Here is a 72,089-nt window from a genome sequence, read left to right as displayed (position 1 = left end):
GAAATTTGAAATTGTCCTGTCTCGCCCATCAGATTAAGATCAATATTTCCACCCAGCAGAGACCCAGAGAACATGTTGACAGCAAGGCTAAATTAATGCTGCTATGAAATGAAAATGTATTCTTTAATGCCTTGTCTGGTGGAAATTTTCTTTCTACGCAAAGAAAATGTCAAACTCAGACCAAAATTAACCCAAGGTGCTGTGTGTCAATCTGTTATTCTGTCAGTTTCCAGATGCTCCCCTCCCTGACATCCCCACCTCCTGTTTTCCTTCAAACCACCACTCCTCTGTGGATAGGAGGTCATCCGCAGCCTCTGATCTCCCCAATCTTGGCCCTGCAGCAGAATCGCAGCAAAACACTGAGCCAAAGATCTGATTAGCACTGTACTGCTGCTGTGATGGTGCACGTGAGTAAGTATTGGGGGCTGGACCTGTGCTCAGCTGTAAGTAACGGCAGCAAAATGCTGTTCAGATGCAGTGAGGGAGTCTGGAGAATAATGTGTGCACTATCACAAACCAGTGATCTGTTTGTGTCTGACACCACATAAAAACGTTACACAACATAATCTTCATTTTGGCTTTTTTTTCACCCACACTCAGTCAACCATAGTAATATACTACAGCTACACTATATTGCCAAAAATATTCACTCACCCATCTTAATCATTGGATTCATGGTGTATAAACCAAGCACCTACCTAGGCATGCAGACTGCTTCTATAAACATTTATGAAAGAATGGGTCGCTCTCAGGAGCTCAGTGAATTCCAGCGTGGTACCGTGATAGGATGATACCTGTGCAACGAGTCTAGTCGTGAAATTTGGTTGTTTTTAATTATTTCACAGTCAGCTGTTTGGGGATGGCCCCTTCCTGTTCCAACATGACTGCGCACCAGTGCACAAAGCAGGTCCATAAAGACATGGATGAGTGAGTTTGGTGTGGAAAAACTTGACTGGCCTGCACGGAGTCCTGACCTCAACCTGATAGAACACCTTTGGGATGAATCAGAGCGAAGACTGTGAGCCAGGCCTTCTCGTCAAACATCAGTGTCTGACGTCACATATGTGCTTCTGGAAGAATGGTCAAAAATTCCCATAAACACTCCTAAAACTGTGGAAAGCTGTTACAGCTGCCAAGGGTGAGCCGACATGATATCAAACCCTATGGATTAAGAATACAACGTTACCCGAGTTCATACAGTATGCGTGTGATGGGAGATGCGTGAATATGTTTGGCAATATAGTGTATGTTGTCAAAAAAAAAAAAATCTTTTGCTTTTAATAACATTTCCCCTCTGTCCTGTATTTGATTTTACCTCTGGCCATTATCAGAGACTTAGCTTTTATCTGATAAAATACAAAACACCAATAATACTGGAGACATACAAGCAGGCGGCAAAAAGCAAACTGTGCTGTGTTGACCCGATCCAGATTATACTAACTCGTATTTATGTTTAACTGACTAAATGAAAAAGTGAAGAAGATTAAGGCATTTTGGCACACTTAACCTCAGTCATCACATCACTTTCACAATGTATTATGGACATGTTGCTCCCCCCTCCCTCTCTAAACCACTGGTCTCCTTTAATAGCCCCCCACCAGGGAGAGTTTATTTTGTTACTGATACAGGATCATACAGAGGGGATCCTCCCTGTGTTCATTTCCACATGAAACCTCCATCAAAATTCTCACCCACCCCTCTGGCATGACTGGTCCCATCCCTTTGGGAGATGCTCACCTGTCACCATTAATGAGAGCGCCCTTGCTCAGGGGTGGACTGTGGTGTTGGTCGTGGAGGGTGGGGGTCGGAAGTCGTGTTTTTCGCTTGACAGCTGGGTGATTTCTGCAGGGAATACTGTATCATTGGGATCTTGTAAATACTTGCAAAGTGTCTTTGATTTAGTATAGCGAGGTGCTCTTTACTATAAAATCTTCCTTAAATGCAGGCTCTTCTCAGAGGTGCTACGGGCATAAAAAGATACGGCACCTCTGAAAAATACCCGGCAATTCATTTCTGTTGGTTTAAACTGCAGCATGCGCTCGTTTCAGCTCGTTAAATACGATGTCCCAAACTGTTCTCTTTTACATCATTTTTAAGCTTTGAGGCCTTTTCACCCTTTTCTTAGATTTTAGAGCAAATGACAGATAAAATAATGTTGGTAGTTGCTGCAATAAGTGTAACTATTACCTGCTGAGATGTGCAAAAAGGCATACATTACTAATAATATTAATAATTCAAAAGCTTCACCATAATTTGCCATTTTATCTGATAAAGTGAATTTGAATGTAACTTTACTGTGTTCAATTGTTTGTTTCTGCTGATGTCACAAAAAATGTTTTGCCTCTTTGCCCACATACCCGGTCACACATGCATGCACCATATTGTAACAAAGCAAACGGAAATGGAGCACAGAAGAATGGCGTGAAGGCCAAGATAGCAGAAACTGAAAATGCAAACTACTAACGACACAAGAAGATTAACTGTGCCTGACCTGTTGGACCCGCTCAGCTTTGCTGTGCCTGTTAACTAGGAGCAACATAAAAATCCTTTTTGTGTCTGCAGGCAACTGGTGCTGGAGAGGCACTTGCAATTTAAGGCAACTGCAGTGCACTGCAATTATTCTACCTGTGCACATCTTTCCTGTGTTTTTGTAGAAAGGTCAAATGTTTTCTGTGTGCCGTCGACTCCGGCACTACAAAACTGAAACAGAACGAATGAATAATAACATATTTCAGGCAATGTGAGCCTTGTTTTCAAATTATAGCAGACACGCAGTGCCATACCCTGAGGTGTACCACCTGCTCTAAGACCCCCTACCACCAGCCACCTACCTCACACCCACACCCAGAGAATGCTCAAGGGCACAAAACTAGAACAAAATATAAGGGACGCTGTTTGACATCAAGATGGGTTGCACACAGCGAAGCCCTGAGGAGAACTTTAACAGTACGTCATGACAAAGAGACGGATGCAGTCACACACACATGCACACACTAACAACAGCCCACGCATGGATCTCACCGCTAAGTGTTCTGAGCGCAGCTAGAGATGAAATGTGTCTGTTAGTGATGAAAACCAACAATAACTGTGGCAAGGCTGCCAAACAAAGGGCGAAGTAAAAACAGATGAGGAAAAAAAAAAAACTGTATGGCCATCTTCATTACAGAAGCACTGCAGCGAGTCAGATCGATGCATCGTGAAAAAGACCGCTCGGATGGGCTGCGCATACATTATGCACAAGTACAGATTTTCACATTTTCAAGAACGCAGCTTCTCTTAGATAATCTGAAGTGCTGCATTCAGCTATAGGCCGTGATACATAGAGAGAATAAATTATGACTATAAGAGCAGAAAATTTGGATCAAGAAAATTAAATCATGTCCCAGAACTCAAAAAAAATTACTGACTACACTGTAAAATGGCACCTCTAGTATTACTCAAACTTTACTTCTGACAGACAGAGGAACACGATGTTAAACAGCAACACTGTAGCAGGGGAAAATCTTAGCTTCCTGCAAAGAGGCTCTGAAATCATTTCTGGATCATGACGCTGGCTTCGTTGTACCTTGCAACAACAACAACAACAACAACAAAATCTCTGTTTTGTGTGTGGCAGCCAGTCAAGTCCTTTTTACTGCATTACCAACTGAGTGAAAGGAATCCCTTACATGACTCAAACATTTTTTTTAGCTGACAGCTAAAAAGAGACAGAATGTTTCTGTGTGCAGCAGCAGGACTACAGCAGAGTTACAGAGACAAGAGCTGTTACAGGAAATATCTATTACAACACGTGGATGTACATCCTCCTCAACATCCTCCATATTTCACGAGTTATCCTCACAGTCTAATCACCCAGAAACTCAAGAAGTTTTAGATCACTGTTTAATGGAGGATGGTTTCCCCAGGTGGCCTGACATTCTCGCACCAAGTCTGACATTTTATTGTCTCTCCACATTAGACGCACACTTTATCAACTACTGTAGAAACCTGCAAAAGGACAAACACGTTGATCTTCTCATCTCTATAAACACCCACCATTATTCTCCAGCACTCCGTCATCTTTGCTCGGAAAGGTCAAGTCAGCTGCATATGGTGAATGGTATCCATTGTGATCGCTCTCTTTGTCTTCTTTTTTTAAGAGTAAGAAAGCCTGAAAATGCAGTCTGACACTGAATGTGGATTTAGCAAAACAAAAATACAGGTTTACAAGTCAGCCATTAAGCAGGCAATCTATGCTGAAGCAGACCAGAAAAATGAAATCAAATAAAGGCGCTCTGCATTATTCCCGTTTTTATCTTAAACCAACAGATTTAATTTCATACATGCACCTGCAGAACCTAATTGTATGGACTGACAGTCAGTCTGAGACACAAATCTCTCTCTCACACACACACACACACACACACACACAAAATTGATTCAAACCCTCCAGGCCTCCAATGGTTGCGCCTCAGCATTCCAGCCTAACCATGGCCCTGACAGTAGGACAGTGGCATCACCTGCCCTCTGTCAAACAACAGACACACATAAAGAGATCATATAATAAATATATAATGGGGCAGCAGTCAGTGCAGTCAGCCAGGCAGGCTGGCAGAACGTGAGTGAGGGCTGAGGTTTTTTTTTACAATGCTTGTTTTATTATTCATAAGGAGGATAAGGTTTCCAGGATGCCAGGCTCATTTTTGGCCGGAGTCCCGAAGCTGCTCCATTCACTCTCTGCTCTGCACACACACAAAAACACACTCTGCTACTCAGTGCTTCAGCTGGGATGTTTCTGAGAAGCCAATCTGGTTTCCTACATGTAGAATGACTATGATTTAGATTCACTGTCTAAAAGCATGCAAAACCATGAGACTCGATAGAACTTTTGCCAAAAGTACCTAACTGTAGCTGCCATAAAAATAAACAGGAAAACAAAAACCTCCCAATCAATACTGTGACTCTCACATTCTTCCATAGCGGGGATAAAAGCCTGGGTTCAATAGCTCATGTCACCACACTATAAGGCCAAACACAGACAGGTCTCTGCATTTTAATATTTTATTAGGCTCATCCACTATCTTCCACCAATGAGTCGATATCCTGACAGAGAGAGTAGAGACAGTGACAGTGCCTGCATCAATCATTTTTACAGTCTGGGTAAGGAAAGAGTAATCCAACAGGAGCTACGCCCATAGCTCTGCCAGCACTTCTGAACCGAGCTCTGCTTTTCAGGTGTGAGAGAGGACAAAAAAAAAGAGATCTGTCTAACAGCTATATACAAATCTGTAGTTGTTTATGTTGCCTCGTCACTGATTTGACTTCAATGTTTCTTCCATTTCTTTTCTGAGGCTGCAACATCAGAGCAGAGCATCACTGGTTGTGGTGTTCTGTTTCAATCAAAAGGGTTTGGCCACTTGCAGGGCAAAAATCATTTTTCAGATCTCATCTCTCTGTTTCTGTCCCCCACCCAGAGCCAGTTCTGTTACCAGTGTGAAGAAACACAATGACCAACAATGTTTGTCACAAGACAGAAATTCCTATTATAAATTACCAAAGATCAAATTCCTTTAAGATGGACTGAGACAAAGTGAAAAGCTGTCCTGTGCTCTTACCAAAACGATGAGTCACGAATGCTGCATCCTACGGGCTAAAGAGGAAAGGGACCATCCTGCTCATCATCAGAAGGCACTTTAAAAGCCAGCACCTGTGATGTATGGTGGTACGTTCGTGCACATGCCACAGGTAACATAAATATGTGAAGGCCCCATTAAAGCTGAAGCATATATACAGTCGTTTCAGAAGTTTAAAAATTGTAAAAATTGATTAGGATGATAAAGAACCACCAAGCCACAAGCCAGGAACTGGAAAATCCTGGAAGACCAACCTCACTGTCCACAGTGAAGTGAGTTTTACATCGCCATGGACCGAAAGGGTGCGACCAAGAAAGAAGCTCCGGCTCCGAAATCAACACCTTCAAGCTCGAGTGAAATTTGTAGCTGTGCACATGGACAAGCCAAAGGTTTTATGGTCAAACAAGACAAAGATTGAGCTATTTGGCCACAAAGATGAGAAGTGTGTTTGGAGGAGTAAAGGTGAGGCTTTCAAACCTAAGCACACTGTACCAGCTGTATAAGCATGGTGGTGGCAGCGACATAGTCGGGGGGGGGGGGGGGGGGGGGGGCTGTTTTGGTGCCAGTGGTACTGATATACTGCCTCCAAATTATTGCACTTTATAGAGGAAAAAGTGGTAAAAAAAAAACCACTTATCAATATTATTTTGAAAGTATTTTCACTTTACTTTTTTTTTTTTTTTCCACTTTACTTTTAGTATCTGCATTTTATGAACATTTCCATCATTACTTCAATACTGCATTTGAAAGAAACTGAACAGAAATGTATGTATATTAAGCAAAGGCCCGCACGACTATGGCCAAAATATGGCCAAAATTCAGTGCATCACTTAGAATAAAAATATCAATAAAAAAAAAAAAAAACTACAAAAACTTAATACAAAATTAAATCTATCTGCTTTCACTTTTACAGTGTGCTACACTCCTGTTAATCTCTGCAGACAGAAAAGGTGTTTATTTGCTAGAATGAAGTGTATCTACTAGAAGCTAAATATAGTCTTTCACTCCACTCATTATACCTGCCTGATGGATGGGAACTTGTAGCAAAGTACTCAACACATGAGATCCTTTTCTGTTTCCCCAGCAACATTTTGCGTGCTGTGCAGGCATTGCCGCTTTCGAAAAATGACTGAGGGGATAACATAACATTTATCCAGTAAGTTGACCCTTTTCCTGCAGCCTTTTATTCACCATGTTCAGTGGACAATGCGACTGCGCTGTTGATTTCAGTGCATCTTTGTGAGCTCGATACACTGACGTGCTGTCCAGGCTCACTTTTATGGATGTCTGAGTTGATGTTGGATGAGTCACGTTAGCAACCATTGCACTGGTTTTCTTTTCCTGAATCCATTCACCATGATGCAGTTCATGGTATCTTTTCAGGTGGTTGAATAAGTTAGTTGTGCTGCTTTGTAACGCACGCACGCACAAAAATAAAAATTCAACAGCACTTTGTTGCACTTTCGTTTGTTCTTGGATAACAGTACCTGCCCTAAAACTGGATGATCTGCTTAACATTTGATTCATTAATTAATAGTTAAATAATTCACATTTTTAGCATAAACCCAATTGATTCTTCAACCCCACCTCCATTATTCTCCCTATCTGCAGTGCCTACCCACTCCACCCTCACATCCTTCACCCTCCCTCAGCTGAGGCTACCCTCTGCACAGCTGTCAAACTCTTCTCACTGTTCACAGTGACGCAGGCAGCAGAGATGTTAAATGAAAAGTATTACTCTCTAATTAGAAGTGAGAGGATGGTTGTGACCTACTGCAGCTGAGACAAGTGACAGAGTAATTAACCACTACTAGTATTTTAATGTTACATATTATAATGATAAGAAAAGAGAAAGAAAAGTGTATTTGCAGAGCAGGGGAGAAAGAAAAAGAAGAAAAATCCATTCTGCTCTCATGGCACTCTGACTGAAGATTGAGTAGATGCTGTCTGTTCCAGCAGTCTGTGTACAGAATATTGATTGTATTTACCCAAACACACATATTCTCGTTACCCATGTGTGGAGGGATGTGGCAGTCGGTCTAATACTTGGAGTGCGTACAGCAGTCTTGTTATCCCTGCAGTGTGAAGGAGATTGCGGGATAAGCAGCACATCTCAAGCACAACGATCAATAAACGTTAACTAGAGGAAAACCTCCAGCGAGTGGCAGCAGCACAGAGAAAGAGAAGAGAGAAAAACCAATGAAAGGAACTGAATGAGACCGGGAGCAGCAACGATCTGAGAAAATTAACCTAAAAAATTAAAAAAAGGGAAAAGATTTTAAAAAACAGATGGAAAAAAAAAAAAAGGAGAAAGAAAATTGTATGAAAGTATCAAAGCAACATTGTGGGAAGACTTTTTCTAAATGTCATCTCATTGTCACCTTTCATCATATCTCAGTTCATCAACTTGGTCTGCATTAAGTATTGCTTATGAAACAAACTTTTTCCATGTACCGCGAGGCTTTTCTGAGACTTTCATCATGTCTCCTGTTTCCTGGACCTCAAAAGTTTTGCTCTTTCCTGTTTTTCCTCCAGGAGCAAACAGCCTGTTTTTCAGAAAGTAACTAACAGGCTAAAACTAAATCACCATCTTACATAAACTTTTGAATAATGCAATGCTGCATGTTCAGTTTCATAAGTGACTTTATTTTGCAGCGTTACAATATGAAGTCAGAGTTCTTTAGCTGAGAAAGAAAAATGTAATCACAGAACGCCCTGCATTCACAAACACTTGAGACACTGGTAAAGACAAATGATGAACACATTTACCATCATGCATTTATTCAAAAAGACTGGATTTAGGACATAAATGGGTCTTTCAAACTTTTGACTCTAATAAATTTACAGGAATGGATCTTATTTCTGCTGAACATCTCAATTTTGCAAGTTTCAGGTTAGCTCCTCTTCTTGCCTTGTGCTTCACCAGTTTTATTGTGCGTGGCTTTATTCCTGACTTTATTCCTGACTCCTTGATGAAGGTGCTTCTATCACCTGTGATTAAGGACAAAGCAGGAAAAGTTGGCAGCTCTGATAGTTATAGACCCATTGCCCTTGCAAGTACACTGTCTAAAATTTTGGAACTAATTCTCTTGCCAAGATTTGAAAAAATAGTGATTCTACAGACAATCAATTTGGGTTTAAGTCTAAACATGGCACTGATCTGTGCATATATGGTTTAAAGGAAATATTGAGTAACTATAATAGCAAGAACTCTACGATCTTTCTGTGTTTCTTAGATGCCACAAAGGCCTTTGACCGTGTAAACCACAGAAAACTATTTCTAAAAATGAGACAAGCTGGTGTGCCTAAATATATAGTAAGATGTCTGTCTTACTGGTATGCCAATCAAACCATGCAGGTTAAGTGGGACAACTGTGTGACTGCACCCTTCCGGGTCAGTAATGGAGTCAGGCAAGGAAGCATCCTATCCCCTGCATTGTTCGATTTTTATATGAATGACCTTTCTAAGCAGTTAAATCTGTGTAGAACTGGCTGTATAGTTGCAGTTGTAAACCACTTGATGTATACTGACGACGTAGTGGTTTTTAGTCCAAGTTGCCGACTAAATGAGTTCAATAATAGAATTATCATACTGTTGACTAACATTAAATATAGTGCAGTAAGATATACATCTGTATATTGGAAACATTGGTATAACTGCCTCCTAAAAGATTAGCAGTCTTTTTTTTTTATGTACCCTTGTTTTTCTTTTTTCCTTTTATCATTGATTGTTTTGTGTTTGTTTTTATGTGACGTGGACTACGAGTCTGTAATCAATCTATCTATCTATCTATCTATCTATCTAATGTAGGAGAACTTTAGTCTGGGGTCTGAACATCTGCTGAATCAACTGAGAAATTGATATGAGATGTAAACATAAGTACTCCAACATTTTGACCACAAAAACATCCAAAGACCTCACTAAAACTACTGAATGAGCCCAGACAGCAGAGTGAGTTAAAGATGCATCTGAGCTAACTAAATTCTGCTCAAGCATCATTTAAGGAAACTAAGAATACTTCCCTTTTTATCAACTCACTTCAGTCAGATTTATTATGATGGACAGAAAGAGCACACTTGAGCTTTTAGTAAGTAACTCATTATAATAAAACTAAAACAAGAACAAAAGTGAGCTGGGTGGGGATTGAATAAACTGACCTATTTGTAAAAACAGTACATCATGACTTCTGAAGAGAAAACTCAGAAACCTGCCTGGTTTTCCTACCGCATCATTTGAAATATCATTTCAAGACACACTGATCAAAAAAAGCTGCACACTGTGCAGGTTCCTTTTAATCATTTCCAGAGCTACATCTGCCATCAGCTCCATATTCTTCTCCTTTCTCCACCTCTCAGAGAATCTGAATGAGATGGCATTATGTGTTTGTTGATATTCTGCAGAGGTTGTAGTGTCGGGGGGGTGGGGGGGCAAGTGGAGCATAAATGTAAGCTTAGTGTTTACAAAGCCAGACTATTGTGTTTTCAGGAGTGTGACTTTTATTTTCTGAGCTCTCTGATGTATTTTCTGAGCCAAGTGACACACGAGTCCTCCACTTCATCCAGTCAGCGACTGCTGAGAATGAATGAACCCACTGGAGGAGCTTCTCTCAGGTGTGAACACAGCGTGCCTCTTCTTTCTCCAAACATTGACACAGAGACACTTCACAGGTAAACTAACCGCTTCAAAAATTTCATCACAGGGAGGAACGTAAAATTGGCGCTGCGCTCAAAGATTCCTCACCAATAAGAACGTTAAAAAAAAAATGTTCAGAGTCTGTAACAATAAATAAAAAGATCTTAATAACAGAAACCGAGGTTCAGTACAGCCTGTAACACCTGATACACACACACACACACACACAAAGACTGCAGCAGGCCTGTGAAACCACACTAGATGGCCCATTCATACCCATGGCCCACACAGGCTCGACTGTGCTTAAGTAGGTTTTTCAGTTCTGCATAATTTATCAGATACACATTAAAAATATAACAGTGACATGATGGTACTATTTATGAACCACAAGTTCACAAGTTCAAATCCAACAGGGGGACTCGGTCAAAGATCACGGCATTTCTGTCTCACCTCTAAAATAATTCACCCTTTTCCAAACTCTATGACGCGCTGATCTACAGAACAATAATTTGTGATCAATAACTTTTGCAAGTGATTAGCCACTGAACACAAAGAGTAAATGATCTGAAATACATGTTTGCTGTCAAAAAGTAAGTAAATCAGGAAGAATAATCAAACTTGAGGCTCTATTAAACTTCTAAGCACATTTCTAAGCACACATCATTGAGTTTGTTTATGTATGTGATGCCGACTGGTCAGCTCTGTATATTAACGATCCATTATACAGAATTGACACTTGATATCTTTGTACCACTGAAGCCAAGAGCATCCAATTATTGTAGATTTCCACTTAAAATGACCTTTGTAGCTTCATGCATCAACATACCTACTGTTGAGGGGATAACGACAGTCCTCTTAAAAATATCAGAAACCTCAGCACGCGTGTGTGTCCATGTGTGTTAAGCGCCACGATGTGTGCAGTGGAGCTGGAGTGCAGCCAATTTTGAAACAACGTTAATACCTCAGCTCCGTGTTTAGCTCCGCTCATGCTAGGATGCAACGAGGAGACTGTGATATGAGCCAAAAACAACCAGGAGGTGTGTGCAGGTCGCAAAAACATTATGCTGTTAAAGCCTGAGTAAATCAGCACAGTGGGGTGAGGGGCCTGGAGCGCCTCGGTCACAGCGAGGGGCTCTCAGGAAATCAATGGAAGGGGGAAACCCCTTCAGGAACTTGAATGGCCTCTGGCGAAAGAGAGACGACAGAGCAACAAGAGATGGGGGGGGGGGGGGTGTAAGAAATAAGTAGAAAAATGGGGATAAGGGCAGAGAATGGTAGGATGGTAGAAGAGTGTAAAAAGCAACGAAGAGTAGAAGGTGAAGGCAGAGATAAATTTCACAGGGCCAACAACAATGAAAAGATGGATGGGCTGGGATGAATAACAATAAATACTCCTGCATAATATGAGCCAAATATAAACACTGTTGCTGCTCTGCATCTAATCCCTGCAGCTGACCACACTAGGGACCATCCCATTTCATGGAATGCTATATCCATCCATGCATCAATTTTCTGCCACTTATCCAGGTCTAGGTCTCAGTGGCAGTCAGCAAAGCGAAGCGCTCGCATTCCTTTAGCAAACCCGGTGTGCAGTTTACAGTTTGCCTTGGGGGGGGGGGGGGGGGGGGGGGGGGTCCTGCTAGTCAAGAATATATAAAACATGTTGTGGATCTCCAAGGTTCTCAAGCTGAAAAATGCCACTGATTATAAACAATTATCTTCTTACTGTAAATGAACAACAGGAGCAACATGGCTGTGGTGGGTAAATTAATAAAGTGGCACACCTGAGCCCTATTCAGAAATGATATATGCAAATAGACTTCACTTGTAAAGGTTCACACACATGTAGGACAAACACAGAGTTCATGTTCGAGGAATTTAATCAAAGGCAGACATTAAGCTTTGTATTTGCTGGCAGCATCCATTCATGCAGAACAGATAAAAAGGACAAGGAAAAAAGAAATGAAAACACCGAAGACACAGATGTGCACAGCACTGCTTTATTAGCAGGCAGATATCTGCCATCTCTCTCAGCACTGCAGAACACACACACACACACACACCAGAGCATTTCCATTCATTAGCATTTATTCACTCCGTAACTGGTGCTCACAGTGAACAGCCAGAAAAAATGCAGAGAAAAAGAGACGGGAGAGAGGAGAATGCTACTAGATACATCAAAAGCACACACCTTGTCAGTCATAGCCACGGTGTCTGACTGTAACAACACCTACTGCTGGATGGTACTTTTTAACATAACACACACGCACACACACACACACACACACACACACAAACATCCCTTAACCCTGAGAAGGCAGCACAGTAAGCAGTTGGTAGGAACACATCTGCCGGTCCACATGGGGTAAAAGAAAAAAAAAGATTGCTCTATAAGAAGACAGAAGTGCATGAGAACAAAAGAAAATCATAACTCGCTTTTCTCTCTTTTTGTACTAACTGCTACTTACTAACATTTTCCTCATTGTGTGGAAACCACTGCCTGTTATTTCCCCAATTTATTTATTAAATTGTAAGGTAACAAAACAAATGCTTCATGGCACACACCTGCATCAAGTATGTAAAATACTGAGTCAATATTGAGACCACCTGCTCTTCACATAGAACCTCCTGAGCAGCTGGAACAGGGATGAAAATTCATGATGAAAGGTCTGAATCTTTATTGGTTTCATCTGTTTGGGCTTCTTTAATCATAAATTGGGACCAAAAAGGAGGGGGGGGGGAAATCAAAGAAAATGGATATAAAAGATGAAGAACCGTTAAGAAAGATGACTTGGAGATGAAAAATTCAAAGCAGAGCTGTCACGTAGAAGGGTGCTCCTCACCATCTGTATCGCATGGATATTGTACTGGAACCCATTTAAATACCACTCAAAGGCTTTTACATTTATCACCCACTATACCACTGCAAAAAGTCTCATTTGCACAAAACGCACCAGCTGCTTCAACACCTTACCGGTTTCAAACTTGTTATTTTTAAACACCAAGCTGTAGGACACACTTTGTCATGTCATGATGTAACACTTGAGCAGTTATGACATTCTCAGCAGTATCAAGGTAACCAAAAAAAAAGTTCAAACTTCATTTTTGAAAGTAAAATCTAAATGTTTTTAAATCAACACACTTTCCAATTCTTTTACATCTAACAGCTACAAGTAAACATCTGTTTTCTATGTCCAACCCTATTCACTAGTCCTGTGCTTACAGGGACACAATGTTCTTTAGAAAAGACACCACACACACACACACACACACACACACACACACACACACACACACACACACACACACACACACACACACACACACACACACACATACAGTTTTCCAAGGGTTCATACGGTATTCCCTGAGATGAGTAAATGTGTTTAAGGTGCAAGGAAGGGGAAATCAATTTGGAGCAATGGGTATCAGTGCCTCTTTCTTCCCAGACTCTTTACCTCACTTCCCCTTATTTACATATTCATCTATCTTTGGTGAGGTCTTCAGTTGGCTGTGGTGGATATGATGAATTACAAAGAGCTCATTATTATTCAGGTTATTAATATGTTCCTGTATAGGTGTTTTATGTTGTGCTAAATTAATGCAGAATGCCTACCTGTGTGTCTGTCGCTGTGTTCGCAATTACAGGGTGGCTGAGAGGCTTTTACTCTGTATGCAGTGCCTCTGTGGGTTCTCTCAGGGTACTCTGACTTCCTCCCACAGTCCAAAGACATGAATGTTAAGTTAACTGATTATTCTAACTTGGCCATAGGTGTGCATATAAGTGTTAATGGTTGCCTGTACTCTGTCTCATGTGTCAGCTCAGGTGGGCTGCAGTCTCAGTAACTCAGCTCGTGACCCTGGTAGGACAAGAGGTTAGGAAAATGTCAATGTGGCTGAAATGCAAGCTTGCAGAGAATTTTGCGTTATGCTAACATTTGGAGACTTAAGAGAAAAAAAGAAAAGACAATAAGACTCTTGTAGGCTCTTTAATAAAAAGAAGTTCTATATTAAAAAAAAAATTGTATAGTCTGCAGACAGTTTTGCAGCGAGGGGAAACGTCTGCTCTATCAGCAGCAGCGTGACAGCAGAATTTCTTCCTCCTTCCTGTGTAGCAAAGTAAGTGTTCACTGCCAACTCCACAACCTTCATCTCATCATATGGAATTGCTCTGAACCCTAAACTAATAGATTGGTTAGTAATATGAAACAATAAATCACATTTTCCAATCCTATTTGGACTGTAAAGCAATGACACAGACATGCTTGTTTGCACTCCGGAGCACAACACTGATCTGTGCTAAAGAATGAATGACCATCACAACTGCATAATAAACTGCTGGTGACACGGCTTGTCTTGTCCGTCTGCAGGGAAACTGCTGTATGACTATAATAATATGTAATAAGTCAATAGTAACTAAAGAAATTGAAATAAACCATAAAGAAAATGAGAATCTTTTTTTATACATATTATTCTAAATACAGAAATGTCATAATTGTATCCCTCAACACTGTAAACGAGAAAAAGCTGCACAAAAGCCTTTCAAACCACAGAAAATGTATTTTGAGTGTGTTCATAACTTCATTTTTGATACTCATTGTTATAAACTGTAGAGAAAAAAATTAAAATAAAATGCCTAATCTGCACAATTTGCAAAAAGACTGCATGTGCATGAAAATATACTATTTCCAATAGTGTGATCACAGGTCTAACAGTCCCAGGAACCTAAACAGAACAAGACACACCCACTACTTTTTAATAGCACCAGTGGAGCTGTGCTAGGCCTTGGAGAAAAAAAATTTAATTCCTGGCAAAATGACATCACTTCCTGTTGTCGCAGGTAGGGGCTCGCATGAAAACCACGTGACAGATATTCCAGCGCAGAAAGTGCGCTTTTTATTTCTGATGATTTCTGCAAACCCTTTAGTCGAAGGAATCAGCGCTCTGGTACACACTGAATGCATGATATGCAAGCGTAACTCAGCATTTAAAAATAGGATTAAAACACAGACAGAAATCAAATTTATTTAGATTTTTTTTTTTTTTTTTGGTACAATAACTGTGATCAGAATAAAATCACATCTAGCTTTCTATCACTATGAATTAGAGAAGAGTTGAGATAGTGATGGAATAATGTAAACGTACCTAATCTCACTTGAATTTCAAGGACCGTTTTACTCATTTTAAATCTTCATACTAGCTTCCTCCTAACATAAATCAAAATTACACAGCAGCAACTACAGCAACAAACCCTCCAAGGACCAACTGCCGCTTTACTGAAAATGATCTTTATTGGTTTTAAAGTCTCACAGTGTTCTCTGACAGAGAGAATAATTCAAAGTGCTGGGTAAATGAGGCTTGATCTGTGATTGCATTAGGAGGCGTAGGATTTGTGATGAGCAAGCCTGTCCCAGAAACTCTGAGTTCTGCAATTAGCAGCAAGTGTAAGGGAACATGTCACGCTCTAAAACTAGCTAAAAAAAATTTGGTGAAGTGCCTGGAATTACTGAATGTGCTGATGAACAACAAGTCTGCTGACCTTTATCCTGAAGGGACGAGATGACAGAAATGCTGAAGGAGTAAACATCCGAGCGAAGGCCGTGCGTGGACAATCGGATCTCACACTCCTGACAGGACAGGACTTTTGCATCAGTTACACTGTGAGTCACAAAAACCTCTTTCTTTACCGTAATACACATTTTGGAAAGCTTCTACTTATAACGTTTTACAAAAAAATGCCAAAATAAAAGACAAGATGAGAAAATAAAAAGTGGTCATTTACTGACAGCACAGCTGCTAAGAGAACAGAAAGAGAGGATCTGGTCAAGTTGAGAGATTTTTCTTTCTATTACAATTTTGTTGCATCAGCTGCCTCAGCTGGATTATGAAGCTTTCCCCTTTATTTGGTTAGAAGTAGTAGATTCAAAGTGCATGGTTTCACTATGACAGAGTATACTCACATAACACACTAACACGCTTTTACGCACAGTGTTATCAACGGCACGGCAGATGCACAGACTCTCCACTGATTATGGATTCATACCAACTATGAGATGCCGTATGTTTTCTGCTGTGATCATTTTGTAGATGCAGTGCACAGTCATTTTAGAAATTTGGCATCTGTGACTCAAGCAGGATAAATATTTGCAGACATGCAAACTCTGTGTTAGCATCACGTCTTCAAGCAAACCAATAAACCCTTAGCTCCACAAAGAGGAAGGGAGAAATGGCAATCAATGACCATCCAGAAAGAGAACACGTGAGAAGTGTCCGGGAAGAGCATCGCTAATGTGTAGAGGAAGTGGGAGCGGTTTGATCGTCACTTTGGGAGGAGATAAAGACAACGAGAGTGAGCATGCAAGACAGAGAGAAAGAATGAGAAATTTAGAGAGAGACGGGTTTCATGGGATGGAGGCGCAATCTTCCACCGGCTGATGTACGCTTCTCCTCGTCTCATACATCATCAGCAGGCGACCGTACCTCTGCACTCCAGTCGATATCAAAGTTAAAATGCAACAACACAGGAGAGGCGCATCTGGAAGACTATTTGTCTGTTGTGCAAACCAACAACCATCTTCAGCACAAAAAATGATGATGTTTGTGTTTTCCACACGTCAAAGAGATTTTTAAAGAATGCAGTGATTTTGCAAGGAAATGATCAGAATTTAGCAAACAAATCCAATCCGCTCATATAGAGCATTTTCTGAACATGAAGCACCTTAGTTATTTTCTCCTAAACAACAAGCTCTAAAATGTTTTGATCAAGACTCAAAACATGAAGAAATTATGGTTGAATTAGCATTACAACCAAGCATATACATGGTGGTTTCGGGCGCTAATCCTGACATAGCTCCCTAAGGCCCTCATACTATAGTGGCACAACGAGCTGTGGTGAAAAGCACCTTACACAGGATATTAAAGTGGTCTTATTATGTATCTGTTTGAGAACCACAGAGTCAAACTGACTGCAGTAAGCCAAATTCACAAAAATTCTCATTCAATAACAAAAAATTGTGAATATTTATGGAGCAAGAAACTGGGACTACCCAAAAGTAAAACAAATGGACCAAAGAAACTGTTCTTGGAGGTCCCATTTATAATACCTGTAAACCATTCATTGTGAACGCTGTAAAATGAGGCCAAGTTTCAATGAGGAAAGAGTTATTGGAGTTTGCTCTCCTGACACACTTTTACTATAAATCAACGCACCTTGAGAAGTCCTTGAGGAGTAACTTCCTCTGACACTTTTATCCCGACACGTAGCATCTTGGCAGGTCGGTTAGAAAAGAAATGCAATAGTCCAATAACTCTTGTTCCAGGCCCACAAACCAACACTCACCAATCATGCAAAATGCTTTAAAATCAAGGTGATCACAAATAATAAACAAAGTCAAAATGATGTGAAGGTTGATTTATCTTAATTTGTAATGCCTCAATTTCAGAACGAGGTGAACTCTTGATGTCAAGATAAAACCCCTCATTTTCATAACCATTTGTACTTTTAGGTTTGTTTTATGTCAAGGCTGCCTTTCACCCTATGTTAGCTGGGACAGCTGCAGCATCCTGCCCACAAAACCTTGAACCGAGGAGGATTTTTGTGTAAGGACAGTAAAATGTGACTAAGGAAGCTTTTGAAGTTTGATGCTGTCCATAATGTTACTCGCCACAGAAAATGCGTAATCACCCACACGCTATCCTTTCAGGTTATTTATAATTATGTCAGTAGAAATTCTGTTTACACTGGTTTAAACCGATTGCATCAAACATATTGAGTTTCACAAAGCTTCTACCATCTGCACGTATAATAAAAGGGACAACTTTTCCAACTATGGTCCTGTAAAATAACTAAAGTTGTCACGTGCACATATTTACAATAAAAAGCAGCAAAAGAAAAACATTACTTCAGTAAATTACAAGGAACTACAAAGTAAGACTACAAAAAGGAAAACAACTGGGAAATGACAGAGCTTGAAGCAGGTATTGTACCACTAACTGGTTTCAGAAGAAGTGCTTGTAAACTACTTTAAAGCTCCATTGGAGGAGTGTTTTCCTTGATTATGTTAAACCACTGTTTAAAAACGCCATGCCAATGTGCCCTCAGAGTGAACTGTGCAGCCAAACTGTAATCTGTATTCTGCGCACAGTAGCAGCAGAGGCTCTACAGCACACCTCCACAACAATGATTTAACAAATCGTCTCAGCTGCTCATTCTTTGTCCTGTTAGAGAATACTGAGCAACACTTGATAATATAGCAGACCACTTGTATTCACACATCAGCCCATTTCCATTGGTCTACATGTATAGCGCTGAAGGTGCTGCATTTCACACTGCATTTCAATGGGCTATTTTCCATACTCTACTCGGACTGTTATTGCCCATCGGCCAACAGTGAGATACGGTTCAGGCTTTATTGCATTTCCATGGAGCTGAGTGTTTCTCTGCACCAGCGTACTGTTATCTCAGGCAGCTTATGGCGATCCTTCACTAGGACTTACTCCCCTCATCAATTCTGCCCGTCGTTCCACTGAACCTCATGCGTTTGATTGGCTAGCGGCCGGGGCTGCTCATTGGAAGAAAGCTCGGATTGGCTCCTATATGTTTTTCATTAGAAAATACTTGGACGATGAGCTAACCCCTAGAAGGTTCCTGAGCAGGTAGTGATAAATGAGCTTGTTCGTCTCTGACATATGCACAGACATATGCAGGTACACAAATATGTACACCCACTCCTATCCTGTGAGAACTGTGTCAATCCAAACCGGCTGAACCTCTGCTGCCTGCGGGCTTTGCTTCCAAACCCATGTCAACTTTTCTGAAAAGTGCTTCTAAATGAAGACATACGAGCAGATTTCCAGAAAAGGAAACGTGTTCATTTTGTTGGCAGGTGCTTTGAAATTAAATTGACTTCATGTGCTGTGGAGATTTTATCTAATTTTACATTATATATGTATAATGTAAAATTAGATAAAATCTGTATTGCCATTAAATATGTATTGCCAAATTCTTCAATCTTTCAATATTCACTTTGTTAAACTGGAAAATAATGTACTTTCCTGTTGTAGTTTAACAAAGCACACAGGCTGTGTGGAAAATATATTTAGTATGATTGGCAGAATAACAATAGATCCACACTATCACAGTGAGAAATGAAACTTTCAGGTTGTGAAGACAGATAATTACAGCATGACACAGTGTAATGATCTGGTCTTGAAACACTGAAAAATAATAAAAACATGGGTTCAATTACAGCACCATTTTTTCATTTGAAGACTTATAAAATAGTCATATTTTTGGATTGTTGTCGGTCAGACCACTGCTGCTTCCAAATATTGAAACAGTTTACAGAGACAAACAACAAAAAATGAACTTTTGAGACAGTAGCTGTTTTAACACCAGCCACAGCAGTTTGTGCAAACCTGAAATACAAATGCAAACCACTATCATGACTCACGAACAACTGCAGAAACATACTTTCAAATACTCCATTTCACTCCCTCTCTTTCCTAATAGACTCAGGGATTTTACAGAAATTACCAGCAGTCTTTACAGCTCTACATATAAACCATTACAGCAAAGAGAATAAGAGAGAAAAGATCTGCTATAGGAGAGTAGCAGAAACAAAAACTCAAACTTAATGCTAAAATAGGAATAATTCATATCATCTGCGGCACTGCAGTGACACAAAGATACAGTTACTATATAAATCACAACCTGCCTTAAAAAAATAAACACATTAAGTGAAAATTTATTTGATCAAATTACTACATATGGAAAAAAAAAAAAAAGTAGTCATGCTTGAAAATGGCCAAATAAATAAAACTGCTGCTTTCTTTGTGTGAATTCCAACATGTGCACTAATGCCAATTTAACTGCAATAATCCAATATGGGTCTAACATCAGACTGTTCACTTCTGCTCTTATGCATTTTTAATATTAGCTTCATTACCATCAAAGAAGTTCATTTGCTCCCAGTAATAGTGGGGGGGATTAAACAAAGACAGAAAGAACGGTGAAGGACAAGTCCAAGCTTTCAGTTGATGACTGTGGAGCTGTGTGATTTTTTGCTTCGTCTGCTCCGTGAAACGATGTTTCAGCCAGAATCCTAAATACAAACAGACCAAATCACCGGCTGCTTTTGTACACAATCTAGTCTGCATGTGCCCCACTGCTGCTGTCACACTGCTCATCCACTTCAAATACGCACACATCTCCAAACATGTACCTTTTATGTGAAAGCGCGTGTGTGCTTCTTATCTCCCGGTCCACACTGCATTAAGGTGCCCTGCTCCTCTGCCACAGTCACACACTATCATTCTGTTATCACTGCAGCTACAGGGGGTCTCTTTAGCAAAAGTAAAAAAAAAAAAAACCCTCACTTTCTCGCTGTTTCAGCCAACCGCCACCACCTCCTGCTCTCCTGCAGCATCTCCTCCCCTCACTACCTGCTTTTGCCAGAACCACAGTGAAGCGAGCCAAGGAGGGCTGATGTAAGAGTGTTAAGATGCGCTTGCCAACAGCTGAAACAGCTGGAAGGAGAAGCTTAATGGGAGAGAAAACACAAGCAGTGAATTAACCCCCTGAACCCGATACAACTCAAACAGGATTAAACTCACTGGAGAACGGATAGTGGACAGATAAACACACATTTAACGCAAGCAGGATAACAAAATATCCCAGTAATCATCACCCCCAACAAAACCATGCAGGATTTTCCTCCCAGAGAGAGAGAGAGAGGCTCCCAGCAGGCAAGAAATTAACATGTTTTCCCATGTTCTTATCGCATGCACTTTGGATGGATCTCGTCTGCTAATTTGAGATGCTAATGTATTTGTCTCTGCCTGATAAAATAAAGCTATAGATGGCTGCAAAACAGAGCAGTGAAGTGTTAAATGCAGGACAAGTGGGAAGAATGTTGCAAGTGGTGGTCACAAAATCTACAGCAGCATCTTTTTAGGAACATAATCCAGTTACACTGGATAATCCAAAATTCATGTTAACATGAGCAACAGGAGCAGTTCACAGAACGTGGAGAAAATTTCAGAGTGGTTGATATTCTGCCCATTTTTACACCACATGTACAAGCACCTGTCCAATTATGACACTTATTGATGTCACAGGACTTTGGAAAGAAGTATTTCACTTTGAGAGAGAGAGAGAAGCAGGAGTTTTTCCTGTTGTGACTGACCACAATGAAGGAGAACAGATTGTTTTTCTAAGATCACATCCTTGACTGTCTGTCTACTGTGGTTTCCACGGTCATGCATTTCCTCAAAACATTATCCATTTGCAGATTTTGACATTTTTTCCACTGTGACATAAAAAAATATAGCCATGACAACATGCTCCCCCAGCCTACCTCAACATTAGCCACAACCTTTGATAAAGCCCTTTCTGCAGACTGAAGCATCTCTGTGTCAACAGGCACTACGGAGCCTCAGGTTGACTCCCATTACGGAGACAGAGAGGACAGGCGTGTGCAGACAGACGTGGAAAAAAGAAGATTACCAACAAGAGACAGGAAGAAGGCAGACAGGGAGTCTATTCTCCTCTCTCTTCCTGGATAAATATTTGATCAGCGGAACTCTGATGGGTATTGATTAGTGCCCTTATCTGCTCTTCATCGATCTACTGACTGTGATCACTGTTTAGATGAACACAAAAAGGCACTCGTACATCAGTTACCTCTGAATGTCAAATCGAAATGAAAGTGTAACAGCTTAAAGCACTCAGCTACACTGAGGAGCTTTCTAATGAGATGTTGGTGAGGTTACAAGGCACAGAGATGAAGTCAAAAATCGGAATGTGTGCGTGTTTGTGTACACATGCCCTGTGGTGTATATAAGAAGCGTTATTGTGTTACCGAGCGTTCCCATTCTTATGGTATCCTACGCCCCCTCAGAGTCCTATGAACAGCTAAGATTACATTACTGCGATGTCCTTGAGCCCATGTTGGGTGAACACTGCTGTAGTGATTACACAAGCTCCTCTGTCTTCACAAATGATGGGAATTACCTACACAACACACACGTGTGGGGTTCAGGAAGAAAAGACAGCCTTGCTTGTTGCTTTAATCTCATCATGGTACTATTGTACTACATCAAACACATTATTTTGATCTGACAGCACAGTACAAAAACTAAAGTAACAAATTTATGTGATGAAGTTAGAATAATTATCACTCTTTTTGCAACTGAACTTTTTTTTTTCTTTAAGAAAAAGAAGGTAGTGAGAGATGAACGGGACAAAGTGGATGAAATAGAGACGCAAAGTGCTGACACAGGTCTGCTCAAGTCTCTGGAGTTTCGTTGTATGAAAGGGGGTCAGTGATCCTTTTTTTCCCCCTCTCAGCGACACCGCCAACTTAATCTTGGAAGTGTGAATTCAGACAACAATAATCCCTCCAAAACCCTACAAGATCGAATCGGTTTCACTAATCCTGGTGACATTTGTGATCTGTCAGAAGCATGATGCTTCCACAAATCCACATCACCTCTGATCCACATGACGTCTAATCAAATTAATGTTAAAACCACATCTAAAATACTGAGATACTTAGCATTCTTATAGATTACTGCTACAATTTAATTATGCCAAGATAGCCGAGCCAAATTCATGTGTGAATCAATCAAAGGCAAACACATCATACTTGATTTTATTTGATTAAATTGACTGGCTATGACAGAAGGTAATATGTCCAAGTGAGGAAGATAAAATTAAAGGTAATTTAATTCCCAGGATGCAGTCATGGTTTGCTGTCATTACAGGCAAAGCTGCCTTCAGATGCCCCGAGCAATTTTCACTCCTACCATCAAACTAAATAAAAGCCTTAAGGAAACCATCAGTCACAGCGATGCAATGAGAACCAATCACACACACTGTTTGATTTCTCTGAGCCTTATTAGAAAAGTTTGTTTTGCAGCATTTTTGAATTTTATGTTTCTATATTGGTAAATTAAGTTGGCTCAACCAGTGGGGCTGCTTGATGATCAATGCCAAAAAGGTTTCTGCAATTTGATAATGTATGTGCATGCACCTCTGTGAACTTAAATGACCTACAGCTTATCCAAGATAAGACTCAAGACATGTCTCAGCAGAACTATAATTCCAGTTTAACTCATGGTGCGATACTCAGTGTCTAAAACCCTTAATGATACTGAATTGACTGACTTGCTAATAGTGGCCACTGCAGACAGCAATGGTAATCATGCTGTAGATGAGATCCTATCGGGAGAAACAGGTGAATATTTATACTACTAGACTTCAAACAAGTCCATACGAGTAAAAAAAATGATCACAAGTCATTAATCTGACACTAACAGTACAGACTGATCAATGGACCCAGATGTTTTTGTGCAGAGGCTAGGACCTAAATGCAGGACTGTGAGCCAGGCAGATCGAGTAAATATATCATTAATGACACTTTGGAACAAAACATGTTGCATGATACTGGCAGAATAAAAGTCCAACAAAATGCAAAGACAAGTAAATAATCCAGAAGATGAAGATGGTCAAGAACAGAAAGAAACCAACTGGCAAAAACTGCAAAGCCTGGGAACACAGGAGACAAATGCAGGTGGGCAAACAGACTGAACAGATGCAAAACCAAAACCATGGTAGCGTAATCAACAGCCTAAATGAGGCTTTCATTAGTCCATGTTGTCGAAGCAAGGATGGGACTGGCATTTAAACTAACCTAACGTTTTTATAACTAATCAAAGGTCAGGACTCTAAATTACTCATCAGTCTCTGTATAGCTCTCCAGTCACACTTCAGGAGCACACTCAATTATATTGTGAAAGAAAGTCATAGATTTCCTAGCAAACACTCATTAATTATCTTTGTATAAAGCAAGCGCCTTTGATGTCTGCCTTCTTCCCTAATCTCTTTTTGCTCAATACATGCTGGAGATGTCTAAGGAGAACCAGGTGTTGGTGATCAAGTGTCCTTTTCTGGACCCTCGATTCCAGGCAGGAGGCCACAGTACGGTCTCAGCAGCTGGGTATACACAAAACCAAGATCAATAACGGCAGAGAGCCTGTATTGATTATGTCAGTAAGTGATACTAGAATGGGGGGTGGTTATAGGAGAGGGGGTGGGAGGTAGGTGGCCTGGATTAAGGTAACAGGGATACAGCCTTATGTTGATTCTGGTGCGTGTAGGGGTTGTTACTAGATGGCTACCCAATTTTTTTACATGTTCTGTTCTGACAGAGGGGAGGATGCAAACAAATGTTTACATAGAAATGATTATTCATTACTGTTGAATTCATAGACCTCTGTCATCCTTCTCTGACTCAAAAGACTGACTTTTGATTATATAGTTTTACTGATTGAAAGATCCATACAGCACAGTAGAACAATAACCCACTGATCACTGTTTGATGACCCACCAATGATAAAAAAAATAAAATAAAATAAAACTTAACTTACGGGGCTGTATTCTCACATGCCATCCTGTGCTCTTTCTCTGCTTCTCTCGGGCAATTGCTTTCAATTTGATTTACCATTTACATACACAAATACCATCCAGCGGGTATTTTGCTTAACTCATTTTGCTTTCAGTCCAGCAGGTTCTGACACCAATGTTTAACTAACGTTAGTCAAAGTGTTGTCGATGACAAGACATTGAAACCTGTATCATCTCTGAGTTGACTGACATGAAGTATTTCCACCTCATTATAATTCAATGCATCAAACAATTGACAATAGAAGCACAGTTTCATTCTGTTTCTATTCAACAGATATTACAACTGCATACTGCAATTAATCTACTCCAATGATTAAGTTTTGTAGATACAACATGCAACAAGGTATATTTCAGAAGTCTAAATTTAAACAGTAAAAATATTTTTTTTTTTAGGTTCCTGTTAATCTGTTCCCCTTCCTGGCTGCCCACCAACACCAGCTGCCATTTATTTACAGTGATTATGAGACAAAGTCACATGAAAAACATCTGCTTTAATGGCCGGCTTAGTGCTCTCCTAGGAATTGAATGGTTCAAATACAGCAGAGTTCTGTGTCTGCAGCACGACCCTCCAAAATAGTGCTGAGGCAGCAACACGCAGCTATAACGGCAACGCAACATGATCTCCTGGGACGACAAACTGGATTCTGAATACATAATGGCCTATTGTGATATAAATATTAATTATCCCAGGGGTATTGTCACTAATGCCCTTACACAACAAGTGAAGAATAAGATTTATTCATGTATGGTTTATAACTGATGTTTGCAACATAAAGCTAAAATAAGCACTTGTAATGAGCAGCACATGCAAGCAGAAAGCAGCTGTCAGTTCAACTACAGAAACAAGCAGTCATAATTAGCCAATTCTCACCTCTGTATGCTGTAGAAGTTATTTATACTTCAGATTCAACACCACCCTGATTACCTTAAAGCACACTGACTTGAGATTGCATTAAGATGCAGAGAAAACCAACAGCAGTGTCTGAGAAGGTGGTGCGGGGCTGGGGGGAAGGTACTGGAGATAGGAAATCATCGTCTGATTCATCACTTCATGTTCAACAGATTACACTGAGCACGACTGTAGTGGAAAATCTCTTTCATGAAATCGGATTATTTATTATAAAGGCATAAGTAGTGTCAAGGTCTAATCCCGTCCGTAGGGTTTGTGAATTATCTGATGGAGGTTAAATACCTGCACGGGTACAATGATGGACGGGGTTGGATTTTATAAAGATACATCCAATCAACACAATACATAATGTTAAACATACTCTTGTATACTGCAAGTCAGCATTTAAGTTCTGAAACTCTCTTTGTTTGATGTCTAGATAGACACACACACAGACACACACACGCCGACAGACACACACGCAGACAGACAGACACACACTCAGACAGACAGACACACACTCAGACAGACACACACAGACAGACAGACACCCACAGACACACACGCATACAGACACCCACACACACACAGACACACAGACACACACACACACACACACACACACACACACACACACACACACACACACACACACACACACTGCCAAAGTCCTAAAAGAAAAAAAGACCTTCAGCGCATTTCAAACAATGTTTTTCTAGAACATTGTTCGTGTCACAGTGCCAATTGTGTTTCCTCCAACCCTGCAGGCAAAAAGTATCCAACAATATGAACACAACATAATCTGTCTCATAATAAAGGTGGCCACTATGGCAAAATCTTGTCCACCTTCCATCTCTTCCACTTTCCTTTGTCTGGAGCCTCCAACTACAACAGTTACTATTTGAATTCCTCTCCAAATTTCCACTGTCGACTCAGTGATGGAGGTGGGACTGAGCTTAGGAGGCTGTGGAGTGTTTGCGTGTCTGGAGAAGACTGGCTGGAGGAACGTCAGGAACCTCCAGTTCCCACTTGGGGCTACAAATGAAAAACAGCACCTTTTCCCCCTCATCCCTCCTTATCACTTAGAAAATTCCTGGTGTGTAAAATTGAATTCATGTGGTATTTCCCAGGATGAAGATGAGAGGGCAGGGATTGGAGGAAACATAATGCGGAAAAGCTGGAAGAACCCCACCTAAACACATTGTTCAATCCTTTTCTTGTACATGCACGCACACACAAACACAGACACACACACACACACACACACACACACACACACTGCAAACACAAGATAGCAGAGTCTCTGTCTTTCTAGAGCAAAGACTGAAGTGGACTCACATTAAGCCAATGAGGCAAAGAAGGACCCACTTCGAGCATCATAAGCTGAACTTCTGCTGCTGTGTGTATTCACACTGCAGCAAAAACAAATGATAGAAAGGAAAAAAAAAAAATTCCTTTTATATCAAGAAACTCGCCTTCCTATTCACATCTATTCCAGTCACATACAGTCACAGCCTGAGCCCAAAGCTACCCAAACAGGTGCTGCACATGAAACTGATCTAATAATCTAATAAATTATATCCACTGGCAAGAAGCCATCGAGAATATCTGTTCTTAGAGGCAAATAATTAAACAGTGAAAGTGGTAGCAGTCTTCATGTCTGATAGGGGGTAGCTTTAAAATAAAGCTCTCCCCTGATATGACAAACGCTGGTTCTCAGCTTTAATTATAACCTCATTATTCACTGAAATAACATTGAAGACAAAAGAGCCCTTAATTTACAAAGACTGCTCCCAATTCACGGCCACCTGCTAAAATGATTACCTTTTTTTTTTTTTTTTAATGTGTTTTTTTTTGTGTGTTTGCATGAGGATACAATGGTCATAGCACAGAGGAAATCCCATCACCGCAGGAGCGAGCTGAAGCACCTGTTCATCGGCCGGAGCGCCTCCCCTGAAGCAGACTGAGCCAGATCCTGCCCGCTGACCCCCAGACAGGGATTACAATGTTGTGCAGGTCAGGACTGCAAGAGCATCACACACCCTGCTGGTTGTGTTACTGATAAAACCGGCTCTTTTTTCAGAGGTATCATGCATACTGCAAAAAATTAACTCTAATGAAAATGTGGGCATATTTTTCATTCATATGTTTCAAATGTAGATTTACACTCTCGCTGAACACTCCTTTAAAACGAAAAAGAAAAAAAACAAAACAAAACAAGTAAATCATCAGTTTTTCAGAATGTTTTTTTTTCCAGCAGTGCAGAAAATAAATGGAGGCCTAAGGAAAAAGTGCTGCCTTAAATTAAAAGAACTGTTCATGCAAATACAGTTGGGGTGAGGGGACATTTGTAATTTTATGCGCACACTTGGATTTCATTTGATTAATTCATCTTTTATTTTGTTAGATGAAATTAGATAACACTTCACATTGTAGTTTTCACATATTGATTCCTCAGTACAACTACTGTCTTTGGCTGCTCTAGGCAACAAAGTGAAGTTCAAGGAAGAATGTGCACATGCTTCGATGTGGCAAAAAGATGACTCAAACAATTTACGTTCAGTTAAATTAATTATTTACGTTGGACAAAATTGGCTAAAAACAAAACTGAACACCACATTAGCCATTATAGTGACTGGTCTGAAAAAGGTTTCTTTCCAGGGTCATGTAGGATGTCTTTCTTGACTTGAAGCTGAGCAGGCATTTGGTGTGTGAGGGGTCTGACTTTTAAGAGGCCCACATAGCCAATCATGATATCCCATACCCAAAGACCAGGCCATCCCACTAGCCCCTGCCACCTGTCCTTCATCCTCCCTCAGGGTGCATGGAGAGGGCGATGGCCAGATGGCTCTTGAGGGCCAAGCAGCATCCTTAGTGCAGCATCCTCCCAACCCCCAGCCTCAGAGCTCCATGCCTGGTCCCAGCTCCACCCTCTGACCTCCTCCTCCCCCATCCTCTCCCATCCACAGTCCAAACCCCTGAGCCCCAGTGCTCGTCAGTGCTGCATGACTGGGCAAACACAGTCCTTCACCAAAATAAATCCCCCGTCTCTCCTCCGCAGCTGCCTGGTTTGCAAGAAAGTCTTAGTCGGTGGCTAAGAGAGCCCTCATCTCTACTGGCAAACAGTGTTCATGACATTAAGATATTCCCTATCACAAAGTGCCAGATCCTGCTCCTGATGCTGGCTCTTTATAGTTTAAATGAAAATCTTTAAAAGAAAAATGGTTTACATCTGTTTCAGCTACATAGTGCCTACGCTAAGCAATGAAAACTACAGTACAAGCCACTGTGATCACTAAAGATAGCAATCACTTATCTGAGTGCTACAGTTGGAGGCTGACTAGAATGGAGCGACCGTTACAGTCGGATAATGCCTACAATAGGTTCTAAATAATCTCACAAGGCTGCTCATTTGTCATCATGCTATGCTATCTCTCTGATATTACATTCAATTAGTTTCAGATACCAGCAGAGCAGGGCGCCCGGCAAGCACAATCAATCAAACCCTGTCAATGACAAATTCTTACTCCTCTACTGCTCTCCATATCTAGGCAACAGGCCAACATAACAGTGGAGAGATGATTCAGGACCAAGTCTAATGGATGTCTCCACTTGGGGTCATAATCCTGCAATAGTTCTTTTTGAGAGAAAAACAGAAGGGTCATTATTCAAATCCATTCTGATGCCACCAACAAATGACCATAATCACTGGTCAAAAAAGTGCACCTTATAGGACAAACAGCAGAGATGTGTATAAGATAATAAGATAATATAAGAGGGCACCAACTGTAGAAATCTGAGTGGTGGCAGCACAGATGTTGGAGTCCTAATGAACAGGTTGGCAGCTCAGGGAGGGTACGGCTACAGTGACCTTGGGCATATGTCCACCTAAATGTCCACTGTTGGAGAAGTTATTGTAGAGAAAGCAACAAATTAAAGTCTTTTTTCATGGTGCCTTCATTTTTTTAGTTTTATCTTTAGGATAAAACTAAAAAAAATACATAAAACTTGTATTATGACACACACATACTTCCATCCGCTCAAAGTATTATCAGAAACAGTAGGCTTTTCCATTTCCTGTTTTCTTGATTCATTTTTTGGACTGAGCATGTACATCAGACAAATATGCTTCAAAACTGGTTTTACTGTCGAGTGTCACAGAGAAAACACCTCCAATCATCTGCTTTGCAAACAGCATTGAGGTTATTTAATAAGCATATATAGCAGGTAATAAAGAACCCATGTAAACACTGTAAGTGAAAAATAAAACCTTCAACTGATAAAGCTGCTTTCGTGAAATGTGAACTGTTCAGACCCCTGTAATTAAACACTGCATCTCTATGGAAAACTATGGAAAAACATAGTAAAAGTAGTTCAGGGTCCATCCTTCCAGGTTTGTCCAACAGCCAGGAATCTCTGAACTGCATATCCAATCTGACTCAGAAACATTGGGATTGAGGATTCACCTTAATCCATTGGATGGATGGATGGATGGATGGATGGATGGATGGATGGATGGATGGATGGATGGATGGATGGATGGATGGATGGATGGATGGATGGATGGATGGATGGATGGCGTGGCCATTCATATAGCTTAAGTATTTAGCGTTAGGACAAATTTAAGTCTACTTGTATTAAGTCACAATGCAACTGTCTACCATAATAAAAGTTATGTCTTTTTTTCTGCATGTGGCATGGTCTACTGCTTCCATAAACAGCTGAAACTAAACAATACACTGTCAGTTTAACTACTGACAGGTCTACATCCAATCAACAAGTCTCATCAAACCATTTTAAAGCTGGGTATCACTAGGGACTGTCATCTGTGGGAAGAAAACTCTAAAGTTCATTACCCAGGCCTCTCCTACTGTGTGCATAAACTCTGTCCTGAGACTCAGGATTAAGTCCATCCTGTGAAGAAAATAAACAAAAGTCACGCAGCATTTCCCAGTCCTCTGTGTCTTAGCTAATTATGAGGCTGTTAGAGAATAACTGCAGCAGATCAGCATACGCATCCACTGTAAACACCTCATTATCCTACAGAACTCCACCCAACCGTATCAAACACTTCTTAATGAGCAGTCAGAATGGCTGGTGAAAATAAATACATAATTTCCAGTGGCTCTGATTGAGCAATTAATGTCAGATTCCTTTTCATTCTAGCTGAGCTGAATCAATAATAGATTCCACTACACAATACTCTCCGTCACCTTCTGAATGCCCTTCGTCATCTCTAGGATTTGCTAGTAGGAGGGCAGGGGTTAAGATCTAATGTCAAACCAGTAATGAAATCTTACCCATTTTTTTCAATTAGTGTCCTGTTTGAGGTTGGTGCATTTTCTCAGCATAATAAAACCTGATTTGTGTTCCGTCTCTGTGGACAAAAGAGGTATTGTAAGCGCTGCTTTCTCACTAAACATGTAGAAAGCTTTACAGCATGACTAAGAAAAACAGAGTTATGTCAACACTGCCTAAACCTTTACCATGTGTTTGACATTTGTGCTGTAAATCTGTAATGTCCCAACAATTACGTTTGAGGTCAGGATATAAATCACAGGACGGTTCAATAACAGAGAATTCAGTGTTTCATTAGCACTCTCTCAGGAGTGAGGCTGTATGAGAGGCTGGGATATGCCACCTACCCAATAGGCGATACAGAATTGTTAATCAAAGATCAGCTTCTTTTCTGTTGCTGCTCTTCAATAAATTAAGCATGCCTGTCTGGACCTGGAGTTCACAATCGTTTAAATCTCCACAACCCAATTTCACGCTGGCTCACTCAATTCTGTTACAGAGCAGAAGCAATGCATGAATCCAAAATGATAAACATGAGGAAGACGGTGATACTGTCAGATGAAAACCAACTTTAACAAAAAAACAAGGCAACATTTTTAGAGCTTGTATCATTACCTCGACCCATGTTAGAGGCAGTTTTTGACTCCTGTAAGGTGTCAAAAGCTAAATTAGAGATTTGGCTGAGACCTAGTAGAGAGTTCGCCATCTGTCCAGGATCATCAGATAAGACTTTTAATGTCATTAACTTTAACACCAGTAACTTAATTTTATGGCAGTTTTTACTGAGGCTTCATGCTTTAAGTGCCTTGGACACCATAAAATTCTTCACTTGCTCACTTTTCCTTGGAATGCCAAACACAGAAAACACAAACATGGAGAAATCTCAAAGTAGGTCTTACAGTTCCAGATTATTCAGCGCTATTAAAGCCTTAAAGATGGGACTAATCGCTACCTCGACAACCTATTCTTAAATATCCCTCAGTGTGATGTCAGAAGAGGAAAAATCAATTTCCTTCTAGTAAAACTTTTACAAGAACAAATTAACCAAACAGCTTCCGCAACAATGCTGAAAAGGAACAGTACATCTGCAATCCATTCCTGCAGCTGGAGAATTCCCAACACTAAAGATCTAATCTCAAGGAATCCGTGTTCAATGAATACCAATTAGCTAAATAAGTGCAGGTTTCTGGCAGTAACAAAAAACAGTATTTCCTTTTAATCAAACACAGACCTCAGATTCATCACAATACGATACATCCGTGATTTTCCAGTACTCCCCGTCTTCCCATGTAGGTCCATGATTGCTACTCAGTGAACATTAATATATGAAGCAGGGGACATATGACATAGTAAATCTACAAAGAGAACAAAATCCAATTACCTCCTACTGGGGTGAGTATCACATATAGGATCTTGAACTCACACAGCCAAGGTAATTGCCAGGGGACATTGAATCTGTGCATGAGAGCCTGAAGTAATTCTCTGACAATAGATAGCCCATGTGTCAACATTACTACATTAGTGCTTTCAATTTATGTAAGTTGGTTGATGTCCATTAAGAGGGAAGGTGAGTATTGGCCATGTGTTAGTGCAACCTTTCTCCCCGGGGAGGCCAAGCGTCTGGCCTCCTCTGCTTTCCAGTTGATGGTGCCGCGACATTTGCAGCTGGTTTCAAACGAAATAGACGTGTTACTCCTGAGAAGTCACTGATAAAGCGAAGGGCAAAAAAAGAAAAAAAATCCCTTTATGAACGGTATCAGGGTTAGTTACCATAGCAGCAACAAAGCAGACAAAAATAAATAAAATCAAAAATCTAGGTAGCTTCATGCTAAATCTAAACAAACATCAAATGTCTGCAGTAGGCAGAAATCTAGAAAATGCAAAAACAAACCAAAAAAAAAGGCAAAATCTGAAACTAGTCCCCACATTGCTCTCCCCTGTGTTTTAAGCCCCTCCCACCATCCCACCATATAGGTATGTACACATGCGTCATATGCAATCAAATTAAATCAGTGCTAACTTTTGGCTTCACACAGGATTGCCCACGAGTGGCAATACCTTTGTCTAGAAGACTTAGTTCAAAAGATGCATCACCACATCTCACCTATTGTCAACACGTCTTTCACTTATCTATACTGCTTTGTATCAAAGACATAAGGAGGAGACATAACTTCCAGGGTGGAAACACTTTTTAATAATCTTATTTCTCTTTCAAAATTAAACAACAATCTTTTAAGCATTTTTTTTTTTTTAATGACTGGTGCTTCTATACATACAGGATCACTGAAATTACAGTTGGATACACTTGATTTATCTCAGAGTTGGGAAACGCTCCAAAATGACTGCCCAGAAAGGTGCTTCAAGATGACTGCCAAGTGATAAGGCTCTGCTTCCTTAAGGACTTTGTCAATACTATTCACCTGATTTATGTGAAAGTGGATGTGATTGGTCAAAGTCTCGATTTCTAAAGTCTGGCAACAGAGCCCAGAGGCACAGGAGTCTAGCAGCTCCCTCTCAGACCACGTTGATTACAATATGCAGAAATGGTCTTATGGATTTTTTGCTTCAAGGTCCTCGTCTTGCTCAGTGTGTCACTGAGCATCCAGCGAGCTACTTGGTAGTCTGGGAAACTGGAAAACAGCAGCTGGGACTTTGGTTGCATCAATTAATATTCATGTTCTACATATTCCCATGGGCCTAATTTAACACACCTGATCAAATCAATAATTTATGGGGCGACAAGAGGACGTAGCATAAGCAGGAAAAGAAATGAACCTTATTCTTAAACCTGATCCCCGGTGCACCTATAGCAGAAATCTGACAGATCTCTGCACAATTTGAAACCAAAACCTCAACCTGTCCAGTTTTCAGCTGTTCTGGATGGTTGCTGCCACATGCTGCTCGAACTCAGAGGAGATCCCCAACCCTGAGAATCTGGGGAGCCCTCTTGTCTTTCTCACTTAGCTATAAACATATTGTAAATAGTGCACTGAGTATAAGATAAACACTCTGTTCACTGCAGCAGAGCAGGAGAAATTCACTCTGACTCCATCCTTAAAATGAAGACTAACTGCTCGAAATCAGACATTTATTTAGCCAACACAGGTCCGTCACCTGGTGCCGGCTCCAAACTGTCAAACCTGCGCGCCGTCCCAGGCAAATGAAAACATCAGCTCATCTTCATCTACACTCAAAAGAAGCTTTGTTCTTTTTTTTCCTCTGTCCTACAGAGGACAATGTAATCCTTCATCTGAAATCAAACCATGACAATCAGGAAAAAAAGTGAGCTACAAGGTTTGCACATAACAACAGCACTACATCAACATCATGTAGAAAATGCAGAGCGAAGCTGAAGCAGGGAAATTGAGTCGTGGAATCAAGTACTCCATCAATCTTGGCACAGACTGCTGGAGTAATTCTACACAACCACAAAGCAGAGCAGAGGTATTAAAGACGAATCCACAGACTCATTGATGCTTTCACTGACTATTAGCTTTAAATCAATCATGTGTTGCTTTCTTTGCCACTGCAGTTGATTTCCTCAAGAAGGTCAGGCTGCAGAGGCAACCAGGACTTCTGCAGACCTCTGAATCGTCTCAAAGACATTTTTGTTCTTGCACTGAGACAAACTGTTCTGCATTTTTACTACAATAAATAGCAACAGGTTAGGTTTCCTTATTGACGTCCCGTGCATCGCCGTACCAAAGCACAACTGTAAAGCGTGGTTTGATTGTAAAGCTTGTTTAGCCTCACACAGGCTTGTTGTACAGTAAAGCCAACACAGAACATGCAGGTAGACAGAGAGGAACAGGGAATAAACTCACCCTTTTCTGGTCCTCCAATCCGTGCAGCACAGGTTTCCTCCTCTGGTGCTGTTGTGGACTAGCCTCTGCTCCTGCCTCCATCTTCCCATAAGTGACTGATTACTCACACAGGCTCTCCCACGGCTAAATATCCCGCCTTTACAACAGGGAATGAAGGGAAATACCTGCTCAGAGTACTTCAGTCCCCTTCCCACTTAATTTCCACTTATGGTTCATGAATGTCTCTTTCAAAAAAAATAAATAAATAAATAAGTACAACTCTCTGTCCTATCAGCTTTGCTTCATGAAAAAGATGAAACCCAGTCTCTGGGGGGATCCAACCTCAGCCAGATGCTCTGTCTCAATCATAATGCTTCTTGATGGTTTCTCTTTGAGGCTCCTGGTCCCAAGGGGCTGACCTGAAGTGAGCATCAGGGCTATGAAGGGGAACTGGAAATAACCAGGATGGTTCCCGCTCCCAAAAACATCACAGCAGCAAGAGACATTTGATCTTAAAGGAGGCTGTGATCCTCATGGTCTTCTCTGCTGCGCCTGATTCAATTTATGTGCTGCCATTTAAAAAAAAAAAAATTAAAAAAAATCCGGTGAAAGCTGAAGTGTAAAAGCTGGTATCACTCACAGCTGAGTGGTCACGTGTGGCATCTTGCAGTAAACAAGAGCCTGTGATGAGAAAACAGAAGAAACTGTGGTGAAAACCTCATGGATGGCACATTTTCAGCATCATTAGACACACAACCAAACTGCAGCCATGGATAATAACACATATCTGAATAATTTAGGTTCATCCTGACTGTTCAGTACTCACACGACCCAAGACACAATTCGAGTCCATTTCATCTGGAAACAACCTAATGTGTGGGATTCAAATGCGGGAAAACTGCACCGACAAACCGCCAGCTAATTGCTGCAGGTGTGGGCTTCCATTCGCAGCGAGGAAAAAAAAAAATCCTAAAACAAAACTGCGAAACTTTTGGATAGTCTTCCAAACATGCTGTTCACTTTCTGGACATTGCAGCACACGTGGCTACGAAACCTAGACTTGACAACAGATGCACATTAACCCAAGAGTTGCAGCGAGTTGCAACAAACTGCTCGCCGAAGGTTTGAGCTGCTGCAGCATCCCTGCAGGAGAATCTGCGAGAACTCAGAGGCTGCCTGACACACCGGCTGCTGCTCTGAGCCCTCCGGAAACTCGGCGCAGTTGGCTGCATTGAATGAGTGAGGAGGAGTGATTAAATGAAAGAAGAGTACCTGGAGTAAGAGATGATGCTCACCCCGCTCTCTTCTGCGTTTTGTGCCTTCCCGGTGGAGACGGTACCTGCCTCGTGCGCAGTGCTGGCCGCTCCTCTGGCTGCAAGCGGAGCAGCCCGCTGCCGCATTCACGCGCTGTCGGAAATGTGTGATGGGTAACAATATTGACGTTATCTCATCGTAAGGGATATTATTTGCACCTTTTTTGTCTTAAAAATGAAATAATAATGCATTTACAATAATGAAATGGACTTTTAAGTGTCTCTTTCGTCGATTTATCCTGATCTTGTTTTAGATTTTTTTTTTTTTCCATTTTGGTCTTTTTGCCTTTTTATTTTATTTTTTTAAATACTCAATCCTTTCGTTATGGTGTCTGCCTACGTGCTATACAAATATGGTCTGTTGTTACTGTTATTTTGGAAGGGGGGACGGAAAAGTATTTCTTCTGTTATTCAGTTCAACTAGTTCACTGTTGTTAGTTTTTTATATAAGCTTCCACAAATTTTAAACTGAGAAAATATGTTGTCGATGTGTCATTTCTGGTAGTGCACTAACTATTTACAGAATTCTCCAGTTTGTTACATGTAGACTGCACAGTCTAATGCAAAACTTATTTTTATGTACTATCATAGGCCTGACGTGATGTGACATTTCATTTTTGTATTTACAGATACCACAAGCGGAAGAGAATGGATGGATGGATGACTGTCTTTTGCTCACCTACTAGAAATGGATAGCCTCATTTACGACGAGCATCTGAAGGCAGCATCAAGGTCCCGCTCGTTCGCTCCCTCAGCCTTGGCATTACGTCACGAGGTGCTTCAAGCGCTGATGTTTTCTCCCAACATCCTTGAAGCCGCCCGAAGGTTTCCATGGTTACTCCCGGTAAGTAGTGTTTTATCCCCACCTAGTGGCAATTTAGCGTCATGGTAATGAAAGCGCTGATGACAAGTAAATGTACAGTACTTCTCACACAGCTGCAGACCTACATTAGTTGCTATCATTATTAAAGTTAAGATTAAGTCAGACTTTATTAATCCACATTGGAAAATTCAGATTCCAGTAATTTAATGAGACACACTTTTATCATCTGGAACATCAAAGTGACATGAAGAATTCCAGTATGTTATTCAAAAATTACTATTTTTACTAGAGGATTTTAAGTGTGTTTATCACTTTTGTACTTTTAATTAGTTAAAATACTGAGCACCACACTTTGACTTGTAACCGAGTATCTACACTATAATACTGTTACCTCTACTTAAAATAAAAGACCTCTGGAATTCTTCTACCAGTACATGAACAAATTAAACTCTGATTTTCTTTACAAGATAACTCCCACATTAATGTGGATATCCTGTTCGCACATAGTTTTTAGCATATCTAAGCCGATCGTCTGATCCTCCTCACACTGTAGACTGAATAAGCAGCTCTTGAATCATTTAACTTCTACAATCTTCTTTAGCAACAACAACGTCCATCAGACACTTCACACAGCTGCTTATGAAACCTGCATCTGGTCATAAAATTAGAATATCATGAAAAAGTGGATTTATTTCAGTAATTCCATTCAAAAAGTGAAACTTGGATATTATATTCATTCATTACACACAGACTGATATTTCAAATAGGGGTGTGCGATATTGACAAAAAATAATATCTCGATATTTTCTGTAATTCTTTTCGATAACGATATTAAACAATATTTTTGCATTATTTAAAAATGTGTTTGTACAAGAAGTGCAAGCTGGTAAAATATAAGACTTAAATCAGTGTTTTTGATGTGTTAACTTTATTTTATTTTATATAACCTTTATTTAACCATGAAAAACACATTGAGATTAAAATCTCTTTTTCAAGAGTGTCCTGGGCATCATGACAAATGCAAATAGAAAAGCTTGGGCGAGTTTTGCAAAAGTAATCGCTCAATATGGAAGACTTGACAGAATGAAAAAAAATAAATAAATCGAAAAAGTGGCTGTCCAGGGGGATTCCCCCCTACATTATAGCAAAATAAATCACAGAAAATACACACCTTCATCTGATCAGAAACCCGCTTTTTGCAAGACCGCTTCAGGTGTGCTGAGTGTGTGTTTTGCCAGACACCTTAGCTGATTTAAGTTTGTCTTGGACAGCGGTGTGAACCCGACACCTCACACAGAAGCAGTGAGGGCAGGGCTGGACATTTCTGGCTTAGACTGGCCTCCATCTATGTCTTAAAGCATTTGACACTATCTTACTCTTATTCAATGTGGGCATACCTTTTGCTAATAAAACTTTTATACTTTTTTTTTACACTTACTTTAGTAATGCTTAAATTGCAAAGCTTTTACTTATCATTTAGCTTTTTTAAACTCTGTTATTTCACTTTTAGTGCTTTTTAAAACATGTTTAACCAGCACAGAGGCTACAAATTCTAATTACTATGCAGCCTTTCAACACACCTTTAACCTAAATATCTAAAATGCTATGATGCAGCCTAAAATGGACACTTGCTGCTCATCCAACACTTCTCAGCCTGTGGCTGCCAGATTTTGGGAAGTATGCAAATACCAATAAATATTGATACTAATCAATCACCATTGCTCATCATTCTCATGTAATAGAGCTAATGTTACCTCCATCACCTCAAAGTCCCTGTATTATCCTAACCTTACTACCTGCTTACGTACTACACTTCCCCGCTCACTCTGTCCCTCAGTTTCCAAAGTCTGCATCTCTGGCTGCTCCTCTCCCCGTCCCTGCTGCTGTCTTCACCTACAGCAGAGCCGGCCCAAGCCCTGAAGGGGCCCTAATCAAGATTTGATTTGGGGCCCTCTTCATACCACTTCCTTGTCCCCTGAACTTAACTGTTATTAATGCTGGAGGGTTAAAGTTGATTATTAATTTTTTTAGGATGCATTACTCTTTCAGCCTTTTCAATTCAATTTTATTTATACAGCGCCAACACACAACAAACAGTCGCCTCAAGACGCTTTATTCTGTAAGGTAAAGACCCCACAATAATTACAGAGAAAACCCAACAGTCATCCTAATCTTGAAAATAGAGATGGTGTCTGTCTCCTGAATCCAAGCTGGGAGCTGGTTCCACAGAAGAGGGGCCTGAAAGCTGAAGGCTCTGCCTCCCATTCTACTCTTAAGTCCAACCTAGAAGTAATAAATGCACGAATTAGCTTTTCAGCATCAGTCTGAGACAGAAATATTAAGGAAGCCATTGCATCTCCTAATTCAAGGCAGTGGAGAAAAGCCATGAGTGAGGAGATGCAGTCTCTGAGAGAAAACAAGACTTTCATACTCACCCAGCTGCCACAAGGTAAAAAGACAGTGGGGGGGGGGGGGGGGTAAATGGGTTTTTGCACTTAAAAATGAGGTTGATGGATCTGATAAATACAAGGCAAGGTATGTAGCAAAAGGTTACAATCAAAAACAAGGCATTGACTATGAAGAGACATTTTCACAGCTGACATGACGAGTGTAAGAGTGGTCATGCAAAAGGCAGCACAAGAAAATTAAATCCTGCACCAGATGGATGTTAAAACTGCATATTTGCATGCACCTATTGATCCAGAAGGTTTTGAGGAGAAGTCTAAAACAGGAGAAAAACTAGTTTGCAAGCTGCAAAAGTCCTTGTATGGTCTAAAACAATCTGGCAGAAACTGGAATGCTTTACTGCATGCATACTTGTGTGAAAATGGTTACAAACAAAATCCTAGTGATCAGTGTTTGTATACTAGAGAGAAAAATGGCAAAAAGGTTATCTTACTGGTATGGGTAGATGATCATATCATTGCAGCAGACAGTGAAAGAGTTTTGAAGGAAGTAAAGAAGATGCTAAAAAAAAGATTCAAAATGAAAGATCTAGGAAAAATGAGGCATTTTCTAGGAATAGATTTCGACCAAACAGGAAAACAAATTAAAATGTCACAGAAACAATATGTGATCAAAATATTAAAGAGATTTGGAATGGAGGATTGTAAACCCAGGGAAAGCCCCATGCCAACCAAAGCTAGAATACTCAAAGGATGCAGATAAAATGGAAGATCCAAGGAAGTACAGAGAGGCAGTGGGAAGTTTAATATACTTGTCCACTTGTACACGGCCTGATATAAGCTTCGTGGTCAGCAAACTTTCCCAGCACTTTACTGAACCATCAATAGAACACTGGAGTACAGTGAAGTATGTTTTGCGATATCTTAAAGGCACAGCAGAAAAAGAGTTGAGTTTCAAAGGAAACGACTCACAAAATCTGGGACTAAAAGTTTTCTGTGATGCTGAATGGGCATCAGATGCAGCCGATAGAAGGAGCACAACAGGGTATTGTGCCAGTATAAATGATGAAAGCTCAGTGATCTCTTGGAAGACAAAGAAACAAACAACAGTGGCACTGTCTACCTGCGAGGCAGAGTACATATCATTAGCTTCAGCTATTCAAGAATGTCTCTACTTGGAGCAACTTCTAAAAGGTATAGACCAGGGGTCTCAAACTCGCGGCTCGCGGGCCGCATCCGGTCACGCCCTCTACTTCCGGTCCGCGATTTGATGTCAAAAAATGACAATTTGGCCCTTTAAGTTACTTTTTTGACATTTCGCTTTCCCCTCCAATTAAGAGGAGTTAGCGAAATTTCAAAAAAGTAACTTAATGGGCCAAATTGTCATGTTTTTGACATCAAATCGCGGACACTTGCTTAAAGACTGGCCATTGACGAAAGCCTCGAGCTCCGAGGGGAAAGAAGCTAGAGAATTGAGGCTCCAGCATAGCAAGAACAGTTCAGAAACAATTTGAAATGAGGAAAAAAAGCTATTTATTAACTACTTAAGTCGTGTTTTAGACTGTTTATTGCTAGCGGATCTATTCTGACCCAAAGTGCAGCCATGACTGGTTCTGAATGATGGCTTTACAGCAGACAGCCGCTACCACTCTTCCCGGTACTGCGTACCGGCGCAGAATCTCTTAGTGGTATGCAGTATCGGACTGTACCGGCTTACTTTCACCCCTGCTCCTGACATTCTCCTGTAAAATTCCCTGGTCCAATTTTGAAATAATTGCTCCGTCACTGACCCGCTCCTCGCCCTATGACAGCTGAAATAGGCTCCAGCCTCCCCAGGACCCTGAAAAAGATGATCGGAAGACAATGGATGGATGTTCCCTCAGTGAATCACGACGTTCCCCACCAAAATTGCAATCACATTTTTTCCTCCAAACATAGAATTGCGCATGCTTCTGTTTGGAAAACTCTAAAAAGGACACTTTATCATTTTACTTATAATATTTATTGTAATCCATGTGGTAATCCCACTAAAACAAACACAAATTAGTTGCAGTACCAACTAAGAGATGTCATGTTTTGTGGCCATAGCTTACTGAAGGTCCCTGTGCAAAAAAATGGTACTAGTTTATGCTGGGCTCACATGGTACAAACTCCTAAAGAAACAGCCGTAACTACACAGAAAACCTTTAACATTTTTGGTGTTTTTAGTGTTTACACAAAGCTGCCAAGAGTTGCCTGTTGGGTTTCAATGCTGCTTATTACCAGAGGTGGCAAAAGTACTGACATTCTGTACTTAAGTAGAAGTACAAGTACTTATGTTAAAAAATACTTTGGTAAAAGTCGAAGTACTGGTTCAACTTCTCTACTTAAGTAAAAGTAAAAAAGTACAGGCTCTGAAATTTACTCAAAGTAAGAAAGTAAAAGTAGCTCTTTGGAGGACGTTTCTACCTGCTATTTTTGTGTAAAGCTAACTGAACCTTATTACATATTATTGTAATATTATAAAATAATACATGAGAACACAAATGTTATTCCAATCTAAATTTGAATTCTAATGAATGCACTCAGCTTGAATCACAAACTGTGAAAGGGAATTTAAACACAGCTCTATTCTCTGTGTCCTCCATAGCAGAGGGTGACTGTGCCTCCACCTAAACACAAACATGAGGATACTCAGGGGTTACAGTGGGATTCAGAAGGTGGAGGAATCCTAAGATCAGCTGTAGTGGCTCTGCATGGGGAGAAGAATCACAGCTTTCTATTGTGAGCTCCAGTAAATGATGTTGGTGTGCAGGCTGTGATCAGCTGACCTGCTGCTGCTGCTGCTCTGAGGTTTACTGCTCTGTGTGGATGAAGTGAACTCACAAAGATGTAACCCAGTATTTCACAGCTATCTGAGCTGATCTCCATCCCCTACACTGACAGCATACAGGCTGTAGAAATGTTGGATTCAGTGAATGAATCTCAGCATCAGCAGCTTTGATTCAAACTCATCTCTGCTGCACTGATGTAACCTGTAACTCTGACCATCAACACAAAGTGCACCAACACAGAGCGTTACTGTAAATGCAGTACAACAAGATAACCTGTTTATTACACACTAAACTGCAGTATTTTCATACAATCTTTGAATAACACAAAGTCAGCATACTTCAGTTTATTTTCCAGTCTTTACCTTTAACTCTAACCTCTCTTCTTCCTCTTCTGTCCCCTTTCTCCATCTCTGAGTGAACTTCTCTCTCTTTGCTCTCCCTGAAATGCAGCAGCTCTTCTTTTAGCTAGCAGACACACTGTGTGACAAACTGCACACACTTTGTGTGTTTGCTGATATTTGTTGAGCATTTAAAAACGTTGCATTTACCTGCCACACGTTACTCCCTTTATGCTCGCTCCTCTTCAGTAGCGCTAGCTAAGCTGTTTATGTGCCGCAGCGCAACTTACGGACTCGGTCCGGCCCGCTGTGACCCCTGATTATAGCGCTATAAATGACCGCGGTGAAGTTAGTTTCAAGTTGGATATTGGATATTCAAGCTCCGTGGGGTTAGCGGCATCTAGCTCACAGTTGATCCGATTCAGGGACTCAGATTTAGGCCAGCCGCTCTCTCCCGCTCCCTCCTCTCACCCGCGGAGGTTCACTTAGGGACCATCAATAAATTTCCGATCCAAACACTCTTGAGAAACAAAAATAAATAAATTCCTTATCTTGTGACCCACTGACTCAAAATCTGTGTGAAATTGTTCTACTACACTAGACAGATGAGGCACACTCATTTTCTTTCCATTTTAAGCCTTTTTATATTTTTTAGCAATTTTTTATGTGAAAAATTGAGATTTTTCTTCAATAGCTTCCAGGTCATGTGACCCACTGACTCAAAGTCTGTGTGTAATTATTCTGCTACATTAGACAAATGAGGCACACTCATTTTCTTTCCATTTTAAGCATTTTTATATTTTTTAGGATTTTTTATAGCCAAAAATTGAGATTTTTCTTCAATAGCTTCCAGGTCATGTGACCCACTGACTCAAAATCTGTGTGAAATTATTCTGCTACAATAGACATATGAGGCACACTCATTTTCTTTCCATTTTAAGCATTTTTATATTTTTTAGGATTTTTTATAGCCAGAAATTGAGATTTTTCTTCAATAGCTTCCAGGTCATGTGACCCACTGACTCAAAATCTGTGTGAAATTGTTCTACTACACTAGACAGATGAGGCACACTCATTTTCTTTTCATTTTAAGCCTTTTTATATTTTTTAGCAATTTTTTATGTGAAAAATTTAGATTTTTCTTCAATAGCTTCCAGGTCATGTGACCCACTGACTCAAAGTCTGTGTGTAATTATTCTGCTACATTAGACAAATGAGGCACACTCATTTTCTTTCCATTTTAAGCATTTTTATATTTTTTAGGATTTTTTATAGCCAAAAATTGAGATTTTTCTTCAATAGCTTCCAGGTCATGTGACCCACTGACTCAAAATCTGTGTGTAATTATTCTGCTACAATAGACAAAAGAGGCACACTCATTTTCTTTCCATTTTAAGCATTTTTATATTTTTTAGGATTTTTTATAGCCAAAAATTGAGATTTTTCTTCAATAGCTTCCAGGTCATGTGACCCACTGACTCAAAATCTGTGTGTAATTATTCTGCTACATTAGACAAATGAGGCACACTCATTTTCTTTCCATTTTAAGCCTTTTTATATTTTTTAGGATTTTTTATGTGAAAAATTGAGATTTTTCTTCAATAGCTTCCAGGTCATGTGGCCCACTGACTCAAAATCTGTGTGAAATTGTTCTGCTACACTAGACAGATGAGGCACACTCATTTTCTTTCCATTTTAAGCCTTTTTATATTTTTTAGCAATTTTTTATGTGAAAAATTGAGATTTTTCTTCAATAGCTTCCAGGTCATGTGACCCACTGACTCAAAATCTGTGTGTAATTGTTCTACTACACTAGACAGATGAGGCACACTCATTTTCTTTTCATTTTAAGCCTTTTTACATTTTTTAGGATTTTTTTATAGCCAAAAATTTAGATTTTTCTTCAATAGCTTCCAGGTCATGTGACCCACTGACTCAAAATCTATGTGAAATTGTTCTACTACACTAGACAGATGAGGCACACTCATTTTCTTTCCATTTTAAGCCTTTTTATATTTTTTAGCAATTTTTTATGTGAAAAATTGAGATTTTTCTTCAATAGCTTCCAGGTCATGTGACCCACTGACTCAAAATCTGTGTGTAATTATTCTGCTACATTAGACAAATGAGGCACACTCATTTTCTTTCCATTTTAAGCATTTTTATATTTTTTAGGATTTTTTATAGCCAAAAATTGAGATTTTTCTTCAATAGCTTCCAGGTCATGTGACCCACTGACTCAAAATCTGTGTGTAATTATTCTGCTACATTAGACAAATGAGGCACACTCATTTTCTTTCCATTTTAAGCATTTTTATATTTTTTAGGATTTTTTTATAGCCAAAAATTGAGATTTTTCTTCAATAGCTTCCAGGTCATGTGACCCACTGACTCAAAATCTATGTGAAATTGTTCTACTACACTAGACAGATGAGGCACACTCATTTTCTTTCCATTTTAAGCCTTTTTATATTTTTTAGCAATTTTTTATGTGAAAAATTGAGATTTTTCTTCAATAGCTTCCAGGTCATGTGACCCACTGACTCAAAATCTGTGTGTAATTATTCTGCTACACTAGACAGATAAGGCACACTCATTTTCTTTCCATTTTAAGCCTTTTTATATTTTTTAGCAATTTTTTATGTGAAAAATTGAGATTTTTCTTCAATAGCTTCCAGGTCATGTGACCCACTGACTCAAAGTCTGTGTGTAATTATTCTGCTACATTAGACAAATGAGGCACACTCATTTTCTTTCCATTTTAAGCCTTTTTATATTTTTTAGGATTTTTTATAGCCAAAAATTGAGATTTTCTTCAATAGCTTCCAGGTCATGTGACCCACTGACTCAAAATCTATGTGTAATTATTCTGCTACAATAGACAAATGAGGCACACTCATTTTCTTTCCATTTTAAGCATTTTTATATTTTTTAGGATTTTTTATAGCCAAAAATTGAGATTTTTCTTCAATAGCTTCCAGGTCATGTGACCCTGTGACTCAAAATCTGTGTGTAATTATTCTGCTACGTTAGACAGATGAGGCACACTCATTTTCTTTCCATTTTAAGCCTTTTTATATTTTTTAGCAATTTTTTATGTGAAAAATTGAGATTTTTCTTCAATAGCTTCCAGGTCATGTGACCCACTGACTCAAAGTCTGTGTGTAATTATTCTGCTACATTAGACAAATGAGGCACACTCATTTTCTTTCCATTTTAAGCCTTTTTATATTTTTTAGGATTTTTTATAGACAAAAATTGAGATTTTTCTTCAATAGCTTCCAGGTCATGTGACCCACTGACTCAAAATCTATGTGTAATTATTCTGCTACATTAGACAAATGAGGCACACTCATTTTCTTTCCATTTTAAGCATTTTTATATTTTTTAGGATTTTTTATAGCCAAAAATTGAGATTTTTCTTCAATAGCTTCCAGGTCATGTGACCCACTGACTCAAAGTCTGTGTGTAATTATTCTGCTACATTAGACAAATGAGGCACACTCATTTTCTTTTCATTTTAAGCCTTTTTATATTTTTTAGCAATTTTTTATGTGAAAAATTGAGATTTTTCTTCAATAGCTTCCAGGTCATGTGACCCACTGACTCAAAGTCTGTGTGTAATTATTCTGCTACATTAGACAAATGAGGCACACTCATTTTCTTTCCATTTTAAGCCTTTTTATATTTTTTAGGATTTTTTATAGCCAAAAATTGAGATTTTTCTTCAATAGCTTCCAGGTCATGTGACCCACTGACTCAAAATCTATGTGTAATTATTCTGCTACATTAGACAAATGAGGCACACTCATTTTCTTTCCATTTTAAGCATTTTTATATTTTTTAGGATTTTTTATAGCCAAAAATTGAGATTTTTCTTCAATAGCTTCCAGGTCATGTGACCCACTGACTCAAATTCTGTGTGTAATTATTCTGCTACATTAGACATATGAGGCACACTCATTTTCTTTCCATTTTAAGCCTTTTTATATTTTTTAGCAATTTTTTATGTAAAACATTGAGATTTTTCTTCAATAGCTTCCAGGTAATGTGACCCACTGACTCAAAATCTGTGTGTAATTATTCTGCTACATTAGACAAATGAGGCACACTCATTTTCTTTCCATTTTAAGCATTTTTATATTTTTTAGGATTTTTTATAGCCAAAAATTGAGATTTTTCTTCAATAGCTTCCAGGTCATGTGGCCCACTGACTCAAAATCTGTGTGAAATTTTTCTGCTACACTAGACAGATAAGGCACACTCATTTTCTTTCCATTTTAAGCCTTTTTACATTTTTTAGGATTTTTTTATAGCCAAAAATTAAGATTTTTCTTCAATAGCTTCCAGGTCATGTGACCCACTGACTCGAAATCTGTGTGTAATTATTCTGCTACACTAGACAGATGAGGCACAGCCTTAATGCTATTGAAACGAAGTACAGTTTTATTTTCTACATATAATTTCAAATTATTTCTTTTGAACTACATTCAACAGGGTAGAAAGATTTTTTTATTACGTGCACAACAGACATTTCCAGCTGCCTCTCTTTGCCTTTTCATATTGGTTGCTTTTGATGTCTAGGCACAGGGCATGAAACCATTTGTCACACCTGTCACACTGGATCTGTTAAAATATAACAGAAAACGTATATGTTTAGCGGTATAGTAATACAGTAAATACTCCTCTCCAGTCACACAGTAGGGTGTGTACTTGCTTGGCATATGTTATTTACGACTTTATCAGTACCTAGAGTTACTCTTTATTTATGCTTCAGATTTTCACATTGACAACTCATACTCTCACCCAGTCTGTCATTTGAGGTCCCGAAACTGGGGGCTTGTAGGCAGCACACATTGCACAGCAAGTCTGGTCATCGAACACTGTAATCAAATTAGGAAATAAACCAAATATTATGATGAATTGTATTATGAAGTTTATGTATGTATATACACACACACACACTGCTCCAAAAAATAAAGGGAACACTTAAACAACACAATATAACTCCAAGTAAATCAAACTTCTGTGAAATCAAACTGTCCACTTAGGAAGCAACACTGATTGACAATCAGTTTCACATGCTGTTGTGCAAATGGAATAGACAACAGGTGGAAATTATTGGCAATTAGCAAGACACACTCAATAAAGGAGTGGTTCTGCAGGTGGGGACCACAGACCACTTCTCAGTACCTATGCTTTCTGGCTGATGTTTTGGTCACTTTTGAATGTTGGTGGTGCTTTCACACTCGTGGTAGCATGAGACGGACTCTACAACCCACACAAGTGTCTCAGGTAGTGCAGCTCATCCAATGCGAGCTGTGGCAAGAAGGTTTGCTGTGTCTGTCAGCGTAGTGTCCAGAGGCTGGAGGCGCTACCAGGAGACAGGCCAGTACACCAGGAGACGTGGAGGAGGCCGTAGGAGGGCAACAACCCAGCAGCAGGACCGCTACCTCTGCCTTTGTGCAAGGAGGAACAGGAGGAGCACTGCCAGAGCCCTGCAAAATGACCTCCAACAGGCCACAAATGTGCATGTGTTTGCACAAACGGTTAGAAACCGACTCCATGAGGATGGTAAGAGGGCCCGACATCCACAGCTGGGGGTTGTGCTCACAGCCCAACAACGTGCAAGACGCTTGTTATTTGCCAGAGAACACCGGGATTGGCAAATTCGCCACTGGCGCCCTGTGCTCTTCACAGATGAAAGCAGGTTCACACTGAGCACATGTGACAGACGTGACAGAGTCTGGAGACGCCGTGGAGCCCGATCTGCTGCCTGCAACATCCTTCAGCATGACCGGTCTGGCAGTGGGTCAGTAATGGTGTGGGGTGGCATTTCTTTGGAGGGCTGCACAGCCCTCCATGTGCTCGCCAGAGGTAGCATGACTGCCATCAGGTACCGAGATGAGATCCTCAGACCCCTTGTGAGATGCTGGTGCGGTTGGCCCTGGGTTCCTCCTAATGCAGGACAATGCTAGACCTCATGTGGCTGGAGTGTGTCAGCAGTTCCTGCAAGATGAAGGCATTGAAGCTATGGACTGGCCCGCCCGTTCCCCAGACCTGAATCCAATTGAGCACATCTGGGACATCATGTCTCGCTCCATCCACCAACGTCACGTTGCACCACAGACTATCCAAGAGTTGGCAGATGCTTTAGTCCAGGTCTGGGAGGAGATCCCTCAGGACACCATCCGCCACCTCATCAGGAGCATGCCCAGGTGTTGTAGGGAGGTCATACAGGCACGTGGAGGCCACACACAATACTGAGCCTCATTTTGACTTGTGTTAAGGACATTAAATCAGTTGGATCAGCCTGTAGTGTGTTTTTTCACTTTAATTTTGTGTGTGACTCCAAATCCAGGCCTCCATTGGTTAATAAATTTGATTTCCATTGATGATTTTTGTGTGATTTTTGTTGTCAGCACATTCAACTCTGTACAGAACAAAGTATTCAATGAGAATATTTCACTCATTCAGATCTAGGATGTTTCCCTTTATTTTTTGAGCTATGTGTGTGTGTGTGTGTGTATGTATATGTATATGTATATATATGTATATGTATATATATGTATATGTATATGTATGTATATATGTATATGTATATGTATGTGTATATGTGTATGTATGTGTATGTATGTGTATGTGTGTGTGTATGTATGTGTGTGTATGTATGTATATGTGTGTATATGTATGTGTGTATATGTGTGTATATATATATATATGTATATATATATATATATAAATAATCATAGGGTACATATTATTAACCTGATGCTTCAAGGATATGAAGACCCAGAGCTTTTCTTTCATCTTTCATTGCCTTTTTGGTGGTGTCAAATTCCACATCTGGCATAAGAGGAAAGGCCTCCATCAGTGCTTTCGCCATCTAAAGAAACAACACTGCTTTGAAAGACATTGTTTTTCATGGCATAATAATGCAACAGACCCTAACAGTTACATCTGGACACACATTATATAAGGCATCCACAAATACTCAAATGTATAAATACATTTAGAAGATGCAAAAAGAACTGTCACTGCAAAGACTGTGTGGCATGTTGCACTGATCCCTGTTCTGTTTTTTCCCTACAGGATCCATTGTGCAATACTGACTTAAGACTTACCAAAATCTAGAAAATACATGCAGTCTAGACAGACAAACTGTTATTTGATTGTAATTTACATTTCCCTATGATGTTATTTTCACGTTCACACCTTCCATACTTGCACAAAACAAAACATTAACTCTTCAATGTACTTTCACTACAATGACTCCACAGCTGCTTCCATCTTGTTGAATGGGGTGTCTCATAGCCCCCCCTTTCCATCGGATCCCAACCCAATCTGTTTTCCCATGGCATGTCCTTCTCATCTTGAAGTATTCCCTGGATAACAAATGAAATGATTTGTATAAGAGCAATTGTATTTTGTAATTCCATTCATGACAACTGATGCCCCCCTCTTATGCTATCAGCTTCTCAAAATAACAACCACTTTAGTTTTAGGGATATTCAATAAAAGCTATGTGATTACTTTGCAAGTTATCTTTTTATTTCTAAAATAACTTTAGACATGTATTAAAGCTTGAATTACTGTATTCTTTTAGCTGCATTTTTGGAGTCCTCGAGCTCTGATGACAGTTGTGCAGGATCCATTAGGAATACTGTGCTGGCATTTGTATTGATGTACTGAAAGACACCAACAAAGGAAAAGTAACATAACAGGGAACAATGTTGTTGAAACTTATGTCAATATGGCTGGCTGTAATCCTACCAAAAAATATATATATTCATTTCATGTAAGGAAAAACCACAAACCAGCAACTTCCAGTGGTTGTTGTTCACCAGCACAAAAGATAGAACTGCTTCATAGTTGTCAAAGTTCACCTGGAATAGCATTGATATATATTTTAAGAAGCCATGTCAAATGCTGAAGACAAATTTTAAGCTCATATCTCAACTTTAATCTTTACACACATGTAAATAATTTCTTTTAGTGACAAGTACACTTTCTGTCAAAAAGGTGTTATGAAAAACCTCAACTAATGGAGTACCGGCTTATACCTGTTAGGGTGGATAACCTTTTCCGCTATAGAGATGGGGGGAGGGTTAAACTTGCAGTGATACTGATTTTATTAAGTAAGGAACAGAGAAGTGACATGTTGTGACCTAAATTAATGTGGGTGTAATTTTATCAATATTGTGAGCTTAATTTGATTAAGTGGCTGACATCAACATTACTCGGAGGTATGTTATGTAGTGGCCAGCAGAGAACAAGGTTTACATATGGGATGTATTATGTAATGTTTTGTAAAGGAAGTTTGAAGCTGATGTAGCTGATGTGTAAACATAAAAGTTCTATTTATTCATCTTACACTGACACAATACAGCAACAAACGAAGATATATATTACCCTAGGTAAACTTTGGCGAGGAAGCTCTGTTCTGTCCCCAAACAAAATCACACCAGCTGTGTAGTGACTGAGGATGTAAATGGTGTCCACCACTCCCGATGCATGGGCAGCCACATGAAACAGGCTTTCAATGATCTGCATAAGTAATATCATCAGTTCTACATTAAGTGTCTACAAAAGTCTTGGTCATTTCAAGATTCATATCGGCAAATATTCAGATTTGCATGCAAAGTGTTGCATAAATTAGTGAAACTAAATGAAAAAAGACAATCATACACATACCTCCCCATTCAACCACTGATGTGGACGAAGAGAGCACAGCTCTGAATGGTGGATGACAAAGCTCCGACCCTTAATTTGTGAAGGGACAACTGCAACAACAACTTCTGTATCACTCTTTTCCAAAGCTGAGTTAACTGGAAATCAGATACATGAACAAATAAGCTCATATAGAAGAAGTTATACAGTAAAACTAGATATTTTCCAAAAACAACTAAGAGTTATCTTTGAAATACATATTTTGTATATGGTTTTAGAATTTTTGTCTTTAAGGATAGATTTACTAATAGCCACAGTGTGTATTTGAATTTTTTTCCCTGTTCATATGCGAGTTGTAGTTGTACATACAGCAAATGATTCCCTCAACATGCCCATTCTGCCAGTGTCACAGTTATTGTTTCTCAATTCATTCTCTGCCGACCACAATACATGTTAGGATCATTTTTAAACTGACATATTGTAATGAATATTTATTTTAATCATGTAGTACAGCAACATCAATGTAAATGCAAATCAAAACAACCATGTCACTGTCATTAAATTAAAGCATGTCATTTGTTTGAAAGACCAAGTTCCACTTGTTAATATGAAAATTGCACAGCTATGAATAAAGTAATTTCTGATCCTATCTATACATTTAACATCAACCTACTCATTGTCTACTACAACTGATTCCCCTACTTTTTGATGCGCCTTTACAAAATAAGACCTTTCAATTTCTGCTTCTCAGATTATAATTAATACAGTTTTTCAAAGATAGAACATGTCTTTGAGGATAAACATAAAGTTTCCAAAACAGAGAAATGAAATCATTAAAATAAACCTAGGATTTCAAATGTGTAATACTGTACCCTAAAAATATTTTAAAAATCAGTTAATGTGGTTCTGTAAGATGCATTGTGGCATTTTCTTGTTTAACTGACATTAATATGCACATCCAGAAAAAATATAAGCCATGTAAATTTTACATGTATAGGTACAGATCTAAATAGTTAATAGTAATGTCATCTTATGCTAACCACATCTTATGCAACTTATTTAAAATTTAGGTCAAACATAATTTTTCTTAAATTAAATAAGTGTAGTAGGAGATTTTTTTGGAAAATTTTTTTTGTTTAAGTCTAACAAAAATAGTGCCTCAAAGGTCAAACCATATTTACCTGTGATTCTTTATTATGCTGATCGGCATCTGCTCCTTTGATCTTTGTTTTAGTGTGTTGTGAAGGTTTAGGATTTTGTATTCTCTTCGGGGGATTGAAGTACTTGGACTTGGACTTAGATTGACCAGCAGAACTTTCCCTCTTCTTCCATTTCTCTTCATGATCATCTACAGGTTTGTTAGAAACTGTGAAGGCTTTGTCAAGAACTTTCATTGGAAGACCATGCTGCATAATGTGCTCTACATATCGTCCTTGTAAAGAGGAAAACATTTTGGAGATGAACTCTGCTGGTCTGAGGTACTTCTTCTTTCCCAGGATGTTTCGTTTCACCAAACCAAACCATAGCTCCACATGGCAGTTTGTTTCTCTGGTTTTGCAAGTTTTGTTTGTTTCACCAGTTGTTGGTGTCTCATGTCGTGTCAGATCTCCAAGCAACAAACCACTCCACAGTGGGATGATCCCCATGTAGTTTTTCAGCAGAACATCAATTATACCAGGACAAAAGTAATGGTTTTTAATGTTGGCTGAATCATCAGACAGAAAGTCACACTCTGCTTGGTCCCGTATCACTTGAAAAGTATGTGTGAAAGGTTATGTTCCAACAATGCTATTACTTTTATCAGTGATCATTTCCTCAGCTTCTGATACATATTGACTTTCTCCATCCTTGTTTTTCTTGCTTTGTGAAATGCAGCTGTTGAGGTAGGTTTGGCTTGTTTTTACCAAATGGGTACATTCTTTTGCATCAAAGAGAACACACATGTTATAAAACACCTCAATGGCGAGCTGCATACTTTGGCAGTTGAGTAGGTATGCAAAGCAGAATGTTGCATACTCCTGTATGCCTCGGTCTGATGTTTTTCTGCCAAATGCTTGTGTCACAGCCTTAACTATATGGGCAGAGCACAGATGCAACACAGTGAAGTTTGTCATACCAGTAGTGCGTCCATGCACAATGTTAAATGCTCTGGCAAGGTACACAGAAATATCTTCCTTGTTGAAAGATATAAGCACGCTATTAATCAGAGCCCAACTGTAGTCTGTCTCAACCTGTGAAATTTGTATTTTTGTTTTGTGTGACAGTTTCCTTTTGAATTCCATTAGCCAGTGAGAAATGGAAGGAATACTATGGCTGTTGGTGATCAGTTCCGTGACAGGCAAAGGAGGTTTATCCTTGCCCATGCCTGGCAAAACTAAAGCATAATATAAAACTTGCTTGTCTTGGTCTGGGATTTTCTGCACTACGCTGCCTGTTGCATCAAGGTGGAGGGTAACAGGTGATGACTGCCTTAGATGTTGTGCCAAAATCCTTAATCCAATGTCTGTGTATAGGTGTACTGCAAATGGATCTATTTGAAGGTGCTGAAAGTAACCTTTTGATGATGCTTGAGAACTTGTTTCTTTAATTAATTTTTGAGTTAACATGAGTTCAAGCATAATGTCATCATGGAGCCTTGTACTCTTATTCAACTCGGACGATATTTTTTTCAGTACATCTTTGGTTAGGCTTTTTGTCATGTTCCCGGCCATAATTTGTTCAGTGGGTGTTTGCTTCAACATTGAGTAATAGTAATGGCTGACACCATCTGCCAAAGCTTTGCCAATCTTACCTCTTCTCAGGTATTTAGCTGGCCTGAATCGGCTATGTTTCTTATGGTGTGTGACCTCACCAAAGCGTTTCACTGTAAAACAGATTTTTTTGTCTTCTGATTTGGGAATCATTTTCTTTCTAAAAGTGTACATTGCATTGCATCCATGAAAAGTGCATTTTGCGGCAGCATGAAAAAATGGTGACTTCTTCTTACGACTGTTGTCCATTTTCACATGCTGGTACTTAAAAGAAAGTGTACAGCATGGATTCTTTTCCATGAACTGATGGTACAGTGTGTCAGTCCAAGGGGGACGTAGTTGACTCCCCCCATGTTTTGGTTTTATTTTCGTCCACTGTTTCCTTGTTATCATAATTTTGAATTTTTTAGGCCCTGCATTGCACTCTCTGTAGTCACTTTGGTTGTCTTTATCTGGTTGTCCTTTTCTGTCCCTTGTTTTCATTGGTTTTCTCTTTGATTTTGTGCCTTTTCCGTCCTCTGTTCTGTTCTCTCTTCCATCATCTATGTCCTCTGTTCTGTTCTCTGTTCCATCATCTATGTCCTCTGTTCTGTTCTCTCTTCCATCATCTGTGTCCTCTGTTCTGTCCTCGTTTCCTGTCTGCTGTTCTGACTGTGGCTGGTTTTGATGGATTTCTGTTTTGCCCTGTGACTGGTCCCTGTCCTCACTGGTATGTTGTCCTGTATAGTCAGAGGAAACTTCTTGTCCTGTACTACTCTTTACTTCATTTTTTTTCTCACTGACTCTGTTTGTAATGGAGCCCTTAACATTGCCCTCGTCACTGATTTCTCTACCTACCGAGGAACATATCCGAAATGAAATGTTATTAGGTTCAGATTTTTGTTTTACACACATACGTACAGTAAAACACAAGTATACAGAGCCCCTAAAGGAACAGTGAAGAAAAAAGAGGGACATTGAAGGATAACATCTAAAATACATTTTTCGTGCGCACTAGATATTTTATCGTGCACATCACATACTATCTGGTACTTAGCTGATCTCGTGCGCATGAGATACTATCTGGTGTGCACGAGAAATTTTTTTTTTATTATTATTATTTTTATTCTTCAGTGTCCCTTTAGGGGCTAGTAAAATCAAAATACAAGCTAATAAAATGTAACATTACCTGCATTAAGCACCTTTGTCCGAATTCCTTGTCGATCTGCAGACCATATGACCTTCAGCCACTTTAAATAACTTTTCTCATTTGTTTTAAACAGAGCAATAACAAGAGATAACCACTGTTCATGAGTTACAACTTCCTCACTAAAACCCAAAGAAATACAACACTGAGTAATGGCATGTACACCCCCAGCTTTTTGCCAAAGATTTATGTTTTTAAGACTCTGTCCTTTTCTAAAACGACCCATTATTAGTAACAGTGGAAAAATGCTTTGCCAAACTTCCACGCTTTTCTCTGTCCTTGGAAATAAATCATCATTGTTGTGATGGTTTGAGTTAGAGCCACCTAGTGTTAAGTATTTGTACTACATGTCACTTCAAATTACTGTAGTTTTTGTCTATCATCATGGCAGTAATGTGAATTTTTAAAACTTTATTAAGAGACTGTGTTAGAATAATTTGACAGTATTATGTCACTGGGTCACATGACCTGGAAGCTATTGAAGAAAAATCTCAATTTTTGGCTATAAAAAATCCTAAAAAATGTAAAAAGGCTTAAAATGAAAAGAAAATGAGTGTGCCTTATCTGTCTAATGTAGCAGAACAATTTCACACAGATTTCGAGTCAGTGGGTCACATGACCTGGAAGCTATTGAAGAAAAATCTCAATTTTTCACATAAAAAATTGCTAAAAAATATAAAAATGCTTAAAATGGAAAGAAAATGAGTGTGCCTTATCTGTCTAATGTAGCAGAATAATTACACACAGATTTTGAGTCAGTGGGTCACATGACCTGGAAGCTATTGAAGAAAAATCTCAATTTTTGGCTATAAAAAATCCTAAAAAATATAAAAATGCTTAAAATGGAAAGAAAATGAGTGTGCCTCATTTGTCTAATGTAGCAGAATAATTTCACACAGATTTTGAGTCAGTGGGTCACATGACCTGGAAGCTATTGAAGAAAAATCTCAATTTTTGGCTATAAAAAATCCTAAAAAAAATAAAAAGGCTTAAAATGGAAAGAAAATGAGTGTGCCTCATCTGTCTGGTGTAGCAGAACAATTTCACACAGATTTCGAGTCAGTGGGTCACATGACCTGGAAGCTATTGAAGAAAAATCTCAATTTTTCACATAAAAAAATTGCTAAAAAATATAAAAAGGCTTAAAATGGAAAGAAAATGAGTGTGCCTCATCTGTCTAATGTAGGAGAACAATTTCACACAGATTTTGAGTCAGTGGGTCACATGACCTGGAAGCTATTGAAGAAAAATCTCAATTTTTCACATAAAAAATTGCTAAAAAATATAAAAAGGCTTAAAATGAAAAGAAAATGAGTGTGCCTCATCTGTCTAGTGTAGGAGAACAATTTCACACAGATTTTGAGTCAGTAGGTCACATGACCTGGAAGCTATTGAAGAAAAATCTCAATTTTTCACATAAAAAATTGCTAAAAAATATAAAAAGGCTTAAAATGGAAAGAAAATGAGTGTGCCTTATCTGTCTAATGTAGCAGAACAATTTCACACAGATTTTGAGTCAGTGGGTCACATGACCTGGAAGCTATTGAAGAAAAATCTCAATTTTTGGCTATAAAAAAATCCTAAAAAATATAAAAATGCTTAAAATGGAAAGAAAATGAGTGTGCCTCATTTGTCTAATGTAGCAGAAAAATTACACACAGATTTTGAGTCAGTGGGTCACATGACCTGGAAGCTATTGAAGAAAAATCTCAATTTTTGGCTATAAAAAATCCTAAAAAATGTAAAAAGGCTTAAAATGAAAAGAAAATGAGTGTGCCTCATCTGTCTAGTGTAGGAGAACAATTTCACACAGATTTTGAGTCAGTGGGTCACATGACCTGGAAGCTATTGAAGAAAAATCTCAATTTTTCACATAGAAAAATCCTAAAAAAAATATAAAAAGGCTTAAAATGGAAAGAAAATGAGTGTGCCTCATCTGTCTGGTATAGCAGAACAATTTCACACAGATTTCGAGTCAGTGGGTCACATGACCTGGAAGCTATTGAAGAAAAATCTCAATTTTTCACATAAAAAATTGCTAAAAAATTTAAAAAGGCTTAAAATGGAAAGAAAATGAGTGTGCCTCATCTGTCTAATGTAGGAGAACAATTTCACACAGATTTCGAGTCAGTGGGTCACATGACCTGGAAGCTATTGAAGAAAAATCTCAATTTTTCATATAAAAAATTGCTAAAAAATATAAAAAGGCTTAAAATGTAAAGAAAATGAGTGTGCCTCATCTGTCTATTGTAGGAGAACAATTTCACACAGATTTTGAGTCAGTGGGTCACATGACCTGGAAGCTATTGAAGAAAAATCTCAATTTTTCACATAAAAAATTGCTAAAAAATATAAAAAGGCTTAAAATGGAAAGAAAATGAGTGTGCCTCATCTGTCTAGTGTAGGAGAACAATTTCACACAGATTTTGAGTCAGTGGGTCACATGACCTGGAAGCTATTGAAGAAAAATCTCAATTTTTCACATAGAAAAATCCTAAAAAAAATAAAAAGGCTTAAAATGGAAAGAAAATGAGTGTGCCTCATCTGTCTAGTGTAGTAGAACAATTTCACACAGATTTTGAGTCAGTGGGTCACATGACCTGGAAGCTATTGAAGAAAAATCTCAATTTTTGGCTATAAAAAATCCTAAAAAAATAAAAAGGCTTAAAATGGAAAGAAAATGAGTGTGCCTCATCTGTCTGGTGTAGCAGAACAATTTCACACAGATTTCGAGTCAGTGGGTCACATGACCTGGAAGCTATTGAAGAAAAATCTCAATTTTTCACATAAAAAATTGCTAAAAAATATAAAAAGGCTTAAAATGGAAAGAAAATGAGTGTGCCTCATCTGTCTAATGTAGGAGAACAATTTCACACAGATTTCGAGTCAGTGGGTCACATGACCTGGAAGCTATTGAAGAAAAATCTCAATTTTTCACATAAAAAATTGCTAAAAAATATAAAAAGGCTTAAAATGGAAAGAAAATGAGTGTGCCTCATTTGTCTAATGTAGGAGAAAAATTTCACACAGATTTTGAGTCAGTGGGTCACATGACCTGGAAGCTATTGAAGAAAAATCTCAATTTTTCACATAAAAAATTGCTAAAAATATAAAAAGGCTTAAAATGGAAAGAAAATGAGTGTGCCTTATCTGTCTAGTGTAGGAGAACAATTTCACACAGATTTTGAGTCAGTGGGTCACATGACCTGGAAGCTATTGAAGAAAAATCTCAATTTTTCACATAGAAAAATCCTAAAAAAAATAAAAAGGCTTAAAATGGAAAGAAAATGAGTGTGCCTCATCTGTCTAGTGTAGTAGAACAATTTCACACAGATTTTGAGTCAGTGGGTCACATGACCTGGAAGCTATTGAAGAAAAATCTCAATTTTTGGCTATAAAAAATCCTAAAAAAATAAAAAGGCTTAAAATGGAAAGAAAATGAGTGTGCCTCATCTGTCTGGTGTAGCAGAACAATTTCACACAGATTTCGAGTCAGTGGGTCACATGACCTGGAAGCTATTGAAGAAAAATCTCAATTTTTCACATAAAAAATTGCTAAAAAATATAAAAAGGCTTAAAATGGAAAGAAAATGAGTGTGCCTCATCTGTCTAATGTAGGAGAACAATTTCACACAGATTTCGAGTCAGTGGGTCACATGACCTGGAAGCTATTGAAGAAAAATCTCAATTTTTCACATAAAAAATTGCTAAAAAATATAAAAAGGCTTAAAATTGAAAGAAAATGAGTGTGCCTCATTTGTCTAATGTAGGAGAATAATTTCACACAGATTTTGAGTCAGTGGGTCACATGACCTGGAAGCTATTGAAGAAAAATCTCAATTTTTCACATAAAAAATTGCTAAAAAATATAAAAAGGCTTAAAATGGAAAGAAAATGAGTGTGCCTCATTTGTCTAATGTAGGAGAACAATTTCACACAGATTTTGAGTCAGTGGGTCACATGACCTGGAAGCTATTGAAGAAAAATCTCAATTTTTCACATAAAAAATTGCTAAAAAATATAAAAAGGCTTAAAATGAAAAGAAAATGAGTGTGCCTCATCTGTCTAGTGTAGGAGAACAATTTCACACAGATTTTGAGTCAGTAGGTCACATGACCTGGAAGCTATTGAAGAAAAATCTCAATTTTTCACATAAAAAATTGCTAAAAAATATAAAAAGGCTTAAAATGGAAAGAAAATGAGTGTGCCTCATCTGTCTAGTGTAGTAGAACAATTTCACACAGATTTTGAGTCAGTGGGTCACAAGATAAGGAATTTATTTATTTTTGTTTCTCAAGAGTGTTTGGATCGGAAATTTATTGATGGTCCCTAAGTGAACCTCCGCGGGTGAGAGGAGGGAGCGGGAGAGAGCGGCTGGCCGAAATCTGAGTCCCTGAATCGGATCAACTGTGAGCTAGATGCCGCTAACTCCACGGAGCTTGAATATCCAATATCCAACTTGAAACTAACTTCACCGCGGTCTATAACCGCGACATTAATTTTATGGGTTTGTGTATTTAATCCCTTTGTACCCGATAAGCCCCGGTGATGGAGGATACGCCAGTACGATTGTCTCTTATATGTTAATATTCCTCCGTTTAGGCTCAGATCGCTTGATGACTGACGGCGCACTGACCGGAAACGCAAACTTCTCCCTGACGTGTTAAAAAGTAACGAGTCTGTTTTGAAAATGTAAGAAGTAGAAAGTACCGATACTTGTGTAAAAATGTAGGGAGTAAAAGTAAAAAGTACTCAGAAAAATAAATACTCAAGTAAAGTACAGATACCTAAAAAATCTACTTAAGTACAGTAACGAAGTATTAGTACTTCGTTACTTCCCACCTCTGCTTATTACAAAAGTAGCGGTGGGCAGCTGCATTTAGGGACCAAAAGTTCATCATTCAATATTAGCCGCCGCAGCCATGAAAATAGAGGCACTGTTTACTAGGCCGTCGCTACATGTCATATTTTCAGGTATTTAACTGGACTTGATTTTAGCAATACGGAAGCAAAAGACATGGGCTGGAAGTGTTAGTGGGGTTCAGCTGCAAAGCACGAGTGCTGCTCCTGCTCCTCAGAAATATGAAGATCATTCAGATATGATTTATGCATGTTTGTGTGTTCCTAATTACAGCAGAGCCCTGTAAAAGTTGCAGCCCATAGCAGCCTCAAAGGAAATTTGGCATCAGACTTCCATATATAAAAAATCTGTCAAATCAGATTTTTTTTTTTTGCAATAATGTTAGCAAAACTGAATGAAGTCGTGAAATATTACCTTCCTACTAGAGAAAATGTCCAAGCTATAAGCTCTCCTGAATAGGAACTTGTGACAGCACTCTCTATTCTGCTTATCTTTTTCTCTGTTTTCAGGCAGAAAACAATAGAAGAGAACATTCTAACATCTCGACTTATCAGAAAGTGCCTGTAATGCCATTTGTGGGATTTCATTTGGACAGCCCATTGGGAAGCATGGCAAAGCCTCTGCCCTGTTTTACAGATGGCTGCAAACACTCACTGTTGTGCCCTGATGATTTTAACCAAAAACTTACAATCTGGATTCATCACTCCATCAGACCAGTTGCGCCTGGTTTTCAACCTTGTGTAATCTGGCATTCCTCAAACTTTTTTTTTTTTTAATAATTCATGTGTCAGTGTGAAGTAGTTTAAAAACAACCCCCCCAAAAAAATACCGTCCTCTGAGATTGAACGGGTGCGAGGACTGAACTAAGTGAAATTTTATTTGTATTTTATCTTCCCTTTAAAACAAAACCCCCTGTCGCAAAGGTGAAAGGTTACGTGACGCTACAGTGTCTGACGCGGGCCCGCCTTTCTCCCCGCGAGTGTGACGTGAGCGCACATACTCGTGCTGGGCGGGACAAATGTTGCGGTCACCCCCTTAACTGGGCAAACTTTTCGCAACTTTAGTAAAGTTGACCAAGAGGCCAGTACGTGGTGGCAGGGGAAGAGAGAAATCCGAGGCGCGCGTATTTTGTAGCAACTTTGTATGATTTTGACATTTATTTCGCCTCTGCGTACGTGGAAAAGCGAAGTCCCATAATAAAAGCCTGACTCGGACCCGGCAACGCGCTACCGCGACGATGGCAGGTTTTCCCTGAGACACCCTGGTTTCGTGGATTTAGGTGAGTCCGTTTATGCAGTTCTGTGATATTTGATTTGGGAGTTTGGTTTAAAACAAACAGGATGTGGACGGTTGGCTTCACTGAAAATACCGTTGGTGTCGGCGGATTTCCAATGTCGCGTTATATGTAAACTTATTGATTTCCTGATCATTTAGCCTAAACTGAAGTCCTTATCGTTTCTTAAAGTTGGGGGGATATGTGAAATGTTTCTGGGTTATCCGGTTTCACTGTTTCTCACCGGACTGTGGGCGCTCGCAACTGGCTACATGACACCCACCATTAACAGCAGGGCGTTTTGCGCCTTGAAACCGGCTCCTCGTTAAAATACAGCAACGCTTCTCTTTATGAAGGTGGGAAAGACTTAGTGTTTGCCACAAACCTTATGAGAGTTTAAAGCGAGCCGCCGCTGTTACCTTCGGCACGTTCCGCGCCAAGGATTTCAAAAAACTGTTTACCTGCGCGGGACGCTCTTCACTTCCTCTGCGCTGCCTCGCGCCGCACTCCCATTGGCTGCTTCAGATAAAAAAGGGCGGTACCGCCGCGGCCGTTGGGCCCTGCGATTCGACGGCACGCACGTCAGTTACCGCCAATATTTATCATGTTAGGATTAGTGTTAAAATAATTTTTGATACATTTTAAAAGTGAGGAAGGTCAGGGTGTAATCTAAACTGACAATCAGAATATTATTAAAGTCACCGTTTTTGCTCTGTTTTAAAAAATATTGGTGCCCGACAAATTAAAAAGCAGTAAGGTTGTCTCTAAAAAATATATATACAGATGAGATCATGTTTAGTTGGCAAAATAAATGAGCAAGGTTTATTAATATAATAACGAAAAAATCTGCCTGGCAGGTTTTACGTTTTTATGTGGATACGTGAGTGAATTGCTTTTTTATGTATTAATTTTTCTTAAAATATTTGATTGTTTTGACCCATACCGTTTACATATTAATGTCTAGCTAACTACAGTTCATATAATGCTTAATAAACTCTTATGCTAAGGTGATCACTGTCAAGTACAGCACTTGAATATCAAAGAGTGACCCAGAAATCTCTTGCAAAGGTCAATAAGTACAAAGGAATCTAAACATGTTTGGACAAAACTTATTTACCTTTTTTTTTTTTTTTTGTTACATATCAAAGTTAATTCCCACTCAAGAAGGGATATCAGTCATGGATCTGTTTTCTCCTTTTCTCACCAGGATGTTGGTTTTGTTGTACCCCAGGTTCTGGTAAAAACGCCAAAGACATTAACTGGTACGTGTGCGGTCTCAGTGGACAACCAGCTCACCATGGGTCCCCTCACCACGCCTAAAAAAAGAAGGGAAGTTGGTTCTGTTGATCCCTGGACACCGACCTCCAACCTCAAAATGCTCATCAGTGCTGCTAGTCCTGAGATCAGAAACCGAGAAAAGAAGCTGTGTATGGACAATGATGGGCGGGATGGTCTTGAATCCTCACAGGTACAAATGAAATTATAGTAGTGATGTGACAGGCAGCTTTTGATATGTCAGCATGGTAGAAAAGCTTTTCTGTTGTTTTTCTGTAGGAGCCTGAAAATGGAGAAGAGTCTGAGAGAATGATAAGCAGAAAAGAGAAGAGTCTGGGATTGCTGTGTCACAAGTTCCTTGCGCGTTATCCAGATTACCCAAACCCAGCGCTCAACAATGACATTTGCCTGGATGATGTGGCCACTGAGCTCAGTATGTCCATTAAGCAAATACTGTATGTCAGATGCTTAGACTGCAGCTAACGGTTACTTGACTTGTTTTGTTTAACAATAACTGTCATCATGAATAATATCTGAGTTCATCTGTTCAGCTTTGGACAAAATTACATGCACAATGATTGTAATTAGGACTGGTTTATTTACTTTTTCCCCTTCGATCAGTTACTTAGACCAGATGTGATAAGACATACTTTATTTTTCCTTCTACGTGCGCAGATGTGGAACGCCGACGCATCTATGACATCATGAATGTGCTGGAGAGTCTTCACATGGTGAGCCGCTCGGCAAAGAACCGCTACACCTGGCACGGTCGGACCAAACTGGCTCAGACTCTGGCCATTCTGAAGCAGGTGGGCGAGGAGCATCGTTACAGCCAGCAGATGCAGCAGATCCGCCAGCGCCTCGTGGACAAGGAGTTTGACTTTGACGTGGAGGAGAAGGAGAACGAGGCAGTGGTGTACTTGGAGAATGGGGAACAGGGACAGAAAGAGCTCTTCTTTGTGGAGCTTCCAGGAGTGGAGTTCAAAGCAGGTGGAGAAGCTTTTATTATGTATAATTAGTTTTCATCAAATTGCTTCTAAACTTCACGAGATGATGCACCAACTTTTATGAAACAATACCACATGAATGTCCATGAAATTGATGTCAAAACGATGCTACACAAAAGTACTTCACAAAATTAAATAACATTTCAAACACAAAACTTTTGATGTATATTAAAGTGTTTATTTTCTCCACCTCCCTCTGCCAAATGTCCTGTCCAGCCTCTGTTAACAGCAGGAAAGACAAATCTCTGCGTGTGATGAGCCAAAAGTTTGTCATGCTCTTTCTGGTGTCTAATCCTCGTGTGGTCAGTCTGGACGTGGCTGCTAAGATTCTGATTGGAGAGGACCAGGCTGCAGATCAAGACAAGAACAAGTTTAAGAGTGAGTACAGAGTCTCTGTGAAACAGTATAGTGCGAATAAACACTGTGTTATGGCATATATATGAGCAGTGGCCGTGGCTCACGCGATAGAGCAGGTCGTGTAATAATTGGAAGGTCAGTGGTTCGATCCCTGACTGCTCCACTCTGCATGCCAAAGTATCCTTGGGTAAGACGCTGATCCCTGAGTTGCTCCCAATGCATTCACCAGAGTGCGGGTGTGTGTGTGTGTGTGTGTGAGAATGTTAGATAGAAAGTACTTATATATAAATGTGTATGAGTGGCTGAATGTGACATGTTGTATAAAGCAGTTTGAGTGCTCATCTAGAGTAGAAAAGTGTTGTATAACAATCAGTTCATTTACCACTAATTCCATGACTTCTATGGAGTTGGTTTTTTTTTTTGTTTTTTTTAATGGGAAAAAAAATAATAAAGATTTAAATCTTTATTATGTGTAGTGTGTGTGTTTTGTGTCTTCACTTGCAGTAGATATTAATGCTTTTCACCCGCATGTTTGCAGCCAAAGTGCGGCGGCTATATGATATAGCTAATGTGCTGCGAAGCCTGAAGCTTATTGAGAAAGTTCACGTGACGGAAGAGAGGGGGAGGAAGCCGGCGTTTGAATGGGTCGGTCCTGAGGAATTCCCACAAGTCAAAGGTATCGCCAGAGCCTACTGGAAATTTAGCTCATAGTTATGGGGGATTTTAGTCAACAGCAGTAATAATTTTTAAGCACCCAACTCTCTTTTCAGACTTGGAGAGCACCTCGTTCGAATGCCCATCAAAGAAGATAAGCGTGCTTGAACCGCGTGCGTCCGTGGACAACTGTGCCAAAAATCTCTTCTCGTCGCCCGCGACCAAACGCAGCTTCACTCGGCACCCTTCCCTCATAAAGCTCGCCAAGAGCATTCAAGAAGATCGACGGAAGATCAACTCCGCCCCCAGCAGTCCTGTAAAGAGTAAGCAGAGAAAACATTTCTTCAGAAAAAAAAAAGCTACATCTCTGGCACGTTATTGTGAATGATGTGACAAGACTTCATATATTTTCCTCTTCTATCTTCAGGTGATTCCTCCAACAGTGACTTCCCAAACAAAATGGCCCAGCTTGCTGCTATTTGTAAGATTGAACTCGACCAGGAGTCATCGTAAGTTTGCTTCCATTTGGAATGTCGTTCACCCTAAACCGCTTATGTTTCTTTAAATGAAATCTAGTGCATTTCTATTATTGGAGTTCATAAGGATTGCAAAGGCACCGCTGACTGAAGTACAGTTGAAATTAGCAGTTGAAATTAGCATCCTGTTACGGTGTTATGTGACTGATCACCAAAGTTAATCAAATAATGAGTAGTTAGTGTTCAACTTTATATATATATATATATATATATATATATATATATATATATATATAATAATATAATTAGTTGAACACTAACTTTGTTTTTTTTTTTTTGTTTTTTTTAAGGCCACTGTAATTCTCTAATTTTAAGCTTCATATTTTCATTCAGAAATTCTACTAAAGTAGCTTTGTACATTTCACCTTATTTAGCTTTTGACCCACAGAGCCTGCTTGAACACACTGACCTCATTATCTGAAACTTCTGTCATGTTTAATGGGAGGCTCCACTGTTTAAAAAAAGTGTACGAAGTTCTCTTTAAATGGTCGTTCTGCTTCTGTTCCAGGACTGGAGATGAAGGCCTAAAGCCTGCTGCTGCTGAGGCAAACACAGGTTATGTGTTACAGCTACCCACTTCTACCCCAGGGGAATCGTTTCAGACACCATTGCAAACTCCAACTCAGGAGCCTGGAGTCAACACTACTGCTAACCTGACCCCACACACCCTGCTGGCATCACATCCCACAGGGTCCGTCGCCTACATCCCTGCACAGTGTTCGCCCCTGATCCCTGTCCTGTTACCTCAGCATCAAGGAAGTGGGCCCTATGCTGTGTATTTGAACCCTTCTCTCAGGTCAAACCCTCTGGTCAGGCCACAACCAACTAGTCTGGCAGTGCGCTCTATGACCTTTGAAGATAAGACTGGGCAGAGCCCAAATGGCCAGTCTGCAGCTAAGAGCGGCGTAACCTCCAGGGAGTCTGTCAGTCCCTCGGGGGTCAAACGGCTGCGTTCAGACTCAGTGTCCGAACATAGCCCCTCTAAAGCTAAGAGGTCTGACCCCAGCTTTAAGGTAAGAAAATCTAAATGTGGCATTTATGTCATAATCTGGTAACTCACAGGAAAATTCTTGACAAACACTTAACCCTGTCTTTGTTTATCTCCTAGGACACCTCTCCAAAGCTCTGTGAGATCCTGCAGGCCCGTCTAAAGGCTCGTCGTGAGCTCACCAGTCGGCCCTCGCCACGCGCCCTCCACCTGGACCCGGAGTTTGTCAATACTCCCGGTGTAGCTGTAGCCAATCAGACACTAGAGCAGAGCTTGGAACTCTTACTGGACAGAGAAGACAAGATAACAAACTCTGACAACGAGGCAGGATTAACACCAATCAGAGCCGTATCCCTCACACCTGGCCAACTTCACACTGAGGTAAAAGCACTAGAAGCTGCTTACTTACTGGACTTCAAACATCAGAGGATAATCAGTTAGCAGGTGTTCATTTGTTGATTTAACTGCAGTTTTCTTTTGTACTACTCTGCATATCCAGACTTTAGTTCCCGCTGGATACTTGATCCCAATCTCCCAGCAGTCCCTCATCAGCTACAAGGACATTCAAAGTTCAGGAGCAGAAAGCAACAAGGCCTCACCTCCCAACATCTACCAAACACCAACTGCAGGTAAATATGTTAGTAAGTGTGCTGTTTTAGATCTCTGGCTGTACATAGATTTTACAATTAAACATCACTTTTCCAGCTGCCAGTGAGTGGAGTACAGTTAAGATTGCGCACATGACATCAAAACACGACGCTTTTACTTTGTCAACAGGCTCCAGACCTGCCCCAGCCCAGGAGATTACACCAACCAACGTCCGTCTTCACAGACCCGCTAATGTAGCCTCTCCGTACACCAGCCAGCAGGCCCATCGCCTTCACAGCCCCAGCCCCGCCATCTTAAACTTCACCATGCAGAACCTCGGTCTGATCTCCTGCTCCAGCCCAGGAAACGCATTTGCTACCCCTCAGACTCCGGAGCATGCCAACACCCTGCCCAGTCCGCTGCCGAGCCCTCTGACTCTGCAGCAGAGGGGCATGCTGTTCATCAAACCTCTATCCCCTGTGCCTGTTCAGCAGGCTGTATCCCCATATCCAGTGGCCATGATCAGTGTACAACAGGTAAAAATGAACAGCGTAACTAGTTAGTAAGTTCTGACTGATTTAACAATTTAAGACCAATTCTTCTGATAAAACTGAGGTGCTAGTATTTAGTGTATATATATCCAGTATAGGGAAAATGTAATGGAGTGTTCTTTGCACCTCTGTCAACTGCTTATTTGTACAAACTGGTGTCAGCAATCCAGACCTGTGAGGTCATTGAGTACCTTAGTCTAATAGGGTCGTTGATTCTGCAGTGAAAAGATGCCTCTGATTTTCTTTTTCCCGGTAATTTGGTTGAACAACCATAGTCCAACTAATCACCGTCTGTTTTCCAGCCCCTGATGGCCACCCCTAAAGGGAGTGGAGTCCCCCAGCACAGCTTCTTTCACACACCAGTCCCCCTCTCACCTCTGGCTACTGTAGTAACCACAGCTGGACACTCGTCCACTAAAACTGTGCACATCCCTCAGAGAAAGCTGGACGTTACCGAGGACTCCTGAGGACTCTGAAGGAAGCCCTCTCATCTCAGAGTGCATAATGTGTGTATGGGTGTTATGTTGTGGGTGGATGGGTGTCTTATTTTTTATGTTTTTATTTTTTTTATTATTTTTTTTTCCCCCCTTTTTAGCCTGTTTTAGCATTTTTACAGTATTCGTTACCTCTGAGAATTTCACAGCAGCCTCACTGTCTTCATTCTTATCACAGCCAGCTCTATAAATAACTGCCATGCAGACTCTGGCTGTGCCTCAGTGAGTGCACGGAAATTAGATTTTAAAAACAGGTTTACCTGATATTCATGAACACTATTGTCATGCTCATTGTGCACTTGGTGCGATCTCTTTTCCAGGAGCAGAATGGCAACTATCTACGGAGAGTATGTTGAGATGATGAGATCACTTTTGCACATACAGCATGCACATGTTAACTGTTACCCCTTGAATGGAGTTAAGAATCTGTGAATATTTGTGATACTTTCTAAGAAAAAATACATTTTGAATTTTATTTATAAGAAAATCACATGTTTCTGATGTCCTGCTAAATGTAAAACGCTTAATAAATTTTCATATGTATTTTGTAAGAACGTTGCACCCTTTCCTCCTTTATAAGTACTGCATTTGTGATTAATTACATGGTAATCTAGAAAATGCCAGAACATTGTCAAAAAGGCTCTAACAAATCTCCAGATTGCATATTTATTGACGTTTAATCATCTCATTTTTCATTGTGGTTCCAGGATAAATCCGAATGGCTTAAAAAGTGTCACTAGCAGGACTGTATTTCTGATTCTACCCATTATGACTGAAGTGCATCAAGTATTTGACACACACCTCTGACTAAACCCCGCCAGCATCAATTTGACGTTAATTTGGAAATGCAAAAGCTCTAGCATTAGCATTCTATTAATTACATTCAGTTTAAATCATTTTTATTTGTATAGCCTTATAGCTCATATAGAAAGATTAGGTATAAGGGGTTCACAGGCATAAAATAATAGCAGAATTCTGGCTAAGCTGCAGCCTACTGATAGTCTTTTTAGGCAGTCCAGCAAAAAGCATTGCTATAATCCAGACTACTGGAAATGAATGAGTTTTTCAGATGCGCTTGGTGATTAAAATCGATGTGCGCATAAAGGCTCAAATCAGAACATTATTGTGGTTTTACTCTGTCAGCTAATGTTCCTAACCTTTGACTAAGTTGACTGCATTTAGTTTTACGGCCAATTTAAGGTTTAAAAGGTTTGCAGTCCTTCATATTACTCAGTAATTCCAGTTCAGGCACATGTGGGTGTAAGAACTTGGAAAAAACCCCCGCCATAGCGGATCCGACACACATCGCTCGGATCCGCTATGGCGGGGGTAGTTCAATCTTCGGACGCGTGAATTAAGTTTTGCATCGTATTTATTTACACTTGAAAAATGCTTTACAATCGTAGCCAAGATCACGGTCAAAAAAAGCTGTGTCCTACCACCCCACCAGCTGATTGAAATCTCCCCACACCTGATCCCAGCGCACCTCAAATCAGCTCGCAAAAGGCGGAGCCGTGACAGTCTCTTTTCTTGCCACCATGACATAACAAAATAAACAGGTTCTAACAATACATATTACAACAAATATTTATCAAAGCATAATACAGAAATGGCTCCAACATCCCGGCCCCTAATTGTACCTGACAATTACCACAAAGTTCATGGAGCCCTGAAATGCATAATCAAACCATAGCAATAATCGGTTCTGATTCTTCCTCACATGTCCATATCTGTGCCAACAAAAAGGCTTCTTTCATCTAAAGTGCAAATAAAAAGGTAATCAGTTAGTCAGTCAGAGTCAAATTAAGTCAGGCCTCCAGTAGCAGGCATAGTTTCGTGATTGGCCTTTCCAATACGTTGGTCTGTGTTCGGATTTTCACTCGTCTGACATGGCCTCTGCTGTCGGCAGTTGTTTCTGTCACTCTTCCCATAGGCCAAGAGTTGCGCGGTGCTGTTTAATCAACAATCAGGACAATGTCACCAGGCTTCAGTCGTTATCTCTAAGTCTTTTGGCCAAGTTTCTTGTGGTTGCTTCAGAAAAGTAGGGCCATGTAGCCACCTTTCCGATTTCAAGAACTTCTCTGCTGTCAGGCCCCGCGAGGCATCGTCTGCTGGGTTGAGGGCAGTACTTACATATCGCCACTGGAACTTGTCTGACAAGTCTCTAATAATGGACACCCTGTTCGCCACATAGGTCTGAAAGCGGCACTTGTCATTGAAGATATATTTTAGGACAGAGATGCTGTCAGTCCAGTAGAGTGGTGGCCGAAGAGAGTACTCCAGTTCCTTTTCCAACATTCTGTTGATGCGCACAGCCAGGACTGCTGCTGCCAATTCAAGTCTAGGGATAGTAACATGTTTTAATGGTGCTACCCTCCCTTTGCCTATTACAAAGGCAACATGAATGAGACCTCGGCTGTTGGTGAGTCTCAGGTAACTCACAGTGCCATAGCCCACTTCACTTGCATCACAGAAATGGTGAAGCTGTGCATCGTAGATCTCTCCAAAGTCCTCTGGGTAGTAACATCTGCTGATGTTCAGAGTCGTCAATTGCTCCAGACCACGCAATCACAACTCCCATCTCATGGCTATGGTGGGTGAAATCTCTGAGTCCCATCCATAACCTCCTCTGCAGAGTTCTTGCATTATTCTCTTTGCTGGAAGGATAGCAGGTGCCAGAAATCCAAGAGGATCATAAATGGAGTTGGCAACTGAGTGTAAGGCCGTGGTTTTGGAGAGACGTTGAAGCAGAATGTGTCAGATTTTGTATTCCACTGAATCCCAAGAGCACGTTCCAGTGACAGTTCACTCTTGTCCAGGTCGACATCTGCAATCTCATTCATGGATCTATCTTCCTTTGGGATTGAGGCTAACACACCTGATCTGTTGCTCACCCATTTCGTTAATCTGAAGCCTCCCATAGCACATGCCACCCCGAGTTCTCTAACCACACATATGGCCTGGTTTTCTGAGGCAACTGATTTCAGACAGTCATCGACATAAAAGTTCTTTCTGATTGTGCTCAGCACATCTGCAGCCACCTTGCCTTCATTGTCTACAGCAGTTCTTTTCAACGCGTAGTTGGCACAGCTTGGTGAAGAGACAGCTCCAAAGAGATGCACTACCATTCTGTAGACTGCGAGGGGTTGGTCGACATCACCATCAGGCCACCATAGGAAACGCAAGAAATCCACATCATCTTTATGGACTCGAACTTGATGGAACATGCTTTCAACATCTGCCATCATGGCAGATGTTGAAAGTTCCTGTCTGAATCGGAAGATGACGCCCAGGAGTGAATTGGTGAGATCAGGTCCCTGTAGCAATTGCTGGTTCAATGAGGTGCCCTGGAAAGATGCAGCACAGTCAAACACGACACGGATCTTTATCTTTTTCTTATGGTAGACTCCGTGGTGTGGTATATACCAAACCCTACCATCATTTCTAGTCAGTTCGTCATCTGGAACCTTCTCAGCATAGCCTTTCTCAAGCATGGCATTCATAAATGTTGTATAGTCTGAACGAAAAGCCGCATTCCTTTTAAGCTTCCTTTGTAATGACATAGCTCTTAGCTCTGCAACAGCCATGTTGTTTGGCATGGTCAAGTTTTCTTCACGAAAAGGCAAATGCATAAAGTAATGGTCATCTTTCTTCTCAGCTGAATCGTCTGCAATCTTTAAGAATTTCTTGTCCTCAAAAGACAGCTCAGCCTCCTCCTCATAAGTTCTCTCTTGGAAGTCCATGTTGTACTGATGCACCAACAGTTCCTCCAACTTTGTCACAGAGGTTCTGTGTGCAAGGACACATGGTCGGCCATGTTCATCAGTATGGAAGCCTCCATTCAATGGACCATTGATGACCCATCCCAAACGAGTCTTGACAGCATAAGGCCCATCCCCTTGGCTGTGAATGATCCTCCATGGCTCCAGTGCTTTTGGGGCGTTGACACCAATAAGCAGACCAACATCTGCTTTAATAGTGGGAAGTTCAACGTCTTTCAGGTAAGGCCACTTTTGTACATCTTTGTCTGTAACAATATTTCTGTGATTAACAGGGATACTAACCTGTGTGAAAACTTCAGGTAAACACAGGAACTCTGATCCATCGATGCTGCTCACTTCTAATCCATTAACACAGTAGGTTTTCACTGCTCTCTCTTGCCCTATGGTTTGAAGCCGGATTTCTATTCGTCTGCTGTCAACATGAAGATCCTCCATTAGCTTCTCTGTGCAAAAACAAGCAGTGCTTCCTGAATCAAGAAAAGCGTAAGTATATATGACTTTGTTACCTTTAATGGATTTAACCTTCACAGGTACCACAGAAAGTTTACATTCGGATGTGCCGGCCCCAGTATGCTTCGAAGACATAGAAATAGCAATAGGGCTGCTGCTGACGGCAGTATGTACATCGGATTGCCCCCCCTGGCCATTTTTCCTGCGCTGTTGTGCAGAAGACTGTAGAACTAATGCCTCCTGCTGACGAATGTGCAGAATTGTAGGGTGCTT

At 39.9% G+C, this 72,089-nt stretch overlaps 1 protein-coding gene across 3 annotated transcripts; it reads left to right on the top strand.

Annotated features, from left to right (window-relative positions):
* The first annotated feature begins 36,766 nt into the window (after positions 1 to 36,766).
* Positions 36,767 to 68,135, top strand: e2f8 (E2F transcription factor 8). Of its 3 annotated transcripts, none has more exons than XM_030726497.1 (13): positions 36,767 to 36,859; positions 62,366 to 62,602; positions 62,689 to 62,842; positions 63,085 to 63,399; positions 63,633 to 63,794; positions 64,312 to 64,449; positions 64,544 to 64,750; positions 64,855 to 64,936; positions 65,472 to 65,976; positions 66,072 to 66,332; positions 66,451 to 66,580; positions 66,729 to 67,075; positions 67,393 to 68,135. In XM_030726497.1, exons 1-13 carry the CDS (start codon positions 36,806 to 36,808, stop codon positions 67,555 to 67,557), a joined length of 2,757 nt encoding a protein of 918 aa, XP_030582357.1. In that variant the 5' UTR covers positions 36,767 to 36,805; the 3' UTR covers positions 67,558 to 68,135. The 3 variants fall into 3 exon arrangements, with proteins under 3 accessions (XP_030582357.1, XP_030582359.1, XP_030582358.1); XM_030726499.1 differs by lacking the exon at positions 36,767 to 36,859 and adding an exon at positions 60,830 to 61,140; XM_030726498.1 differs by lacking the exon at positions 36,767 to 36,859 and adding an exon at positions 60,830 to 61,140 and having other exon boundaries at positions 62,342 to 62,602.
* Positions 68,136 to 72,089: the final 3,954 nt, after the last annotated feature.

Source organism: Archocentrus centrarchus, chromosome 3 (genome assembly GCF_007364275.1).
Source record: "Archocentrus centrarchus isolate MPI-CPG fArcCen1 chromosome 3, fArcCen1, whole genome shotgun sequence".
Lineage (NCBI taxonomy): Eukaryota > Metazoa > Chordata > Actinopteri > Cichliformes > Cichlidae > Archocentrus > Archocentrus centrarchus.
The sequence above is the reverse complement of the archived record's forward strand: the minus strand, read 5'-3'. Positions and strand labels throughout refer to the sequence as shown.

Excerpts from the sequence above, each read along its gene's own strand:
- e2f8 (XM_030726497.1), top strand. The coding sequence starts at position 36,806 with ATGTTTTCTCCCAACATCCTTGAAGCCGCCCGAAGGTTTCCATGGTTA. Across the intron at positions 62,603-62,688 it reads ATGGTCTTGAATCCTCACAG|GAGCCTGAAAATGGAGAAGA; the intron begins GTACAAATGAAA and ends GTTTTTCTGTAG. Across the intron at positions 64,937-65,471 it reads GAACTCGACCAGGAGTCATC|GACTGGAGATGAAGGCCTAA; the intron begins GTAAGTTTGCTT and ends CTTCTGTTCCAG.